Source organism: Coregonus lavaretus (assembly GCF_964263955.1).
Source record: "Coregonus lavaretus genome assembly, contig: HAP1_SCAFFOLD_870, whole genome shotgun sequence".
NCBI classification, from domain to species: Eukaryota; Metazoa; Chordata; class Actinopteri; order Salmoniformes; family Salmonidae; genus Coregonus; species Coregonus lavaretus.
The window spans coordinates 1-56851 of NW_028161189.1; the positions used below are offsets into that span (position 1 = coordinate 1).

Genomic DNA, 56851 nt, shown 5'->3' on the forward strand with positions numbered 1-56851 from the left:
GGCTACAGAGACCCTTGAAGCAACATTCATGGCTGCACACCAAACATTTTGGCCTGGGGGCAACAAAGCCAAGTGTAATGGTACAGGAAACACTGCATTCATACATTATAAACAGATAGCAGAGTCAAGCCACAACCCAACCACAGAGTCCAGCTAATCCCAGAGAAACCACATCCTACGTGAGCTTCATATCAACTAGGGTTCTATTATACCTTCTTCCCGGTGATGATGTCCGATGACGTCCAGACAAGACAACAACTGGCTGCTTTAGTTTCTCTCCGAGAACCTCCAGACTGAAATCTGCAGTTCATTTTAGAGTTGGTAAGTGATGTGGTTTGATCATTATTATGATTTGTGGATCTATGAGTATTTGGTATAAATTCAGTCTGAAGGACGCAAACAGTGTGAGCAAAACAGAGATTGAATTATTTATACTTTTAATAGCCATATCAACCTCCCCCACCCTACACTCAACGATTCATACTGCAAGTGTGTGATACCCTTAGTAAATACATACAGTGAGGGAAAAAAGTATTTGATCCCCTGCTGATTTTGTACGTTTGCCCACTGACAAATAAATGATCAGTCTATAATTTTAATGGTAGGTTTATTGGAACAGTGAGAGACAGAATAACAACAAAAAAATCCAGAAAAACGCATGTCAAACATTTTATAAATTGATTTGCATTTTAATGAGGGAAATAAGTATTTGACCCCCTCTCAATCAGAAAGATTTCTGTCTCCCAGGTGTCTTTTATACAGGTAACGAGCTGAGATTAGGAGCACATTCTTAAAGGGAGTGCTCCTAATCTCATCTTGTTACCTGTATAAAAGACACCTGTCCACAGAAGCAATCAATCAATCAGATTCCAAACTCTCCACCATGGCCAAGACCAAAGGATGTCAGGGACAAGATTGTAGACCTACACAAGGCTGGAATGGGCTACAAGACCATCGCCAAGCAGCTTGGTGAGAAGGTGACAACAGTTGGTGCGATTATTCGCAAATGGAAGAAACACAAAAGAACTGTCAATCTCCCTCGGCCTGGTCACCTCGTGGAGTTGCAATGATCATGAGAACGGTGAAGAATCAGCCCAGAACTACACGGGAGGATCTTGTCAATGATCTCAAGGCAGCTGGGACCATAGTCACCAAGAAAACAATTGGTAACACACTACGCCGTGAAGGACTGAAATCCTGTAGCGCACGCAAGGTCCCCCTGCTCAAGAAAGCAAATATACAGGGCCGTCTGAAGTTTGCCAATGAACATCTGAATGATTCAGAGGAGAGCTGGGTGAAAGTGTTGTGGTCAGATGAGACTAAAATGGAGCTCTTTGGCATCAACTCAACTCGCCGTGTTTGGAGGAGGAGGAATGCTGCCTATGACCCCAAGAACACCATCCCCACCGTCAAACATGGAGGTGGAAACATTATGCTTTGGGGGTGTGTTTTTCTGCTAAGGGGACAGGACAACTTCACCGCATCAAAGGGACGATGGACGGGGCCATGTACCGTCAAATCTTGGGTGAGAACCTCCTTCCCTCAGCCAGGGCATTGAAAATGGGTCGTGGATGGGTATTCCAGCATGACAATGACCCAAAACACACAGCCAAGGCAACAAAGGAGTGGCTCAAGAAAAAGCACATTAAGGTCCTGGAGTGGCCTAGCCAGTCTCCAGACCTTAATCCCATAGAAAATCTGTAGAGGGAGCTGAAGGTTTGAGTTGCCAAACGTCAGCCTCGAAACCTTAATGACTTGGAGAAGATCTGCAAAGAGGAGTGGGACAAAATCCCTCCTGAGATGTATGCAAACCTGGTGGCCAACTACAAGAAACGTCTGACCTCTGTGATTGCCAACAAGGGTTTTGCCGCCAAGTACTAAGTCATGTTTTGCAGTGGTCAAATACTTATTTCCCTCATTAAAATGCAAATCAATTTATAACATTTTTGACATGCATTTTTCTGGATTTTGTTGTTGTTATTCTGTCTCTCACTGTTCAAATAAACCTACCATTAAAATTATAGACTGATCATTTCTTTGTCAGTGGGCAAACGTACAAAATCAGCAGGGGATCAAATACTTTTTTCCCTCACTGTACATATGATTTACATTCATTACTGTTTTCCAATATCCATAAAGGTTTGGCATTTACAGTCCTTTACTGAGCCAGTCATTTACTATCTCTCCTAGTCGAACAAGACAACATTCTCATTCCTCAGCCAGACAATTCCAAGTGTGGCATTTGTTAGGATTGGTGCTGTTGTCAGAAAAATACATTGGTTCTAGACTGCAGTGTACTATAACTTCTTGACCAGATGAAAAACAGAGCAAATGCCAGTTGTCCTTGTGATAGGTAGTACTATTAATGCAGACATACACTGAGTGTACAAAACATTAAGAACAGCTTCCTAATATTGAGTTGCAGTTCTTGACACAAACCGGTGGGCCTGGCACCTACTACGAAACCCCATTCAAAAAGGCACTTAAATATTTTGTCTTGCCAATTCACACTGAATGGCATACATACACAATCCATGTCTCAAGGCTTTAAAAAATCCTTCTTTAACCTGTCTCCTCCCCTTCATCTACACTGATTGAAGTGGATTTAACACGTGACATCAATAAGGGATCATAGCTTTCACCTGGATTTACCTGGTCAGTCTATATCATGGAAAGAGCAGGTGTCCTTAATGTTAGGTACACTTGGATAAAGTAATCCTTCTACCCCCCCTTACCCCACCCCCAAAAAATTAAAAAATTAAACTATTGTAAAGTCGTTGTCCCACTGGCTATCATAAGGTGAATGCACCAATTTGTAAGTCGCTCTGGATAAGAGCGTCTGCTAAATGACGAAAATGTAAATGTAATGTAAAAATGTGTAGATACTGTGTGGTATACAGTCCTGATCCAACACTGCTCCCTGCTGGCAGGTCAAAACACTGCAGCAGCTGTGTAGGATAATGTCTCTGAGGTACGGTATAACGAATGCCAAAATAATTATAATGGAAACACTTGAGTAAATGAGAGATACAAAGGGGTTTTCTCGTTTGGGCAAAAGACCATCGATAAGTAGTTGAAGAGTGTGTCAATTAGTTAGTAGCAGAGAGGAAAATCTTTGTTAGTAGGCAAACGTACGTAAGAATGTCCTCCCCTCCTCGATAGCAACCTTTCATCAAGGATACTCGTGAATGCTATCGCGGAAGAGTTTTGAAATCTGCCACACCCCCTTTGAATTAGCTTTTGTTTTATCCGAGGAGAAAAACATGGACACGTTTAAAAACCAGATGCTACTTATTTTCTTTATCTATAAAATGTTTGCACAACTAACTTAATTTACACATTTATTTTTTTGGGATCCACCCCTGTAAACGTCATTTGCCTAATGACGCGAGAGTGGAGAAGGACTGTCTAATTTCAAGCAAGCGCATTCCATCCACGTTCACTCTCCTCGATTATCTTTGACCTTTTTCAGAAGGAGCCGAGAGAGGATGGAGGGGACGAGGTGAGCAAATATAATTGATAAAAGGCCAATGTATAATGAAATCCGATGCTTCCACACCTGAGTTTATTAAGCAGTTAACATCCCATCAGGATTAGGGTCATGTTTAAATAAATGCTGGGCAGGCCATTTTTTTGGCTACCATGTCAATGCTTTATCCACAGGGCACAAGTGGTCACTGAATGGTTTGATGAGCTGTAAACCATATGCCATGGCCGTCTGTCACCGGGGCCCAGTTTTTCAAAAATTATCTGGATTTTTTCTATCGGATAGAATTAAATGCATAGACATAGAATGAATAGAACGTACAAATCATTGCTTAAATGGGGACTCTCGTTCTATTAATTATATTTCTATGCATTTAATCCTATCAAATAGCCGAAATCTGGATAGATAACATTTTTCACCAACATCAACAAAATGATGGACTTTCTTGTGGAAGAATGGTGTCGCATCCCTCCGATAGAGTTCCAGACACTTATAGAACCTACGCCAAGGTGCATTGCAGCCCAACGCCCTATTAAGACACTATGTTGGTGTTTCCTTTATTTTGGCAGTTATCTGTATATCACATGCACGTTCACACACACGTACAGGAACGAGTTTTCTGCGTGCCACAACTGTTAGCCGCTGAGCTAAAGTCTAGGCCTTAGTTTGGGGAACTAAATCAAGTCTTTAGTCTCTGACAAGGCTACTCATCATGCTAGCATGGTGTACCCAACCAACTGTGTTCCATTTAACTGAACACTACTGTGACTAAAATAAAGAGCACAACATTATCAATCACCTTCATGACTCTTTGGATTTTGCAACAATAAATACATCTATTCTGTCAACAAGGCAAACATCACAATTTCTAAACATCTTAAAATTCAACAATAGTCAAAAAAAAGGCCCTTGATCAATCAAGCCATATTGTATAGGTATAAAACACTACAATCCTTCTTTCCCTCATCTCATTCATGATTGTCATATATTACTGAGGTTACTTAAAATGGAGGAATGTATATTTAGTGTAATTATAAATGACAATCCAGATTTGCCACTCTCACCAAGGCTAAATAAAAAAGCATATGCTGCATTTGACACTGCATGTTAACAGATGGCACAGACATATAGAGAAAGTTGAACACAGGAAGTATCTGAAACGTACTGAAAAGAGATCATGTCAAGGCCTTTGATGATCAGGAAGTCAACTCATTACGACACCTCTGTCACTAGACTGGCTCACCTTGGTTAGTAAGACCATTGCCCACTCAGAGCAATAGGGCTAAGAAGAAAGTGCAACATAAAGCACTTTGTAACAAGCTAAATCAAAAAGCTAGTGAATGCCTTGTGGCCTTTGACTAGAAATTATTGATGAAAACCAACACGGACAGAGACCGAGTGACATTCTGGGAGTGATACACTACAGGCCTGTAGACTAGATAGGCTGAGTGACATTCTGGGAGTGATACACTACAGGCCTGGGGACTAGATAGGCTGAGTGACATTCTGGGAGTGATACACTACAGGCCTGTAGACTAGATAGGCTGAGTGACATTCTGGGAGTGATACACTACAGGCCTGGGGACTAGATAGGCTGAGTGACATTCTGGGAGTGATACACTACAGGCCTGTAGACTAGATAGGCTGAGTGACATTCTGGGAGTGATACACTACAGGCCTGTAGACTAGATATGCTGAGTGATACACTACAGGCCTGTAGACTAGATAGGCTGAGTGACATTCTGGGAGTGATACACTACAGGCCTGTAGACTAGATAGGCTGAGTGATATTCTGGGAGTGATACACTACAGGCCTGTAGACTAGATAGGCTGAGTGACATTCTGGAAGTGATACACTACAGGCCTGGGGACTAGATAGGCTGAGTGACATTCTGGAAGTGATACACTACAGGCCTGGGGACTAGATAGGCTGAGTGACATTCTGGGAGTGATACACTACAGGCCTGTAGACTAGATAGGCTGAGTGACATTCTGGGAGTGATACACTACAGGCCTGGGGACTAGATAGGCTGAGTGATACACTACAGGCCTGTAGACTAGATAGGCTGAGTGATACACTACAGGCCTGGGGACTAGTTTAGTTCAGCTCTTGCTTCAACTTGCTCTTCTTGACTTTGGGCTTGGCTGCCAGAGGGGGCAGGGTGGTGGAGGGGTCTGACTCCTCTGGCTGGGGGGCTCGGGAGGGGTCATCAGGCGAGGTGGGGGTGGTCTCCACATCAGGCTCCTCCTCCAAGGGCAGGGAGGGGGGCTTGGGCTGGCTGTGGGGGGACACTCCTGAGAGACAGGTGTTAGAAACTGAATTTTACTAAGTATACGCAGTGTTCTGTAATGAGTAAATTTTCTATTGGTGTTACACTTCGCAAGGAGCTCTCTGAGAGACGTGAGTCAAGTTAACAGTCTACTGACAAGATCATATTATTATGTTAACTTGACACGTCTCTCTGTCTCATCCATATAACCGAGCTAATTACCAGTAGTGTAATGGAGGGTAAACGCCTTTTTTATTTTAAGCGAGCGTTTACCCAACTATCACGTAAAATGCATAAAAATATATAAGGATGGTGTGATGTGTTACCTGTGGGGAGTGTGATGCTCTTGTTGTAGCCTGCGGCGGAGGACATGGCCTGCTCCAGGGCCTGGTTGGTGCCTAGGGGCTGCTGGGAGCTGCCAGGGGCTTTACTTGTGGCCCCCGCCGAGCGCTGCTTAGACTTGGGGTCTTTGACCGGCTTGGTCCACTCCAGGCTCTCTCCCACCTGCAAGGCAGCGGCCATCTTCTGAGCCATGTCCATCAGCTATGGAAACAAAATGGCGGTATTAGGAAACGTCAAGAAATTGAAGAGGCCATTTTTTTTGCGATGTTATTAAGCCGGTGCAAGAATGTGGAACAATATACTGACCATACTGTATTACATTACATTCATCATATTAACATCAACGTCACGTTAATGCAACATTGGCAAACGTTTGTCTCTTCCATCAGTAGTTTGACCTCACAAGAGGCTGCTGAGGGGAGAACGGCTCATAATAAATGGCCGGAGCGGAGCAAATGGAATGGCATCAAATCATGTGTTTCATGTATTTCATACCATTCCACCCATTCCACTCCAGTCAATACCATGAGCCTGTTCTCCCCAATTAAGGTGCCACCAACATCCTGTGTTTGACCTACATTGTATGTAGAGTATAGAGGAAGCTACTGGATTGTACCTCAGGGTCAAACTCAGTGTTGCTGTCCTTCAGTATGTTCACTTTCCTTTCCAACTCCTGGTACTGTTGCAGGGCTCCATTCTTGTCCCCGTGGTTGTAGAGCAGAATGGCAAAGTTCAGGTTGACCAGAGGGTTGGACCTGGGAGGAACAAGGAGCCGGTGGAAACAGATCGACTCGATAAGTCATAGATAGGTAGATCAGTAATCAAAGGTAGAGTCAGCGATGTATGAAGTAAACAGCACTATTGGGTTGATGTCTGCAACAACTAAGAGCATTAAAGCGAGAGGTACTCTGTGGTCACAGGAGGCTGCTGAAGGGAGAACAGCTTATAATAATGGCTGGAACGGCGTAAATGGAATGGCATTAAACACCTGGAAACCATGTGATTGATGTATTTGATACCGTTCCACCCATTCCGCTCCAGTCATTACCACCAGCCCGTTCTCCCCAATTAAGGTCCCACCAACCTCCTGTGTCTGTGATACTCTGTATATGAGCACATCATCTTGCATCGCACCTACACTGAGTGTACGAAACATTAAGAACACCTTCCTAATATCAGGTTGCAATTGTATCAAGGCTTAAAAATCATTCTTTAACCTGTCTCCTCCCCTTCATCTAAACTGATTGAAGTGGATTTAACAGGTGACATCAATAAGGGATCATAGCTTTCACCTGGTTAGTCATGGAAAGAGCAGGTGTTCTTAATGTTTTGTACACTCAGTGTATAAGCAACATCTGCAGTGCTGCTCGTGGCGATGTCATATCTCTGAGTCTCATTTTAAATTAATTTAATTCAAACACAACTTGAACTTCGTAGATTGACTCAGGACATAAGTTCAAACTGAATGGAAGTTCGATTGGGAGCAACTTACTGGTCTAAAGCCACAGCTTGTTCATAGGATCTCCTGGCATTGTCCACGTCCTCCAGATTGGTCAGTGCAACTGAAAGAGGAGAGTGGTCAGTTCAGTGGTAACTACAACAACTAAACCTATACAAAAAATATAAACCTGTAAACATCCATAAACACATGAATATAAACAGATCCCAGTACATTAACATTATTCCTGCGTAAATATAAGGGAATGCCGATGTGAAACCTTGAACCAAGTGAAAGTGGCACATAAAGCCAATCCAGATGGGAGCAGGCCAGGCCAGGCTAGTGTTACCTGCTAGTAGCATGTAGAGTTCTCCCAGGCCAGGCTAGCGTTACCTGCTAGTAGCATGTAGAGTTCTCCCAGGCCAGGCTAGTGTTACCTGCTAGTAGCATGTAGAGTTCTCCCAGGCCAGGCTAGTGTTACCTGCTAGTAGCATGTAGAGTTCTCCCAGGCCAGGCTAGTGTTACCTGCTAGTAGCATGTAGAGTTCTCCCAGGCCAGGCTAGTGTTACCTGCTAGTAGCATGTAGAGTTCTCCCAGGCCAGGCTAGCGTTACCTGCTAGTAGCATGTAGAGTTCTCCCAGGCCAGGCTAGCATGACCTGCTAGTAGCATGTAGAGTTCTCCCAGGCCAGGCTAGTGTTACCTGCTAGTAGCATGTAGAGTTCTCCCAGGCCAGGCTCGCATGACCTGCTAGCAGCATGTAGAGTTCTCCCAGGCCAGGCTAGCGTTACCTGCTAGCAGCATGTAGAGTTCTCCCAGGCCAGGCTAGCGTTACCTGCTAGTAGCATGTAGAGTTCTCCCAGGCCAGGCTAGTGTTACCTGCTAGTAGCATGTAGAGTTCTCCCAGGCCAGGCTAGCGTTACCTGCTAGTAGCATGTAGAGTTCTCCCAGGCCAGGCTAGCGTTACCTGCTAGTAGCATGTAGAGTTCTCCCAGGCCAGGCTAGCGTTACCTGCTAGTAGCATGTAGAGTTCTCCCAGGCGGGGCTGCAGGTTGGTGGCAGCGCTGAGGAAGAGGAAGGCAGAGGCATACTGCTGCATGGTGAGGTGCACCAGGCCCAGGTTGTACAGCACCTTCCAGTCAAACGGAGACAGGTAGTGGGCCCGCTTCAGACAGCTGATGGCCTGGTTCACACAGAAAGGAAACCGGAACGGAGAGGGGTTTAACATGGCTAGACAACAAAACAACAACTGTCCTAAAAATGGCATTTGAGGTGTGTACTGTAGTCTTAGTATGCCCCCTTTGATGCCATGGAAATATATGACAATCTGTCAAATGACATACATCGGTCCTTGACGCCGTCTTATATGTACAGTATGTGAAATGTGAGAATACTCACTGCTACATATTTCTTCTTGCCGAAGAAGCACATGCCGATGTTGTTCCAGAGCGGGGGGCTCTCGGGGACCATGCATGCTGCCACGCGGTACTTGTTCATGGCCACATCAAAGTCCCCATGGGTCTGCATCATACTGCCTGCTGCCAGGACGGCCTAGCAGGGACGCATACACATAACTGACATACTGTACATCAGGGATCATCAACTAGATTCAGACGCAGGGATCATCAACTAGATTCAGACGCAGGGATCATCAACTAGATTCAGACGCAGGGATCATCAACTAGATTCAGCCGCAGGGATCATCAACTAGATTCAGCCGCAGGGATCATCAACTAGATTCAGCTGCAGGCCCATTTCTTCTTGAGTGGATAGTCAGGGAGCCGGAACATAATTACAAATAATTTGTAGACTGCAAATTGACCGCAAGAAGCTCAAACAGATATAATATCTGACTAAAACATAATAATTTCAAACCTTGCTTACATTTGTATACAATCACATATATCTCTCTATTATGCTTGGAAATACTTTGGAACATATTTCCAAAATTAAAATCACTTGGAGCTGATTTTCTGGTGTTTTTAGTCTTTTATGTCCAACAATAAAATAAAATAAATATATAAGTTTGAGAAACAGACTCCTCAACTGGCAGCTTCATGAAATAGTACCGGGTACTGTTTCTCAAACTAGACACTCTAATGTATTTGTCCTCTTGCTCAGTTGTGCACCAGGGCCTCCCACTCCTCTTTTATATTCTGGTTAGAGCCAGTTTGGGCTGTTCTGTGAAGGGAGTAGTACACAGCGTTGTACGAGATCTTCAGTTTCTTTTCTTACATGGAATAGCCTTCATTTCTCAGAACAAGAATAGACTGATGAGTTTCAGAAGAAAGTTATTTGTTTCTGGCCATTTTGATCCTGTAATCGAACCCACAATTGCTGATGCTCCAGATACTCAACTAGTCTCAAGAAGGCCAGTTTTATTGCTGCTTTAATCAGCACAACAATTTTCAGCTGTGCTAACATAATTGCAAAATGGTTTTCTAATGATCAATTAGCCTTTTAAAATGATAAACTTGGATTAGCAAACACAACATGCCATTGGAACACAGGACTGATGGTTGCTGATAATGGGCCTCTGTACGCCTATGTATATATTCCATTAAAATCAGCCGTTTCCAGCTACAATAGCCATTTACAACATTAACAATGTCTACACTGTATTTCTGATCAATTTGATGTTCTTTTAATGGACACAAAAATTGCTTTTCTTTCGAAAACAAGGACATTTCTAAGTGACCCCAAACTTTTGAACGGTAGTGTATATACAGTGGGGAGAACAAGTATTTGATACACTGCCGATTTTGCAGGTTTTCCTACTTACAAAGCATGTAGAGGTCTGTAATTTTTTTATCATAGGTACACTTCAACTGTGAGAGATCGAATCTAAAACAAAAATCCAGAAAATCACATTGTATGATTTTTAAGTAATTAATTTGCATTTTATTGCATGACATAAGTATTTGATACATCAGAAAAGCAGAACTTAATATTTGGTACAGAAACCTTTGTTTGCAATTACAGAGATCATACGTTTCCTGTAGGTCTTGACCAGGTTTGCACACACTGCAGCAGGGATTTTGGCCCACTCCTCCATACAGACCTTCTCCAGATCCTTCAGGTTTCGGGGCTGTCGGTGGGCAATACAGACTTTCAGCTCCCTCCAAAGACTTTCTATTGGGTTCAGGTCTGGAGACTGGCTAGGCCACTCCAGGACCTTGAGATGCTTCTTACGGAGCCACTCCTTAGTTGCCCTGGCTGTGTGTTTTGGGTCGTTGTCATGCTGGAAGACCCAGCCACAACCCATCTTCAATGCTCTTACTGAGGGAAGGAGGTTGTTGGCCAAGATCTTGCGATACATGGCCCCATCCATCCTCCCCTCAATAAGGTGCAGTCATCCTGTCCCCTTTGCAGAAAAGCATCCCCAAAGAATGATGTTTCCACCTCCATGCTTCACGGTTGGGATGGTGTTCTTGGGGTTGTACTCATCCTTCTTCTTCCTCCAAACACTGCGAGTGGAGTTTAGACCAAAAAGCTATATTTTTGTCTCATCAGACTACATGACCTTCTCCCATTCCTCCTCTGGATCATCCAGATGGTCATTGGCAAACTTCAGACGGGCCTGGACATGCGCTGGCTTGAGCAGGGGTACCTTGCGTGCACTGCAGGATTTTAATCCATGACGGCGTAGTGTGTTACTAATGGTTTTCTTTGAGACTGTGGTCCCAGCTCTCTTCAGGTCATTGACCAGGTCCTGCCGTGTAGTTCTGGGCTGATCCCTCACCTTCCTCATGATCATTGATGCCCCACAAGGTGAGATCTTGCATGGAGCCCCAGACTGAGGGTAATTGACTGTCATCTTGAACTTCTTCCATTTTCTAATAAATTCTAATTTCTAACAGTTGTTGCCTTCTCACCAAGCTGCTTGCCTATTGTCCTGTAGCCCATCCCAGCCTTGTGCAGGTCTAGCATGAACTGATGTCCTTACACAGCTCTCTGGTCTTGGCCATTGTGGAGAGGTTGGAGTCTGTTTGATTGAGTGTGTGGACAGGTGTCTTTTATACAGGTAACGAGTTCAAACAGGTGCAGTTAATACAGGTAATGAGTGGAGAACAGGAGGGCTTCTTAAAGAAAAACTAACAGGTCTGTGAGAGCCAGAATTCTTACTGGTTGGTAGGTGATCAAATACTTATGTCATGCAATAAAATGCAAATGAATTACTTAAAACTCATACAATGTGATTTTCTGGATTTTTGTTTTAGATTCTGTCTCTCACAGTTGAAGTGTACCTATGATAAAAATTACAGACCTCTACAGTGAGGGAAAAAAGTATTTGATCCCCTGCTGGTTTTGTACGTTTGCCCACTGACAAAGACATGATCAGTCTATAATTTTAATGGTAGGTTTATTTGAACAGTGAGAGACAGAATCACAACAGAAAAATCCAGAAAAACGCATGTCAAAAATGTTATAAATTGATTTGCATTTTAATGAGGGAAATAAGTATTTGACACCTCTGCAAAACATGATTTATAGTACTTGGTGGCAAAACCCTTGTTGGCAATCACAGAGGTCAGACGTTTCTTGTAGTTGGCCACCAGGTTTTCACACATCTCAGGAGGGATTTTGTCCCACTCCTCTTTGCAGATCTTCTCCAAGTCATTAAGGTTTCGAGGCTGACGTTTGGCAACTCAAAACTTCAGCTCCCTCCACAGATTTTCTATGGGATTAAGGTCTGGAGACTGGCTAGGCCACTCCAGGACCTTAATGTGCTTCTTCTTGAGCCACTCCTTTGTTGCCTTGGCCATTTGTTTTGGGTCATTGTCATGCTGGAATACCCATCCACGACCCATTTTCAATGCCCTGGCTGAGGGAAGGTACAGTAGGGAAAAAAAGTATTTAGTCAGCCACCAATTGTGCAAGTTCTCCCACTTAAAAAGATGAGAGAGGCCTGTAATTTTCATCATAGGTACACGTCAACTATGACAGACAAAATGAGGGAAAAAAATCCAGAAAATCACATTGTAGGATTTTTAATGAATTTATTTGCAAGTTATGGTGGAAAATAAGTATTTGGTCAATAACAAAAGTTTCTCAATACTTTGTTATATACCCTTTGTTGGCAATGACACAGGTCAAACGTTTTCTGTAAGTCTTCACAAGGTTTTCACACACTGTTGCTGGTATTTTGGCCCATTCCTCCATGCAGATCTCCTCTAGAGCAGTGATGTTTTGGGGCTGTCGCTGGGCAACACAGACTTTCAACTCCCTCCAAAGATTTTCTATGGGGTTGAGATCTGGAGACTGGCTAGGCCACTCCAGGACCTTGAAATGCTTCTTACGAAGCCACTCCTTCGTTGCCCGGGCGGTGTGTTTGGGATCATTGTCATGCTGAAAGACCCAGCCACGTTTCATCTTCAATGCCCTTGCTGATGGAAGGAGGTTTTCACTCAATCTCACGATACATGGCCCCATTCATTCTTTCCTTTACATGGATCAGTCATCCTGGTCCCTTTGCAGAAAAACAGCCCCAAAGCATGATGTTTCCACCCCCATGCTTCACAGTAGGTATGGTGTTCTTTGGATGCAACTCAGCATTCTTTGTCCTCCAAACACGACGAGTTGAGTTTTTACCAAAAAGTTCTATTTTGGTTTCATCTGACCATATGACATTCTCCCAATCCTCTTCTGGATCATCCAAATGCACTCTAGCAAACTTCAGACGGGCCTGGACATGTACTGGCTTAAGCAGGGGGACTGCAGGATTTGAGTCCCTGGCGGCGTAGTGTGTTACTGATGGTAGGCTTTGTTACTTTGGTCCCAGCTCTCTGCAGGTCATTCACTAGGTCACCCCATGTGGTTCTGGGATTTTTGCTCACCGTTCTTGTGATCATTTTGACCCCACGGGGTGAGCTCTTGCGTGGAGCCCCAGATCGAGGGAGATTATCAGTTGTCTTGTATGTCTTCCATTTCCTAATAATTGCTCCCACAGTTGATTTCTTCAAACCAAGCTGCTTACCTATTGCAGATTCAGTCTTCCCAGCCTGGTGCAGGTCTACAATTTTGTTTCTGGTGTCCTTTGACAGCTCTTTGGTCTTGGCCATAGTGGAGTTTGGAGTGTGACTGTTTGAGGTTGTGGACAGGTGTCTTTTATACGGATAACAAGTTCAAACAGGTGCCATTAATACAGGTAACGAGTGGAGGACAGAGGAGCCTCTTAAAGAAGAAGTTACAGGTCTGTGAGAGCCAGAAATCTTGCTTGTTTGTAGGTGACCAAATACTTATTTTCCACCATAATTTGCAAATAAATTCATTAAAAATCCTACAATGTGATTTTCTGGAATTTCTTTTCTCAATTTGTCTGTCATAGTTGACGTGTACCTATGATGAAAATTACAGGCCTCTCTCATCTTTTTAAGTGGGAGAACTTGCACAATTGGTGGCTGACTAAATACTTTTTTTCCCCACTGTAGGTTCTCACCAAGATTTGACGGTACATTGCCCCGTCCATCGTCCCTTTGATGCGGTGAAGTTGTCCTGTCCCCTTAGCAGAAAAACACCCCCAAAGCATAATGTTTCCACCTCCATGTTTGACGGTGGGGATGGTGTTCTTGGGGTCATAAGCAGCATTCCTCCTCCTCCAAAAACGGCGAGTTGAGTTGATGCCAAAGAGCTCGATTTTGGTCTCATCTGACCACAACACTTTGACCCAGTTCTCCTCTGAATCATTCAGATGTTCATTGGCAAACTTCAGACGGGCCTGTATATGTGCTTTATTGAGCAGGGGGACCTTGCGGGTGCTGCAGGATTTCAGTCCTTCACGGCGAAGTGTGTTACCAATTGTTTTCTTGGTGACTATGGTCCCAGCTGCCTTGAGATCATTGACAAGATCCTCCCGTGTAGTTCTGGGCTGAATCCTCACCGTTCTCATGATCGTTGCAACTCCACGAGGTGAGATCTTGCATGGAGCCCCAGGCCGAGGGAGATTGACAGTTCTTTTGTGTTTCTTCCATTTGCGAATAATCGCACCAACTGTTGTCACCTTCTCACCAAGCCGCTTGGCGATGGTCTTGTAGCCCATTCCAGCCTTGTGTAGGTCTACAATCTTGTCCCTGTCATTCTTGGAGAGCTCTTTGGTCTTGGCCATGGTGGAGAGTTTGGAATCTGATTGATTGATTGCTTCTGTGGACAGGTGTCTTTTATACAGGTAACAAACTGAGATTAGGAGCACTCCCTTTAAGAGTGTGCTCCTAATCTCAGCTCGTTACCTGTATAAAAGACACCTGGGAGCCAGAAATCTTTCTGATTGAGAGGGGGTCAAATACTTATTTCCCTCATTAAAATGCAAATCAATTTATAACATTTTTGACATGTTTTTCTGGATTTTTTTGTTGTTCTTCTGTCTCTTACTGTTCAAATAAACCTACCATTAAAATTATAGACTGATCATTTCTTTGTCAGTGGGCAAACGTACAAAATCAGCAGGGGATCAAATACTTTTTTCCCTCACTGTACATGCTTTGTAAGTAGGAAAACCTGCAAAATCGGCAGTGTATCAAATACTTGTTCTCCCCACTGTATATATTTATTTTATTTTATTTTTTTGCTCAGAAAACTTGGGTGGCCAAATAAAATAGATTTGGCCTGCGGGCCGCCAGTTGGGGAACCCTACTGCACATTATAAACATACAGTACAGCAGACCCAATGTTGCAGTACATGTATCAGGTGTTTATAAAAAGTGAAACAAGCTCATAATATGGTGGCCACTTACCTTATAGTTATTAGGGTCGTAAGTAAGTGCATTCCCGAGATGTTCAAATGCTTTTTGGTATTTTCCCAGCTGTGGAAGATTACCAACAATCAGTGACAACAAATATCACCATTCTGGAAAAACGTCATTCAATTTTTTTGGGGGACACAACATAATATACTAACCCATTTCCTAATAAAAAAACATTCCACTCTTAAGAGTGTGTTCAGAGTTGATTTCAGACCCACCTGCAGATACAGGAGCCCCAGAGTGGTCAGCAACTCTGCATTCTCTGGAGAGAACCTACACAGAGGGAAAGACACCTCTAATTTCACCTCTACGCATGTAATTACACATAATAATGTCTATCTACACTTAGTCTCATGCAAATAGAAGAACGGATCTTGTAATTTGCTGATTATTTAATGGGTTCGATTCAGCATAATTGCAGAGTATTAATTATGACTGGGGGGAAGAAAACACATAAAGAAAGCCTTGTGAGGGGAGGAGGAGAGACGAGAGGCTGAGGTTGAATCAAGGTTCACAATGGTAAGTCTAATTAAAAGCAAGCCGAGTAGCTGGGCGACTTGATTAATTCATTTACCCAATAGGCAGTAGTAATAATGAGCACGGCAACGCGGGACACATATATACACTGACTTTTGTCATTACCTTATTTCCTCCGCTGCCCTGGATAGGACGATTCTTTAATGGATATTTGGGCTGTGATCCTATATCCATACTAATATCCATACTGACATACCACTTACTCATACTAGAATACCATTTGCCAGTATGGATACACACACACACAAATGTATTGCTTCGTTCTAAGTAATATGCTAGTGAGGATACTGAAACAGAGATTTGGACTTGTACAGTATGTTGAACAAGGAAATGGGTGGCCTTCAGTCAGAGATGATAAGTGAGTCTGATTCAGTTGTTTAGATGATTGAAATCAACCATTTTAGAGCAGACATTTTTAAACTAGTGTGATCACAACCAGGAACAGATCCCAATGTTTAAAGCACAGCATGTTTTTTTTTTGTCTTAAGGGATTTTCTACTAACCTTTTATTCCATCTTAAATGAACATCATCATTAATAGCTATGTAGGGGAAAATTACCCTTCTGCTGCATAATCATTACTGTGAAAAGGTTGTCTAAAACTCGTCTATATTATCATTGCTCTATTATTAAAAAACTATTCACTAATGAAGGCTTTAGTGCTGCATGTTTTTTTAATAATGGAAGTTCAGTGAAAGTTGTTCCTCTAGTATTAAAAACGAACACATTTAGGTTTTTAATAACAAAGCAACCTTTCAACAAACCTACATTTTCTTCCATGAGGATGAACTTCTTTTAAACTTAATTACAGTGAATGTTCTCTCTAAATGTCACCTATTCACAATCCTATAATAAACAAATGTCCCATAGGAGATTTTCTAGAGCATATTAGAAGTAGTGCAAAGTTTCCCAACTTTTAGAACCGTTTTTTAAACGTTTAAAACGTTTTAGAACAGTCTCTACATCCAAACTTACTCAACTGCACTCTTGTACACTTCGATGGCTTTGTCCGTGTCTCCCGCCAACAAGTGGACCTTTCCCAGTGTCATGAATGTCCTGTCGTGTTTTTTCAACTGCAAGGCTGCATTCAACTGCTCTTCAGACTGGAAAACAACAGATATCTCTACTCTATCATCCACCGTCAAATACTTCAACACTGGCTGAGGTGCCATTTCATTCAGAAATGTGTATTAAAATAACCATTTAGTCGAATTACTTCCTTATGAACAGTGTGTCAAAATCCAGCTCATACTCACATGTTGGAAGTCTTTTATGAAGGAATAGCATACACCCAGATTATGGTTGATCTCCTGGAGTGAGAAAAATATCAGAGTGGCTATATGGAGCTACAAAACAAATAAAAATGGCTGAATATGCATATAGTTCAGTGTTCCACACTTAACCCCTATAGCTGAGAAGCAGTGTGTAAATCCAGGAAGAGCAATGCTGATTGATAAATCTTAAGTTGCCAATGGTTACAGGTACAGGCCAAAAATAAGGAGAGGAAACCACAATCTTTTCTCTTACCCAGTCTTTCTCATTGAGCTTCCCGGCTTCATGATAAACCTCAATGGCTGCCTTGTGTTTCCCAAGCAGAAAACTGAAAAAATATATACATAAACAACTATAAAAATGGACGTACAAGCACAGAGTAACCCTAAATCCAACATCTCCTAAATCAGCCAATGCCCGGTGTGTATTCTGCCGCAAAATGGTAGACGCGCATCACCAAGGCGGATGCCAAACATAGTTCCCATCCCTAATACCATACAAACTACCTTGATCTCGTAAGGAACCCTGCACAACACAATCTGATATCATTATTATATTCTGTATGACCTGTTCCTGCCTGTTGAGTGCTATGATCAAAAGCAGTGTCTAGCCCAGGCAGGCTCAGTGCTCAGGCAGGGTACTCTCTACTCACAGCGATCGGGCCACTTGTTTGAGGTTGTCGGAGCTGGTGGGATTGAGGATGGCACAGCTCTGGAACAACTCCAGGGACGGCTGGATCTGCCCCTCCAGACGCAAGATTAGTGCTTCATAGCAAGAAAATAGGCTTTTACATTAGCATGAAAAGGAGTTAAACCAACACATTAAAATCTAAGGCGCAGTAGGGGGTAGAAGCCTGTTTGTTGGGAGGAAATTGTGCATCTAAAGCTTGGTTTTGAGTGGAATAGACTAGAGCTCTGTTGTGGTTGGGATAAACCGTTTGAACGTGATGAACACACGATGAGTGATGTGGAACGTAATGTAGTATGGCTTCTCACCTTGTACGTATATGGCATATTCACACATTCCCTGGGTTTCCTGTAGCTGGTCTTTGATCATTGCCTTTGGGGAAACAACAAACATGATCTCCGCTCCTGGAGCAAACTGATGTTACAATAATATTGCAAGAAAGAATATTGCAAGAACTGAATATCGACTGTATTTCCTAAGTTGGTAGTCTCTCCCATAGCCGATATCTCCAACATACTGGGGTGGAGTGCCATGAGTCTGGCAGGGAAGACTAATACATTGGCTACACTCAGTTTTGGGATTGACAGATAAAGCATTCCTATGCCAACTAAGACGGACATACAGGTAACTGGCAAAATAATGTAAAACATTTTATTTTAAAGTGTCTTAATAGGGTGTTGGGCCACCATGAGCCAGAACAGCTTCAATACACCTTGGCATAGATTCTAGAAGTGTCTGGAACTCTATTGGAGGGATGCGACATCATTCTTCCACAAGAAATTCCATAATTTGGTGTTTTGTTGATGGTGGTGGAAAACGCTGTCTCAGGCGCCGCCTCAGAATCTCCAATAAGTGTTCAATTGGGTTGAGATCTGGTGACTGAGACGGCAATGGCATATGATTTACATAGTTTTCATGCTCATCAAACCATTCAGTGACCACTCGTGCCCCTGTGGATGGGGCCATTGTCATCCTATGGGGGCATAGCCATGGTAGCCAAAATAATGGCCTGCCCAGCATTTCTATACATGACCCTACGCATGATGGGATGTTAATTGCTTAATTAACTCAGAAACCACACCTGGGTGGAAGCAACTGCTTTTTAAATATACTTTGTATCCCTCATTTACTCAAGGGTTTCCTTTATTTTGGCAGTTACCTGTAGTAACCCGACATTCTTGGTTATAACAGCTGTTGTTACAAAACTGTACTTCGGAGATTGTGCAGTGGGTTCATATTTATTTAACCATGCATGCAGGGTAGGAGGAAATAGCATGCCCTAGTAGCATTTTCAAATGTACAGACGGAACACAGCTTGAAACAGATGATTACATCACTATCTTCTCAGCAGTCCCTTTTCAGTAGAAGACATTAAGACAAAGGGAGGGGGAGGGAGCCCTTGATGCCTTCATTCATTATCTGCATGCTGTCTAGGCTAACAGAAAGGGCAGTGTAACACCAATGCACATTAAACAAGGGGGAAATGAATGACAGTCAGGGACTGGACCGGACCACCGGCAGAGACAGCGGGGGGGGTGGCATACCTTGCAGGTCTCATAGTCTTTGCGGATGTAGTGCAGGTGGATGAGCCAGTTCCTCCTCTCCAGAATGGGAAGTTCCGGAGCTGAGGAGGAGAGGCAGAGTAGACATTCAGGGGTGATGAGGAGACGGCATATTGGCCCGATACCAAACAAACCCCTCCACCCTTTCTCATTATAGGCCCTTGTTGACCCGCGCTGATAAGAATAGATTTAATAGAACAATCCACGACGCGGTCAGAAATGAATGCATCGAGTACAGCAAAACGGTCTCATTCTTACCTCTCAGAACAACTGAAGCTGACATTACTGTATATGAGTTGAGTCATGCTGCCATGTAATGTTATACTATCTCAAATCAAAGTTGATTGGTCGCATACACAGATTTGCAGATGTTATCGCAGGTGCAGTGAAATGCTTGTGTTTCTAGCTCCAACAGTACAGTAATAATACCTAGCGATACAAAACAATACACATAATCCCAAAAAGTAAAAAGAAAGAAATCAAGAAATATCAATAAGAAATGTAATTAAATTAAGAAATATCTATAGCATTTTCAATGATAAATAAGAAGAGACTATCTCCTTTAAAGTTATTGCCATTCTATTACCTGAAACTACGGTGATCTGCATCAGTCTTTAATAAGACAACCACAGATGCAACATTTTCCAACAAAAACCCTTCAGGCTACATTCCTCACACGTAATACCTCAGTAAGTTAGATAATAGTTACAGTACTGCTAATTGTTAGCTACAGAACATGACGTTGTTTTATTATGCCTCTGCCATTAAGATATGATCCTTGTTGCCCAGGCAACCATGTCTTTAACAAGCTCAGGGCTCCTGACAGGAATGAGGAGCACATACTACAGACAGACAGACAGACAAAGGGAACATGAAAATCAATACAGTGGGATATATTTGGTGAGCTAAGATGGCCATGCCAACCGTGCTGCTGTATAACAGTACTGGAAACCTTTCCTCTAGCAGAACACAATTGTATTCAAGGAAGCGGCCATTGTAATTCCAAATAGAGTGACTTCTTTGATTTCAGTAATCCTTTTATCTTGTACCTACCGGTGAGGCAGCAATAGGATACTGGCTATATGAAATGAAGCTGACTGAGACTACACTACAGGGTCTGGTACTGCATGTTATTAGGCTAGTGCCTGTGGAAATACTGTGATTTACACCAAAGCTCCCCTCTGTTTTATCTCACCAATCGTTAAGTCGGAGCTCCAGTGTCTCACAGCAAGAACCCCGACTGGAGCCCCACTCTAACCCCACAGAGAGAGCCTTCCCTTTTTCCCCTGTTCGCTGAGTGGTAGACTGCAGTGCATGAAGACTGCATTCCCCCTCTCATATTTGCCGCATCAGATTTGGAGTGGCCCTATTTGTGGGCTTAATCCGCTTTGGCTCTTGCCGAGACAGCAATAATATTCTTGTCTCTGGGTTTCAGCTGCGGCCCTGTGGCACTCTAAGTCCACACTTACTAAAGCTGGGCAGATTTTGAGGAGGGAGGGGAGTTGGTGTGTGTGACACGTCTTTACGGGACAATACAGAGAGTAGCAGCCATAGGAAGAGGAACCCAGCATGGAACCGTCCAAATATAGCCAGCGAAAAGGTTTCATCCCCCCCAAAAAAATGCTCTCATTGTATGCATGATCTCTGTAATGTGTAGAGAGAGGAGACAGATTTGTATTATTCTGTTAACTATTTTTAAAAAATCCAGCTGAGCAACGAGGATAAGTTGGAGCAGAATGCTTGAAGAAAAGCCGAGATCAAAAGACCCCTGAAGCGGATCAAGTTCACTCTTCAACTTGTCACCTCTTCGGAAATTGAGGTCAAGTGGAAGAATTGTGGGTTGGTGCTTCTCCTACAATTGCTTTGTATCAATAACATGACTTGTGTAGTGGGCTGCGCAACAATGAGTTGGCACACAAAATACAGCGGGTGATGAATGAAGCGGCCTAAGGGTGATATCATGGCCTTTAAAAAAATATTGAAGGTCAACTTCTGTGGGATGGATGAAAACAATATCTACAAGCTATTCTATACGAATGACCTATATATTCTTACTGTGTCTTGGAATATGGTTGTGAGTTTGTCAGCTTAAACATAGGAAAAAGGGTAAGGGTGCCCTCTATAGTCTCATAAAATATTTGTTTAAAAGTCTGTAACACACTGCAGCGAGCATTAATTCTGGCATTTTGACTTAAGTCTCGTCCATATGCAACAGTGAGGGTTGGGTTTAGAGGACGGACTGTTTTGGCAACTACGATAACGGGAAAAATTTGTTCCGGGGTGGGTCCTCTTCAGACAGACAACTCTCCCAAAAAATCACAAAGCAGACATGCCAGAATGTCGTGTTTCGAAATCAAAGTTTGCAGGCAAAACATTTGCAGTGGTTTTAGTTAAAGTAGTTAATGCAAACTAGCCACTTGCGAAATGCACTCATAAAAAATAACCTCTGTGATCTTCATCTTGCTAGCTACTATTTTGTATTTTATTCAATTTAAGGTAGTGACTAGGCAGCAGTGAAGGCTGCTGAGGGGAGGATGGCTCATAATAATGGCTGGAATGGAGTCAATGGAATGGTAACAAAGGCATCAAACACATGGTTTCCATGTGTTTGATGCCATTCCAATGACTCCATTCCAGCCATTATAATGAGCCATCCTCCCTTCAGCAGCCTCCACTGGTAGGCAGTGACGTTGTTCCTCTATGCCAAACCGACGTTCTATTACGTACAGACGCTGTTAAGCCGGAGCGTTTTAAAATTGTGGGAGGCAACCTGGATATCTAGAGAGACTAATTTTGACTAGGGTGACCTTAGTAAATGCTTTCAGTTAGCCAAACCATTTCCCCCAAATAAATAGGCCTATAGCATCATACCTGTGTTTTTTTCTGTGCAACTAATGCCCTCCACTGTCATATTAAAACACAGGCCTATGTGACATTTCAATGGAAAACTGTAGTCTTTTGAAGAGAAGAAGTACAATCATTCACACAGTCACAGTTGTGTAATTAGACATTTACCTTTTGGAGCCTGGCGTTTCTTCAGCTCAGAGGCCACTGGAAGCTGAAAAAGACCAACAGTTACTTTGAGAGGGAGATCCATGAGGCAACACATTGTGATGTGGTCAGGGAGAGCGAGTCTCCATTTTGGAGCAACTCCTGGCCTGCATCCTGCCACCTCATTCACCATTCCCCTCTGGGGATGCATTATACACTACACCTGGACCATCAGACTCTTTTGGTGACAGTCAGCCATCTTTTGTTGGCACACCAAGTAGACTAGAACACTTATAAGGGAGTTTGATGCCGCTAGAAGGCCCTGTACTAGGCATGACATGGCTCCAGCGGAGACATGCCTGTCCTTTTATGTAGGAGCTTTACTTTAATACACTCATTACCTCTTTCACCACCTTTTGTTGTGGGGCTTTTGCTTCCCCTATAACTCACTTTACTGTTGATTTTGCTGTATTATTGATTTTGCATTGTAGATATGTTATGGTAGAGTAGTGTGTAATAATGAGTTGTGTTATGTATTGATTTATTGTATGTAATTGTGATTGGATCCCAGGAAGAGTAGCTGCAGCCAATGGGGATCCGGAATAAATACAAAATACTGTGTTTGGTATTTGTTCAAATGCAAGGTTTGTCTGTGCTTGCTGTTGCCAAGTTTCTTTTTACATTTTCTTTTTACATTTTCTATCACCAATAGGTTTTTTGTGTGGTTTTCAAATATTAAATTACTGCTAGAATATGTTATTCATTTAATTGAGTGTTGATTTGGTTGGACTAAATTGCATTGCAATGACTTTGTTCTACACATGTTCATAAAACACATTTATTGAGGGTCTCTTCAAAGAACAAAGCATTCACATAAAACAAAGTAATGTAACATAACGTTTACATAAAAAAATATCTTAAAAATACAAAGTGTAACATAGCATTCAAGAACATCTTGAAAACATACTGCCAAAAGTAAATAGCATTCAAGAAAAAGTGTTGCACTGCAAATTCACAACGTCGTTACAAAATGTTATTTGTTGGCATAGCCACAACATGAGCAATGCGGTATTTAACACTACGTAATCACAAACAACTTGCACCACAAAGCTCAAACATCAGTGTACGGTTATGATGGTGTCCTGCAGAGGTGTGGACTCGAGTCATGTGACTTGGACTCGAGTCAGACTCGAGTCATGAATTTGATGACTTCAGACTCGACTCGACAAAATGTACAAAGACTTGCAACTCGACTTGGACTTTAACATCAATGACTCGTGACTTCACTTGGACTTGCGCCTTATGACTCGAGAAGACTTGCTACTTCCCATGAAAACTGGGGAAAAAAAATCTCTCTCTCTCTCTCTCTCTCTCTCTCTGCATTGTTCTAGTGCAATATGCTGTTCAAATACAAGCATTTTTTTTGTGAAAATTAAATGTTATGTTTTTTGCTGTATTTGATTAATGTTATTGTATAAAAAGGTTTAAATAAATACAAATCTTACAGACATACATGATTTGTATACATTTTATTTCTGTGGTAAGAGGACTTGAAATGACTCGAAACTAAAATGGTAGGACTTTGGACTCGACTTGAGACTTGATGGCTTTGACTTTTGACTCGACTTGGGACTTGCCTCATCTTTGACTCGACTTGACTCGGGACTCGAGGGCAAAGACTTGAGACTTACTTGTGACTTGCATAACAATGACTTTGTCCCACCTCTGGTGTCCTGTAAAGAGGTCATAATGGCATCCCGTATGATAGCAACCCTTTCCTCCACTGGCCCTTGTAGTAAACTCTGGTCTTGCTCTGTGAGCTCAGCCTCTGTCTGCTGATGATCCTGGCCAATGAGGATCCGGTTCCATTCAGCCGAAACTCTTCTTTCTTCAGTTCGCACACATTGTGCAGTATGCAACACGCCGTCACAATGTCTGTCGTCAACTTAATGTCAATGTTCATGCACTTCACCAAACATCTCCAGCGTCCATTAAAGCGTCCTAAGGCGTCATCAATAGCCACCCAGGCAGAACTCAGGTGGTCATTAAACTTCTGCTGGTGGTTATTCAGAGCTGTGTCCTGGGTAAAGCCTGTCATTAATCACCTCTTCAGTGGGTACGCTTGGTCTCCTACCAGATGAACTGGTATCTCTACTCCATTCACAATCGCTGAATTCTGTGGCAGAGGGAATAATTGTAGATTCAGAAACAATTGTACACCTACAGTAAATAGGTCATAACTAAAAACTTTGCAACCATAGTAATGTGCTTAAATTCTATATAACTGTAGCAAAATCATAGATGTTTAATTACATACCTCCTGGAGAAAAAGATGGCCCCCCTGCCAGTCTGAAAAGATCAGAGTTGGCCAATACTCTGTCATCCCCTGTGCGACCTGGACACCCCACATAGACATCAGTGAAGCTAGAAAAATAAAGAAAATAAACAGTTAAAACATGTCTTATATATCACCAAGTGGTAACATTGCCTCTGTTTGTCAAAACAGACATTCGATGAGCAGCAGAACACTTACCAGAGGTTGTGATCAGCAACAGCCTGCAAAACAACAGAATGCTGCCCTTTGCTGTTCAAGTAGTCCTTTGGATTATATTTTGGGGATGTGTCGCGCAGATGGCACCTGCACATTGTGGATACCCAAGCTGCTTAAACCCACAGATGGTGTCCACGGTGCCTTCACCACCGGGTAGCGAAATAATGCGGTTGTACATCGTCTTCACAACAGCTGCGGTAACCTGTCGTAGAATGATGAAAACAGTAGAGACGCCGACTCCAAATAAACTTGAAATAATGTGGTACTCGCTCGGTGTTGCACACCACCACAAAAAGAGAGCAAGCATTTCACGGTATTCAATTGTGTTTCGGACATTGGTGGTCTGTTTAGTTATCTTGGACTCTAGTAACTGCAAGGTGCTCAAATGTGGTCCAAGTCATGCGGAAGTGTTTGCGCCATTGAACATCGTCGAAACCATCCCAACATCATACTGCAAAAATCTTCACCGCGTCTTCGATCCCGCTTCCACACGCTTCGAAGGCATGTTGCATCCTCGACTGCTGCTTCTTTCGTCAGTACAGATACTGTGGTTGTAGCGCGTAAACGCCAAAACTGTCGGTGTTTGTGCCGTCGTTCAACGTCATATCGTTGTCTGCTCAGGCGTATATCTCGAGTGAGATTATTCTGACTACTAGAAAGTAGACTCAGCATGCTCTGTTGCAACTTTACTACAGCATTATTTACCAAATGCATTAACGAAATTACCTTAAGAAGGCTGGCTCCAGCAACACTTTCATCCGCCATGTTTGCTGTCCAACAACAATAACAACGTGTCGCCGACTAATAATGACGACTTCACATCTGCTTGTGGCGTCCAGTAATATTGGGCGTCATTAAGAACGCAAGAAACATCTTTGAACTATTTGAATTGAATTTCAACGGATGGAATAAAGGCATACCCCTTGATTTCGAAAAATAACGTTATGACATTAATTTCGTGAGTTTAGCTAATTAGCTAGCTAAGCAAACGTATTACTGTAGCAGGTTAGGATAATTAGGTTAAGATTAGGAAAAGGGTTAGGGTTAGCTAAAATGCAAAACATTCCAACTTTTGTTGTCTTTCGTTATTTGACAAAAACATTTTAGCCATGACCCAATTAGAGCTGTAACGTCAACAGTTACTGCTGTAACGACTTTGCTAGCATTAGCAAGCTAGTCGTTAGCTATCTGCTATGTTTTCAGCTAGATAGAGCTGGAGAATGCTCAGCAAAACGTTCCTAGACATAGTACACTGCTAACAACAAACATCCCAGCTAGTTATCTCCGAGACATTGCAGATTTTATTCGGTTTACCATTGTAATCCCAATTCATAGCAAGTAAATTATCCTCACAGTTAGTGTGTTTTCTTCGTCCGCCATCTTGACCGCACACACAACAGCGCGCAGGATGCTGTTGCCATAGTTACGCTAGAGGAAAGGGGTCTTTTTTTAGCTGTTTCAAAAATCCTTACCAGAGATTATGAAGGAGTTCTGTCTCTAACGTCTCTGACATTGCTGTGTTGGGGAAATTACTCTGAAAGTATAGTTTACGAAGCTACCAATTACTTCACTTGAAGAAGTTAAACTGCACTAAAGCTACCCTTAAGAAAAATATAGTTTACTAAAGTAGTAGTAGTTCACTACATCCAAACTACTTCGTAATAAATTACCATAATTAATATGTCAAACTGAAATGTCATAGACTGCAAAATGCAAGAACAGATCACTTTGGGTCATACGTTAACATAATTAATGTATAGCTTTATGTATAATTTAGCCATAAGGGAAACACTTAAGATATTTTATGCAACCGGGCCCAGGACCACGTTCAGTTGTCAGACGTTCTCGAACGTTGCAGATAGAAAACCATGAATAGAGCCAATGTTATTCCTTAGTCTACATTTCAGAGAGGCATGTTTGATCTACATTACATATTTATATTTGAACGTTCCAAAACGTTGCGTCCTGCTGAACGCGCCCCTGCTTTCACCAATTTTGGTCCCGCCCTGTTCACGCTCCCTCGCCATGCTCGCACAGAGAACGGGACACAACAATGCTGGCTGAGAAGGGGCACTGTTGCCTCCAGTGCATTTAGGTGGAGACGTTGCGCTATTACAGTTTTTTTTGATTGCTTAAGCACGATTTTCAAAACAGGGCCCGTGTTTTCAAAACACTACACACAATTAGCACAACCACACACCCAATTAGCAAAACACTACAGATCCTTTGCAAAATTAAACACTCTTGTAAAAACTATACACTTCTTTTTAAAAACCACACTTTGTTACCATATGAAACACACACGTTTCACATTACTATACTCTGTTTGCACGAGTTACACTCTGCTGTGATAAACCTAAAACACTTTTAGCACTTCTACTTCCCTATGATTAGAGTAGGCTACTCTCAACAAAGTACAAATATAGTGTAAATTCACCAAACACTACACAAGACCAATGTTGCAGACTGAAGAAACTCATTTATTTCTCAACACGCCCAAAATGTTGACATGGAGATTCATAATACTGTAACCAAACGTCACTTTACGTATTGTAAGTTCAAATTTTTTTTTTTTAAATAACTAGACATTGTCTCTTCGCCTAGCTGGATCTGGCCAGAGAATTTCATCAACATCGCAGGCAATGTTGTCATTAGCAAGACACCTTGGAAAGAAACGTCTTGAATGACGAATCCATCCTTGCATTGCTGCTACCTCCATCTGGTCACAGGCCTCCTCCATGGCTTGGATGAGGGGTACCTCAGCCTGGAGACGGAGATCATATACCTTCCACCGCCATGCCGAGAAAAACTCTTCTATAGGGTTGAGGAATGGAGAGTATGGTGGAAGATATAGGACGGTGAAATGTGGATGTTGCTGAAACCAGTTCTGAACCAGAGCAGAGCGGTGGAAAGACACATTGTCCCAGACAACAATGTATTGCATATGATCGATTTGATTTGCTGCTGTTATGTTGTGCAATTGGTCCAAGAATGTAAGTATGAGTGCTGTGTTGTAAGGGCCCATATGGGCATGGCGGTGGAGGACCCCATTCTGTGTAATGGCTGCACAGAGTGTTATATTACCCCCACGTTGCCCTGGGACATTGACTATAGCCCTGTGGCCAATGATGTTTCTTCCCCTCCTTCGTGTTCTCGTCAGGTTGAACCCAGCCTCATCTACGTAAATGAACTCATGCTGGATCTCCTCTCCATCCATTCGTAAAACTCTCTGAAAAACAGTGTCAGGCAAAATTGTGTAGTTCAGTGTAGATCTAGTATACATATTACAGTACAGTAAAAGATTATGAGACAGTATGCAAGATCACACTGCTAAAGTGAATACATACCTCTGCATAATCATGCCGCAGTCGTTTCACCCTTTCGGAATTGCGCTCGAAAGGCACTCGATAAATTTGCTTCATTTGAATATGTTTTTTTTTTAGGATGCGTGCCAGTGTTGATGTTGAGACCTGATGGATATCGTTGAAAATGGCGTGGTTATTGACAATGTTAGCTTGGAGCTGCTTGAGTGTTATAGCATTGTTGGCCAAAACCATGTTTACTATCTCCCTCTCTTGCTGTTCTGTGAACATAGGAGGCCTTCCCTCTTGTCGTCCCTGACCCTCAATCCTATGTAGAAAAAAAAACAGTATACAATAGTACAGTAATTTCACAGGAAAAGGTAACAGAAGTGCTGATAGTGCATAGAATATAGTACTGTAAGCAGTTACTGAAACCGTGCAGATGTTTTTGATATGATGATATTTTTACAATACCTATTTTCCAGTCGAAATGTTCTCATCACACTTGCCACTGTATATCGGCTTAGATTTGGCTGTACTCGCAGTCCAGCCTCCCTCAGCGTCAGGCCGTGGTTGACAATGTGGTCAACCAGTGTTGCGCGGATCTCATTTGTCAGATTCGGTCCTCTTTGAGCACCTTCTTGTCTTCCTCTTCCTCTTCCTCTTCCTCCTCCCCTTCCTCCTCCTCCTCCCCTTCCTCCTCCTCCTCCCCTTCCTCCTCCTCCTCCTCGTTCTCCTCGTCGTCCTCCTCCTCGTTCTCCTCGTCCTCCTCGTCCTCCTCGTTCTCCTCGTTCTCCTCCTCCTCGTCGTCCTCCTCCTCCTCCTCCTCCTCCTCCTCCTCCTCCTCCTCCTCGTCTTACTCTTTCTCTGACTCTTTCCATTGTGCTTGAAGACCGATGAACTCACCTGCTGCTTTTTATAGTGCTTATACACCTGATTGGTGTGTCTACAATTAAGCAAACGAGTGTTTGCACACCTGATGACTGTGTTGAACCAATTGGTTGGATGGTGTGGTAATTTGACAATCAGTGCTTTGGTATTGCAAGGACGTGACTTCATGATAGATTTTTGTGTGTAATGTATGTTAAGTGTGTTTAGTGTTTTGCAAATCACTGTGTGTAGAGTTTTGCAACAAGTGTAAGGTTGACAATGTGCTTATAGTTGTGCAAATATGGGCTGATGTTTTGCTTCTTGAGTGTAAGGTTTTGCTAATAGTGTACTACTTTTAATTTTAGTGTGTAAGCAATCCAAAAAAACTGTAATAGTGACTGCAAAACTACAAAGAAGAAGCAATTGTCCAATCAGGAGAGAGCATGACAGTCACAACAAAGATGGACGCTTCATATCTGGTCACAATAAACACAATTTTAGTCACGTTGTTTTTTTGTTCAGTTGGCTAAAAATGCTGTCTCAAGACCTATGGCTAGTCTAGATAGTTCCACGCCTTAAATACATCAGATTAAGTTTGCAAAACATGTCTTACAATTCCAAACAGTCGTAGGCTGAGGGGATTATTATTTGCAATGTCAAGGTGGAGGTAGCATAACTTGCAAAGGTTGGGCTAGCTAGTTAACTGGTGGGAGCCAGTTTGTGCTTTTCCTTACAAAAAACAACAACAAATATTGCAGTTTTGAAACTGCAGTAAAGGTTCAGTAACTTCAGTTGACTGTGGTATTTTGGATGCAGTAATTGCAGAATAACTGCATTTGAACTGCAGTTTCACAGCAAAATTACTCCAGTAAAAAAGGTGTTATTTTAGACGCGTTATTGGCAGCATAACGTTACTGGGTTTGAAGCATAAATAGCTATTTTATAGCCTATAATGTAACAGATATAGCCCTTATAAACTGCTTTGTTTGGCCTTCCATGTAAGATGCGATCTACAAAGGGGAAATAGTAACGTTAACAAATTAGCTGGGAAGGCTAAGAACAAGTAGCTAGCTAGTTCTGGGGTGTATTCATTCCGCCGATTCTGTTGCAAAACGCGTCTTAAACGGGAGCAAACGAAACTGGGAGGGACCTTCCGGAATGTGTCATTTAATAGAAACTTTGGACTAATGATTACACCCCTGGTTTCATTGTTTTAGTCATGTGGTGTCCACTGAGCATCGAACCTTGCAGTAACAAATACTTTTTCAATAGAGATGCGCAAAAATAACTAATTATTTAGAGCAAAAAATGTGAATACCACACTGCAACAACGTTTTATTTAACCAGAACATGGTCAAAATAGGTTTTACTTCATTGGACCCCATTCATTTTCACTTGAATGTACTTGATCTGCTGCCACTGCAAGAGATGCTGCACATTTTACTCACTATACTTGGATTCATAGGGAGTGGAAGGACTGTAAAAGGGCTGTGCTAGGATTAGGAATCTACCACATTTCCTTAGAAATGACCCTGTCGCCCAACTAACATTATTTTAGTTAGTTTGGCGTGAGATGGATGTGGAACTAAAGCTAGAGGCAGATGAGAGGGATATGCCTATATCCCCAGCTGTTATTAAGGCTGATCTTTTTGATACACAAGCAGATTATGAATATGATATAAATCCTCATGAAACAACACCACAGCAGATATGTGGAATTTTGTCAAAAGATAGCATAGCGAGAGATGTGGAGATTAAAGCAGAATCAATAGGTCTTACTACTATTGGTGCTCAGGACAGGGAGATTACAGATAATGTACTGGTACCGAGTATCAACTCCTTGTCACAGGCCGTGGGTGTAAAGCGAGTCATTCTGATACATGTTATTGTCCATACAGAGCAAGATAACCCCAGCACCTCTGTCAAAGACAAGTCATGTTTTGAAATACCACACAGTGATACTCAAATTGGAAAAGTATTTAGGCTTACACTGTCTCAATCACCACTGTCAGCTGCAGAAAGTGCTTCTTCTGGAGGTCAAATCGAACCGACTGAACAGGCAGAAGGCTACAATCTAAAAAACTAAGTGGCAGTTTTTTGAAAATGCCTCAAAACAAATACATTTGGAGCACTGCAATAAAGTAGGTGTTGATTTCAATGTCGGATCTGGATGAAAACAGAAACTTGACTTAAAACTGCTCACTAATGGTGTAATGACTGAGATCTCAAATTTTGCCAAATACTTTAGGACCTCTCAGAATGTCATCTGTGATATTCTAGAATACAATTTTGATCTTTGTTTTCAAAGTGATCAACGTCGTGAATTCGCAAGTCGGACTTACTACAAAATAATGTACTTGATGACATTGACAAAGTCCAAAGTCCCAAAGCCTGGATTGTTAACTCAACTCTTTGAACTTCCTATGACAATGACTGTATCAAAAACATGCCACTCATGTGTAAAGCACTCAAATGACATTGTGTCAGCTAACCAGAGATTGAAAAAAGATGTAGAAACAGGGCAATTGGTTATAAAGGAGGAGGAGGAATGTGTCCCTATAATGGCCTTTGAGGAAAATGGGTTGATTGAGTATGAAAATGCTCAACAGGACAACAATGTCTCTAATCAACTTTGACCTTGATGCTAGCCAGGTATCTCCTCATCATGTCAAAGAGACCATGTCTAATGAAACAGATGTACCACAGAGTGCTGTTGAAACAGCAACACTTGGCCTCAAGAATGGACCTACTGACATCTGCATAAAGGACGAACGTAATGTGGAATTCATATCAACTCAGCATGTAAAGATGGAGACCATCTCTATTGACACAGATGTATCACTGTCTGATGAGGAAGCAGGACACAGACCTAGAAGGGACCGATCTTTTATGACATCTACCACAGAAGATGAAACCATGGAACTCTACCCCCTCTGTAAGGAAATAGGCTTAGATCTTGAAATCAAAACCTGGGGTAAAATAAAAACTTGACTTGCTTCTATTGACTAGAGATGTAATGCTTGAAGTGCCAAATTTAGCCACAGAAGTGTGTGAAACCTACAGGCAGATAGTCCTTGCTGTTCTTGAGTACAATTTTTTGATCTTGATTTGCAAAATGATATGAGATCTCCTTGAAAATATAAATAATAATGTAAAATTAGTCGAAAAGAAAATGACAGGCTGGTTAAATCGAAGGTGGAGATTTAAAAGATGAATATGAATTGCTAATGGAAAAATTCTTAATGGCGCCTTCCAAGAAATGGACACGTTTTGGGATTTCAAATTGGAAATGACAAAGAATGCCACTGGATTACAGCAAGAAAAAGAAAGATAGAGGCGCTTTAATAGCAAGGAAGATGCAGGCAGACATCTTTGAAGTTCCTCAGAGTATAAAGACAGAGAGCATCTTTACTGAGACTGATGCAACCCAGTTTGTTGATGAGACAGCATAAAGGAAGAGCCTGATCGTCACTCTGGGGTCATGGAAAAAGCCTCAGACTCTGAGAACAACCAAGTAAACATGTGCTGGAAATATATCCATAACATCTTTATGTGTAAAAAGGTACAGTGAAGGAGATTTATTCCTAATCAGAAAACTGTTTTAATGTTCAGATTGGTTCTGATAATAATTTCAAACCAATCCTTGCTAAATACAGATCAGATGTCCTACCACTCATAGTTGAGGAATATGATATCTTTAGCCACGCTGAGAAGACAATGATGTCCCTTGTGAATCAGCTCCTTTGTGGTTTACATTTGATTGACGGCTTGGCTCACCAGGCAAACACAACTCTTCTTCTCTGGGAAAATTATATTTTTGGAGAAAAGAAAGTTGGAGTCCACAGCTCTTCTGATGTTGGACCAACAGAGTTGGAGTCTGGAACAGTGCGATTGGGGAATACTGTGAGGGATGCTGTCCAAGAACAGCGATGGGGAATGGACGGTTATCTTGTTCCGTTCACAACCTTTCTGGCCAGCAAAGGAGAATTTGAAGAAGTGCCCTTATCTCCATCCAGTGGAAACAGAATTGACGGTCTGTTTCATAATGCTGCTGGGGTGTATAGCATCCATTATGATATAATTGCGTTTACCAGGGACTATGAAGATGAGAGTAGTATGCTTGCAGCAGTTGCTGCTGGTTTGGAGGTTCAGCCATTTAAAGCAGGATTCAAAGCTCTGGGTCTGATTTCTAAGATAATCATTGATCCTCTCTGGAGAGCCTTGACTTTGAAGGAAAATGTGTTGGACATGGAAGTAAGATACCAAACCCTTGTTACCAAGCTCAAGCAATGGCATGAAGATGCAAGAGACCTTGTTGAAGGAAATGTACGCTTGTTTGATGACATTGAGGTACCCAAGGACCTTGTGTTTGACAGGCTTACCATGTGGACAGACCCAGACTTTTTTATATTGACCGTTCAGATTGTTGAGTTACTCCTAGCTAGTTTTCTGAGGGTATGTTGTAAGATGCTGCCGGTCGACCTGCAGCAAGTGTCAAAGATAAATGATCGATGCAGAAAGGATTTTGAAATCATAGAACTATTGCAAAAGGCAAAAGCCAATTCAATAAGTATTGCTGTTGAAGCCATGGGCATGTGCAAGAAGAATCACACTTGGGAATGGCTGTCCTTTTTGGATGTACCAAAAATAGTGTCAGTGTTGAAAGCTCTCCAGATAGTGTAGACAAAGGAAGAAGGAAAGCCATTGAGGATTCATATAATTGTAGGCCAAATATTGACATGAACAATGAGTTGGAACAGAGGGTCTTTTGATGAATAGTGGCCTGAGCTAGAGAGAGATTAAAAGTCAGTGGAGACCGTAAGTACGTAGCCCTTGTTGTCCTCAGGGGCTCTCCTCAGCAGCTCAGAGTCGTCGTTGAGCTCGAAACATGAGAAAAAGGGTTTTAGCTCGTCCGGTAGGGCGGCGTTGGTGTCAGCAGCGTGGCTGGCTTTCTTTTTGTAATCCGGGATCGTTATGAGCCCCTGCCACATACGCCTCGTGTCCGACACTTTGTCCCTTTACTTGTGTTTCTTGATTGATCTGAAGAGTATTTTCAAGTTCCAAAGCGTTCCAACAATGTTGACATGTACAAGTTTTTGCCTTCTTTATATTAGTATGCTACCTCACAGTTTATCTTAGTCATGCCGTTCCTTTAACTATTCCTTAGTCTGAATAGTCTTTGCTGATTCCCTTGGCCTCCGGTTCACTTGCCTGGTCCTGATTTTGAAACCTGAAGACTGAAAACGGCAAAAGAACAAAGTCATTTAAAAGGGGACCAGTTATTGTTTTATTTTATTATAGATCATTTTTTTCCACTTTTAAATATATATATATATTAAAAAATTGTCAGCCTTTTTTGGGACAGGCTGTTTTATCTTTTCGTTTTTTTGTTGGGGAGGGGATCAATAAGTTTCATCAAGACTATATTCATCAATATTTGACCTAAGGAAGTACACTGCTTTAATCCATGATTTGAAAGTAAAAAAGAAGATATTCTTGAAAAGGTTGTGCCATTGGCATTCCAGTGTTCCTTGGACACAGGCAACAGGATGAGTTTCACTGGATCCAAATGTATGAAGGTAATGCAGTGTGTGCATGACCCATCTGTGTACTGTTAGTTATTGTAGCTAATAATGTTAATCAAATTAATTTATATTGATACAGTAATCATTTTTTTGAATTTCTTCATGTCCTATTCAGACTGAAGTTCCAGTAACATCAACTTCAACTTGTAATTAATGTAGGCTAATGTTAATTGCTTGTTCTGATGACGTCATACTTTCTAATTTTCTCTACTTTAATATTAGGTTTTAGTTGGCGATCTGATAACTATCAGTATCCAAAATATGCAAAAATAGAGAAAATCTAAAAGGGGGAAAATACTTTTTCATGGCACTGTACATGTGTTTTCACAGGTGATGCTAATGTCTTTCCAGCAGCAGTTTCCCTAAATCTGCATGGTGTTATTGTCTCTTCTCTATGTTGGACTGAACTGTGAACAAGTGAAAACCTAAAAGCCCTAATGGTTTGTTGTTGTCAATCTTTTTAGTCACAGATTAGTCAAATAATTGATGAAATACTTGTTTTGACCTTTTCATCCCTGCTTATATTACTGTAATTCCTCATCTAGTGGTGGAGAAAGACGCCATCTACAGTATGTCAGGAGCAGAGGGGTGTCCACTAGAGAAGGAGTCTTCTCAGTCAAGATAAGGTGAGCTCATCATTTTGTAACATAATATATTTCATACACCCTTTGGGTGGACATCATGACATGAGCAGAGAGTCATATAACCAGGTAGATTAACCTCAAGCACATACTGTAAATATCTCTAACTTCTGTGTTAACATTGAACAGACAATACATCAAATCAAATCAAATCAAATCAAATTTTATTGGTCACATGCGCCGAATACAACAGGTGCAGACATTACAGTGAAATGCTTACTTACAGCCCTTAACCAACAGTGCATTTATTTTAAACAAAAAAAAGTAAGAATAAAACAACAACAAAAAAAGTGTTGAGAAAAAAAGAGCAGAAGTAAAATAAAGTGACAGTAGGGAGGCTATATATACAGGGGGGTACCGTTGCAGAGTCAATGTGCGGGGGCACCGGCTAGTTGAGGTAGTTGAGGTAATATGTACATGTGGGTAGAGTTAAAGTGACTATGCATAAATACTTAACAGAGTAGCAGCAGCGTAAAAAGGATGGGGGTGGGGGGGCAGTGCAAATAGTCCGGGTAGCCATGATTAGCTGTTCAGGAGTCTTATGGCTTAGGGGTAGAAGCTGTTGAGAAGTCTTTTGGACCTAGACTTGGCACTCCGGTACCGCTTGCCGTGCGGTAGCAGAGAGAACAGTCTATGACTAGGGTGGCTGGAGTCTTTGACAATTTTGAGGGCCTTCCTCTGACACCGCCTGGTATAGAGGTCCTGGATGGCAGGAAGCTTTGCCCCAGTGATGTACTGGGCCGTACGCACTTCCCTCTGTAGGTTATTGAAAAGTATAACTAATTATTCCAGTTTTTGTAGGAACAGTTTGTTTCAATTCAGTTTCAAGTGTTAATGTCACATGCACAAGTACAGTGAAATGCCTTTCTTGCAAGCTCTAACCCCAACAATGCAGTAATCAATAACAATGTAATTATACAAATAACAAGGTAGAAGAAAAACACACAAGATATGAAAATAAGAAGAACATGATAAAGTAAGTAAGCATACTATATACAGGGTCAGTTCCAGTACCATATTTACAATGTGCAGGGATACTGGATCAGTAGAGGTAGATATGTATAGGGGTAAGGTGCTATCAGGATATATGATAAACAGAGTAGCAGCAGCGTATATGATGATTGTATGTGAGTGGGTGTGTTTAGAGTTCAGTGGAGGCTGCTGAGGGGAGGACATTGTTTGTCACCAAACTGTTCTTGGATGGTTGGGAGAAGTTGCTCTCGGAGGATGGTACTATCCTTTATTCATGGCTGTGTTCTTAGGCAAAATTGTGAGTGAGCCCACTCCCTTGGCTGAGAAGCAACCCCACACATGAATGGTCTCAGGATGCTTTACTGTTGGCATGACACAGGACTGATGGTAGCGCTCACCTTGTCTTCTCTGGACAAGGTGTTTTCCGGAAGACCCAAACAATCGGAAAGGGGATTCATCAGAGAAAATGACTTTACCCCAGTCCTCAGCAGTCCAATCCCTGTACCTTTTGCAGAATATCAGTCTGTCCTTGATGTTTTTCCTGGAGAGAAGTGTCTTCTTTGCTGCCCTTCTTGACACCAGGCCATCCTCCAAAAGTCTTCGCCTCACTGCACATGCAGATGCAGATGCACTCAGACCTGCCTGCTGCCATTCCTGAGCAAGCTCTGCACTGGTGGTTCCCCGATCCCACAGCTGAATCAACTTTAGGAGACGGTCCTGGTGCTTGCTGGACTTTCTTGGGCGCCCTGACGCCTTCTTCACAACAATTGAACCTCTCTCCTTGAAGTTCTTGATGATCCGATAAATTGTTGATTTAGGTGTAATCTTACTAGCAGCAATATCCTTGCCTGTGAAGCCCTTTTTGTGCAAAGCAATGACGGCACGTGTTTCCTTGCAGGTAACCATGGTTAACAGAGGAAGAACAATGATTTCAAGCACCACCCTCCTTTTAAAGCTTCCAGTCTGTTATTCTAACTCAATCAGCATGACAGAGTGATCTCCAGCCTTGTCCTCGTCAACACTCTCACCTGTGTTAACGAGAGAATCACTGACATGATGGCAGCTGGTCCTTTTGTGGCAGGGCTGAAATGCAGTGGAAATGTTTTTGGGGGATTAAGTTCATTTTCATGGCAAAGAGGGACTTTGCAATTAATTGCAATTCATCTGATCACTCTTCATGACATTCTGGAGTATATGCAAATTGCCATAATCAAAACTGAGGCAGCAGACTTTGTGAAAATTAGTATTTGTGTCATTCTCAAAACTTTTGACCACGACTGTATATATTATGTGTGTGTGAGAAAATGAGTGAGTCTTTGTATGTGTGTTGGAGTATCCATGTGTGTAGGGCAATGTGGGTGTGCATAGAAATTGCTAAAATAACAATAACATACAAAGGTGAACTCCGATAGTCCGTGTAGCCATTTTGTTAGCTATTTAGTTAGTTATTTAGCAGTCTTATGGCATGGGATTGAAGCTGTTCAGGAGCCTGTTGGGGTCATACTTGGTGCACCTGTACCGCTTGCCGTGCGGAAGCAGAGAGACAACAGTCTATGGCTTGGGTGGTTGTAATCTTCAACAATTGTCCAGGCCTTCTTTCCACACCGCCGGATAGAGGTCCTGGATGGCACTGTGAACGCTCAACAACTTGATGATCAACTCTTTAGTTTTGCTACTTATTTCATTAACATATTTCCTGCTTGTCATACTAGAGGGAGATACTGGTTGTCTTTCAACTCCACACCATGGGATGATTGACCTGGATCTTAACCAGAACAGACTTCACCAGACACAGTAGAAGTGAGGTCACAGGAGACAGACTGATTTGTGAAGAGGGACTGCATCACCCATAAAGCATTGTGTCCCTGGAGGCCACAGCTTTGTTGGATGTAAATGCCTTGTTCTCAACCTCTCGGAGTGTTCGGAAATACGACTTGTAAACTCTGTGCGACGAGTTGCATGCATTCACGTACTTTGAACTTGTTGCGAATGCCAACGGCTAAGTACCGAGGTCAACCATAAACGAACAGTACAGCTATCATGCTGGCATTAAAAAGCAGTTGAAAATAGCTTTTCTAGATCAGTCTGACTGTTCTTCCTGACTGTTATAATCAACCAGCTTGAATGCAAACATTTGATGGGACTACTTGTTTCCTGTTGCAACACTTGAACCACGTTCATATTTTTGGTTATAATCTGCACAACTTTTGAACTCTTGGTTATGTTTGCTTTAAAAAAAAAATTTTAAATACTAACTGTTCTGTTTGTTTACATTAAACTACTAGTTTTTGTTGTTTCCATCAAGACTCTGTCATTGTAATTGGCAACAGTGTGTTGTTTTTGGGTGGTCAGTGTTGTTTTTGGTTGGTCAGTGTGTTGTTTTTGCGTGGTCAGTGTGTTGTTTTTGGCAGGGACGGCCTGTTCAATAGGGCGATATGGGCGACGCACTGCCAAACGGGAAAAGGAAGGGATTTTTTTTCTAATCAATTATATCACGGCAACAGTAGTTATCAGTGTTGTAATCTGATCTGACTGCCACTAAATGTCAAATCAGGCTAAAGTCGTGCTTCAAATGGCCCCGCCCGTTTTTGGGGCGATTTCAGTCAGGTTGAAAATCGCCCAGAAGTCTCTCATAGCCTGTCATGTAAAATCTATTTTTTTCAAATTTCAAAGCTTTCAATACATTCTCTATGGGTGTCTGTGGGCTTGCACTTACGCGCTTTCGTCATACGTGACGTAACCATGAACGTAACTAAGAAAATAGCGGCTAGCAGCGTCTCTGTTGCGACCTGCAGTGTGGCGTTATCTTATGTTTTTAATTTGTACACTTAGTGGCGTTATTTTATGTTTTTAATTTGTAGACTTAGTTTACAAACATTCTGCCAACCATGGATTTCCAGTGGTGGGTTTTGGACTGATCTTGTTGATCGTGTACATACCCGCTACGAACGGACTAAATAATGAAAACGCTGCTGGCAGCGGAATCCAATACAGCTGGGAGACTTGGCTGGATGACAGAGTCCCGGACAGAGAAGTGGAGCCGGCCGGCTTCACCCTGGTCAGAGCGGACCGCGATCCTGGTAAGAGAGCGACTCTGTACCCCCGACATTGAACTGCTTTCTGTGTCACTGCGACCTTACTATCTGCCCCGTGAGTTCCCCCAATTGTTTGTTACCGTTGTGTACTGTTGATAATCACAAGTTTACTGGAGAACTGAGACCAAGTAGAGACTTTGGACAGGGTGGATATGGTATAATAAAGGCAGTTTATTCAGAGGTAAAGATATCTGGAATCGCGTGCACGGACTCGTTCGTCAAACTCTTAGGGAGCTATCTGAAGAGAGCCCCGAAAACATTGTGTGCAGACATTTTATACAATAAATGATGTAGGTTGAATCTAGTAGTTCTGATCTTCTGATTGGTCCTGATGAGTTGGGCGAGGTCCCCTCCACTGTTGCATTGGCTCTGAGTCGGGTTCTCTGTCTTCAAATGTTCAGCCTAAAGAGAGGGGATTTTTGTGTGTGTGTGTGTGTGTGTTTAACAGTGATGATGTGTGTGTGTGTGTGTGTTATCAGTGATGATGTGTGTGTGTGTGTGTGTGTGTGTGTGTGTCCTCAGAGCAAGAACTCGTGAGTTGGAAGAACTGAGAGACCTATGGCGTGGGTGTTGTCCTTGGCCACCTGCTGACAAGGCTGACAAGATAGGACTCTTTTGTCCATTGTTATAGGATAGGAACAGCATTGATTGAAAACAAACGCCCAACACAAAATGGGTCATGCACAAGATTTTAGTCAGACCAAGCTATAACATTATATATTTACTACGACAGTACATTCAACCAAAAGCTAATATAACAAAGGCATCAGAGATTATTTATAATCTGTCACAGAAACTGGAATCCATCTCCCCAGATCAGTCAATAAATGCTTCTGGTATTGACTTTTATGCTGCCCCTGTCTTCATGTTGTTGCTGGACATATCTTTTTTAAAATGTGTGTAGGTCACCTAAATCATCAGAAAAATTGCCCCTCCTGAGAATTTTTTCAGGAGCCGCCACTGGTTTTTGGGTGGTCAGTGTGTTGTTTTTGGGTGGTCAGTGTGTTGTTTTTGGGTGGTCAGTGTGTTGTTTTTGGGTGGTTAGTGTGTTTTTGGGTGATTAATGTGTTGTTCTGGGGTGGTTAGTGTGTTGTTCTGGGGTGGTCAGTGTGTTGTTTTTGGGTGGTTAGTGTGTTTTTGGGTGGTTAGTGTGTTTTTGGGTGATTTAATGTGTTGTTCTGGGGTGGTCAGTGTGTTTTTGGGTGGTCATTGTGTTGTTTTGGGGTGGTTAGTATGTTTCTGGGTGGTCAGTGTGTTGTTTTTGGGTGGTCAGTGTGTTGTTTTTGGGTGGTCAGTGTGTTGTTTTTGGGTGGTCCGTGTGTGTTTTTGGGTGGTCAGTGTGTTGTTTTGGGGTGGTCAGTGTGTTGTTTTGGGGTGGTCAGTGTGTTGTTTTGGGGTGGTCAGTGTGTTGTTTTTGGGTGGTCAGTGTGTTGTTTTGGGGTGGTTAGTGTGTTTTTGGGTGGTCAGTGTGTTGTTTTTGGGTGGTCCGTGTGTGTTTTTGGGTGGTCAGTGTGTTGTTTTGGGGTGGTCAGTGTGTTGTTTTGGGGTGGTCAGTGTGTTGTTTTTGGGTGGTCAGTGTGTTGTTTTGGGGTGGTTAGTGTGTTTTTGGGTGGTCAGTGTGTTGTTTTGGGGTGGTTAGTGTGTTTTTGGGTGGTTCGTGTGTTGTTTTGGGGTGGTTAGTGTGTTTTTGGGTGGTTCGTGTGTTGTTCTGGGGTGGTTAGTGTGTTTTTGGGTGGTTAGTGTGTTGTTTTGGGGTGGTTAGTGTGTTTTGGGGTGGTTAGTGTGTTTTGGGGTGGTTAGTGTGTTTTGGGGTGGTTAGTGTGTTTTTGGGTGGTCAGTGTGTTGTTTTGGGGTGGTTAGTGTGTTTTTGGGTGGTCAGTGTGTTGTTTTGGGGTGGTTAGTGTGTTGTTTTTGGGTGGTCAGTGTGTTGTTTTGGGGTGGTTAGTGTGTTTTTGGGTGGTTCGTGTGTTGTTCTGGGGTGGTTAGTGTGTTTTTGGGTGGTTAGTGTGTTGTTTTGGGGTGGTTAGTGTGTTTTGGGGTGGTTAGTGTGTTTTGGGGTGGTTAGTGTGTTTTTGGGTGGTCAGTGTGTTTTTGGGTGGTTAGTGTGTTTTTGGGTGGTTAGTGTGTTTTTGGGTGGTCAGTGTGTTGTTTTGGGGTGGTTAGTGTGTTTTTGGGTGGTCAGTGTGTTGTTTTTGGGTGGTTAGTGTGTTGTTTTTGGGTGGTCAGTGTGTTGTTTTGGGGTGGTTAGTGTGTTTTTGGGTGGTTCGTGTGTTGTTTTGGGGTGGTTAGTGTGTTTTTGGGTGGTTCGTGTGTTGTTCTGGGGTGGTTAGTGTGTTTTTGGGTGGTTAGTGTGTTGTTTTGGGGTGGTTAGTGTGTTTTTGGGTGGTCAGTGTGTTGTTTTGGGGTGGTCAGTGTGTTTTTGGGTGGTCAGTGTGTTGTTTTTGGGTGGTTAGTGTGTTGTTTTTGGGTGGTCAGTGTGTTGTTTTGGGGTGGTTAGTGTGTTTTGGGGTGGTTAGTGTGTTGTTCTGGGGTGGTTAGTGTGTTTTTGGGTGGTTAGTGTGTTGTTTTGGGGTGGTTAGTGTGTTTTGGGGTGGTTAGTGTGTTTTTGGGTGGTTAGTGTGTTTTTGGGTGGTCAGTGTGTTTTTGGGTGGTTAGTGTGTTTTTGGGTGGTTAGTGTGTTGTTTTGGGGTGGTTAGTGTGTTTTTGGGTGGTTAGTGTGTTGTTTTGGGGTGGTTAGTGTGTTTTTGGGTGGTTAGTGTGATAGTAGACGGGTGTATTATTTTATTTTTTTGGGTGTAGATCAGCACAAATATTGCAGATAGATTGTGGGTTCTATCAGTGTAATTGTCTGCATCATTTCCAATTTCCAATCTTTTAAAAATATATATTTTCCTTCTAGATGGGTGATTTTAACTCATGTCTCTAAACATAAACCACACCATATTTCATAGGTAGTCCATGAAAAGAGATTGACTTAGAAGTGAAACGGCAACATGATATATATAGCCCCTTGCTGCAAACTGCCTTCGACATTCCTATGGTCCCCCTGCCTGTGTGGGATCGAATCCCGGCCCCTGTATCTCCCCTTTTATTGATGTTGGTCACACTGTCACAATAAACAATCAAACATTAATTTTTTAAAATCTGATTAGATCAAATCTGATTTAATAACCCAATCTCTCAAATGAGCTGTATATTTTACAGAGTTCGATGTCTTATGTTAGCTCAGGGGTATTCAACTGGGGGTCCACCGCCCATGGACAGCAGGGTCAGTGAAAGTATTTTTTTCATTTCAAAGTTTGAATATTGCTAGCAACAACCAAATAAATAATTTTGAATTACATATATACAGTAGAAAATAGGAGAATATATTTCTAATGATGTCAACTTTATTTCTTAACTCCTAATATTCAGCCAATTACACTCATTGGGGTACATAGGCTTTGAAAAAGCACCCGCGAATAGGCTACCAGTGCGGCAAGGTCCGCTGGCTGCTGATAAGCTTTCTTGACTTGGATAGACATTTTTGCCAACACATGACTAACTTTTGTCTATGCCATGTTCATGTGCTAGTCGGAACTAGGAAACTCTGACATTTCTGACTTGCTAACTGGTTGTAGTTATACACCTGCCGCGTTCAATGAGAAGGGTTTAATTGCAGACCAAAATTAGGGGGCGTATTCTGAAATCGGGCGTTTCTTGATATCAAGTTACACCCATTGATGCTCGCCATTGGTCCGTGGCCATTTATTTCGCGTCGGGGACAACAGCCTAACCCTAACCCTTTTCCTAACCTTAACCTCAGTCTCCTAACCTGCCACACTAATTCACCTAACTTCTAATTCACTTAACCTGCCATGCTTATTCACCTAACCTGCCACGTTAATTATCCTAACCTGCCACGTTAATTATCCTAACCTGCCACGTTAATTATCCTAACCTGCCACGTTAATTATCCTAACCTGCTATGTAAACAAATAATCTGTGTCGAGAAACCATCAGGCTCATAACACCGGAACTGACCAATGGCAGGTATCAATGGGCGTTTCCTGATATCAGGGAACAGCCACATCATGAAATGCCCCGAATTGCGGTCTGCAATTACACCATATACCGTTCAACCAGTTAGCAAGTCGATACATTTCCACGTTTCCTAGTTGGGACTAGCACGTGAACGCGGCATGAACCAGCTAAACAGCTGCTCTTAGCAAAACTGTGTTTGGAGGTACCGTTCTAGCTAATAGGCTATGTTAGAGTTTACACTTCCTCTTCCAATGTATAATGTGGGGAGGTCAAAATAATGAAAACTATCTACCAAATCTATTCATTTTAAAATGTTGATTACTTCTCCTTGCCATTATAATTTACCTGATAAGACAAGACATTATCATTTTTAATTTTTTGCAAATGTATGATAGGGGTCCCTGGGTAGCTTGTTTGCCTGGGGGTAGCTGGTTTGCCTGGGAGGGGGTAACTGGGTAAGAAAAGTTTGCTTCACTGCGCCCTGGCATAGATTCTACAAGTGTCTGGAACTCTTGTAGGGCGTTAGATGGCGACATTACGCTATTTGACTCCAAAACTACAAAGAAGAAGAAAGTGTCCAATCAGGAGCGAGAATGACTGTCACAACAAAGATGGACGCTTCCTGATCTGGTCACAAATAATGAGGCACGTTATTTTTTTATTCTGTTGGCTAAAGATTGATGGCTAGTCTGGATAGTTTCTCGCCTTGAAAACAGACGAAGTTTGCAAAAAATGTTGTCCAATTCCAAACAGTCGGAGGCTGAGGTGACTTGCAACGTCAAGGTTGGGCTAGCTAGCTAACTTGTGGGAGCCCGTTACGTTACGTTAGTGCTTTTGCAGCATAAATAGCTATCTAATTCATAGGCTATAATGTAGGCTGTATGTAGTCAACAGACCTTCAATGTATAAGTGCGATCTACAAATTTGGAATGGTAACGTTAGCATATTAGCTAGGACCAAAGTACAAGTCGCTAGCTGCCTACCTTAATGGTTTTGGTTTCATTGTTTTAGTCATTGTGGTGTCAGTGAAGTGTCGACCGTTGCAGTAACAAATACTTTTCCAATAGTTTTGCGCAAAAATAACGTATTTTTATGCCAACCAGGACTTATTTCGAGAAAAACATGTGAATACCACACTGCAACAACGTTTTATTTAACATGATCAAAATAGGTTTTGCTCTATCGGACCCCCCATTCATTTGGAATTGAATTTACTTTTTAGATCTGCGACCTCTGCTGCCACTAAAACTCACTTGAATGGTATTGATAGGGATTGGAACGAGGATTAGGAATGACCAAGTCTACTCCATTTCTTTAGAAATGACCCTGTCACCCAACTAACGTTATTTAGCCAAGTTTGGAGTGAGATGGATGTGGAACTAAAGCTTGAGGCAGATGAGAGGGATATGCCTATATCCCCAGCTGTTATTAAGGCTGATCTTTTTGATACACAAGCAGGTTATGAATATGATATAGATCCTCATGAAACAACATCACAGCAGATATGTGGTATTTTGTCAAAAGATAGCGTAGCGAGAGATGTGGAGATTAAAACAGAATCAATAGGTCTTAATACTATTGGTGCTCAGGACAGGGAGATTACAGATAATGTACTGATACCGAGTATCAACTCCTTGTCACAGGCCGTGGGTGTAAAGCGAGTCATTCTGAATACAACCGTTGAAGGTAGAAATGTTATTGTCTGTACAGAGCAAGATAACCCCAGCACCTCTGTCAAAGACAAGTCATGTTTTGAAATTCCACCAAGTGATACTCAAATTGGAAAAGTATTTAGGGCTACACTGTCTCAATCACCACTGTCAGTTGCAGAATGTGCTTCTTCTGGAGGTCAAATCAAACCAACTGAACAGGCTAAAAAAACGAAGTGGCAGTTTTTTGTAAATGCCTCAAAACGAATAAATTTGGAGCACTGCAGTAAAGTAGGTGTTGATTTCGATGTTGGATCTGGAGGAAAACAGAAACTTGACTTAAAGCTACTCACTAATGGTGTAATGATTGAGATTTCAGATTTAGCCAAATACTTTAGGACCTCTCAGCATGTCATCTGTGATATTCTAGAATACAACTTTGATCTTTGTCTTCAAAGTGATCAACGTAGTGAATTCGCAATTAGGACTAACCAAAAAGTAAAGTACTTGATGACATTGACGAAGTCCAAACTACAAAAACCTGGATTGTTAACTCAGGTCTTTGAACTTCCTATGACAATGACCGTATCAAAAACACACCACTCATGTGTAAAGCACTCAAATGACATTGTGTCAGCTAACCAGAGATTGAAAAAAGATTTTGAAATACAGCAGTTGGTTATAAAGGAGGAGGAGGAGGAATGTGTCCCTATATCATCCTTTGAGGAAGATGGGTTGGTTGAGTATGAAAAGGCCCATGATGACAACAATGTCTCTCTAATCAACTTTGACCTTGATGCCAGACAGGCATCTCCTCATCATGTCAAAAAGACCATGTCTAATGAAACAGATGTACCACAGAGTGCTGTTGAAACAGCAACACTTGGCCTCAAGAATGGACCTACTGACATCTGCATGAAGGACGAACCTAATGAGGACCTCATAACTACTCAGCATGTTAAGATGGAGACCATCTCTACTGACACAGATGTATCACTGTCTGATGAGGAAGCAGGACACAGACCTAGAAAGAACCAATATGTTATGACATCTACAACAGAAGATAAAACGAAGGACCTCTACCCTTTCTGTAAGGAAATAGGTTTAGATCTTGATGTGAAATCAAAAGGTGAGGCAGAAGAAAAACTTGACTTGTGTTTATTGACCAAAGGTGCAATGATTGAAGTGGGCCATTTTGCCAAAATAGTGCGTGGCACTTACAGGCAGATTATCATTGATGTCCTCGAGTACAATTTTGATATTGATTTGCAAAATGATAAAGATCTTCTTGAAAATATCATCCTCAACTTACGATTAGTCGAAAAGAAAACAAGGCCGAATTTAAAAGGCATGTTAAGTAAAGAAAAATATGAATTGTTACAGGAAACTTTAACAATTGTGCCTCCCAAAAAAAGGAAACATGCAGTAATTTCAGGTAACATGGAGGTCACTAGTGCATCAGTTGTGTCAAAAGATCAAAGACTTAAAGAAGTAACTAAAAGAAGACGACTGGATTTAATGAGGAAAAAGGAGGAAAGAGAGACTTTCACAGCAAGGAAGATGAAGACAGACCAATTTGAAAGAGCCAGACAAGTTTCTCAGTGTGTTAAGACGGAGAGCGTCTTTACTGAGACTGATTCAACACGGTTTGCTGATGAGACTGCAATACTTGGCCATGAGAATGAATCTGCTGACATTTGCATAAAGGAAGAGACTGATCTGGACTTCATATCTCTTCAGGATGTTAAGATGGAGACCATCAACACTGAGACCAATGTAATACAGTGTAATTCTGAAGCAGTGCACAGAGGTGTTATGAACCAATCCCTAATGGTCTCCACAGTGAAAAAAACAGCTGCTCTAATTGGGAAATCTGAAAGAAATGTCAGGTGTAAAAAATCAGGTCAAGGAAAATTAGTTTCTAACAGGATACAAATAGCAAATAACATAAAGGAAGTGAAATATCAGACGATGGCCAACGACATCTGCTCAGTAAATGACTCAAAAATAACTGAATTAGGGCAGCCCTCCACTGGAGGAAAGGTTGAGGACCCATACCCCTACTGCAAGAAAATAGGTGTAGATTTCCATGTTGGATCTGGAGCGAAACAGAAACTTGACATAGATCTACTGACTAATGGGGTAATGACTGAGGTTTCACATTTTGCTGAAGAGATGAATAGATCTCACGCACATGTCATCTGTGATATTTTAGATTACAACTTTGATCTTGGTTTGCAAAATGATCAACGCTATGAATTCGCAATTCGGACAATGGCGAAAGTAAAGTACTTGATGGGAAAGGCCAGACTGCAAAGACCTGACTTGATAACAAAAGTCTTCGAACTTCCTGATCCAAGGGCAATTCCTGTATCAAAAACACATGTAGGCTCCAAGCTTTTAAATGACATTGTGTCATTTAATCGGAGATTAAAACAAGATGTAGAAATACAGCAATTGGTTATAAAGAAGGAGGAGGAGGAGTGTGTTCCTATAATGTCCTTTGAGGAAAATGGGTTGGTTGAGTATGAAAAGGCTCAACAGGACAACACTGTCTCTCTGATGAACTTTAACCTTAATGCCAGCCAGGTAACTCCTCATCATGTCAAAGAGACCATGTCTAATGAAACAGATGTACCACATAGTGCTGTTGAAACAGCAACACTTGCCCTCAAGAATGGACCTACTAACATCTGTATCAAGGATGAACCTAATCTGGACATCATATCAACTCAGCATGTTAAGATGAAGACCATCTCTACTGACACAGATGTATCACTGTCTGATGAGGAAGCAGGACACAGACCTACAAGGGACCAATATTTGATGACATCTGCAACAGAAGATAAAACAATGGACCTCTACCCCCTCTGTAAGGAAATAAGTTTAGACCTTGATGTGAAATCAAAAGGTGAGGCAAAAGAAAAACTTGACTTCCGTTTATTGACTAGAGGTGTAATGCTTGAAGTGGCAAAGTTTGCGGCCGAAGTGTGTGGAACCTACAGGCAGATTGTACATGCTGTTCTCGAGTACAATTTTGATCTTGATTTCCCAAAAAACATAGATCTCCTTGAAAACATAATTCACAACGTAAGATCAGTCAAAAAGAAAATGAAAAGTCGAAGGTGGAGATTGAAAGGCAGAAAAGGAGAATGTGAATTGCTAAAAGAAAGATTCTCAATGGCGCCTCATTGGAAACGTTCTGGGATTTCAAATGTAACAAAAGAAAGGCCACTGGATTACAAGAGGGAAAAGAAAATAAGAGAAACTTTAATAGCAAGGAAGATGCAGGCAGACACATGGGAAAGAGCCAGACAAGTTCCTCAGAGTATAAAGACAGAGAGCGTCTTTACTGAGACATCCCGGTTTGCTGATGAGACAGCAATACTCGGCCATGAGAATAGATCTGCTGACATCTTCATAAAGGAAGAGTCTGATCGTCAGTCTGGGGTCATAGAACAAGCCTCGGACTCTGAGAACAACCAAGTAAACGTTTGCTGGACATATATCCATAAAATCTTAACATGTAAAAAGGTACAGCGAAGGAGATGCATTTTTTCCAAATTAGAAAACTGTTTTAATGTTCAGATTGGTTCTGATAATAATTTCAAACCAATCCTTGCTAGATACAGATCAGATGTCCTACCACTCATAGTTGAGGAATATGATGGCTTTAGCCACGCTGAGAAGACAATGATGTCCCTTGTGAATCAGCTCCTTTGTGGTTTACATTTGATTGACGGCTTGGCTCACCAGGCAAAAACAACTCTTCTTCTCTGGGAAAATATGATTTTAGGAGAAAAGGAAGTAGGAGTCCACAGCTCTCCTGACGTTGGACCAACAGAGTTGGAGTCTGGAACAGTGCGATTGGGGAATACTGTGAATCATGCTGTCCAAGAACAGCGATGGGGAATGGACGGTTATCTTGTTCCGTTCACAACCTTTCTGGCCAGCAAAGGAGAATTTGAAGAAGTGCCCTTAACTCCATCCAGTGGAAACAGAATTGACGGTCTGTTTCATAATGCTGCTGGGGTGTATAGCATCCATGATGATATAATTGCGTTTACCAGGGACTATGAAGATGAGAGTAGTATGCTTGCAGCAGTTGCTGCTGGTTTGGAGGTTCAGCCATTTAAAGCAGGATGCAGAGCTCTGGGTCTGATTTCTAAGATAATCATTGATCCTCTCTGGAGAGCCTTGACTTTGAAGGAAAATGTGTTGGACATGGAAGTAAGATACCAAACCCTTGTTACCAAGCTCAAGCAATGGCATGAAGATGCAAGAGACCTTGTTGAAGGAAATGTACGCTTGTTTGATGACATTGAGGTACCCAAGGACCTTGTGTTTGACAGGCTTACCATGTGGACAGACCCAGACTTTTTTCAATTGACCGTTCAGATTGTTGAGTTACTCCTGGCTAGTTTTCTGAGGGTATGTTGTAAGATGCTGCTGGTCGACCTGCAGCAAGTGTCAAAGATAAATTATCGATGCAGAAAGGATTTGGAAATCATAGAACAATTGCAAAAGGCAAAAGCCAATTCAGTAAGTATTGCAGTTGAAGCCATGGGCATGTGCAAGAAGAATCACACTTGGGAATGGCTGTCCTTTTTGGATGCACCAAAAATAGTGTCAGTGTTGAAAGCTCTCCAGATAGTGTAGACAAAGGAAGAAGGAAAGCCATTGAGGATTCATATAATTGTAGGCCAAATATTGACATGAACAATGAGTTGGAACAGAGGGTCTTTTGATGAACAGATATTCAGCAGTTCCAACTCCTGTGAAACAGTAGCTGTGTAAGCTAAAGTGTGCAGACATTTTAATGGTTGATATATTTGGGTTATACAATTGTCTTGACAGCCCATTCAAAAACAGGTGTCTGAACATGTTTTTGGTCTACCACCTTTTGCTTTTGTATTCAGAATGATGACTGAACGATTCAGCAAGGCAATATTTGAATGGTTATTGACCATTTAGGTTATCTGAACTAGGAAGAGTACAGTGGTATTACGCTAATGAATGTAGCTAAAATGTTTTTGTTGTGGAAGTAGGTGCTTGTGACACATAGTTACCCTGTAGTATAATGAAGAGTATCACTTGTGTTGAACTGTTGAAGTTTATTTCCAAAGCGTTCCAACAACCTTGACGTGTATGTTTTTGCCTTCTTTATATTAGGATGCTACCTCACAGTTTATCTTAGTCATGCCGTTCCTTTAACTATTCCTTAGTCTGAATAGTCTTTGCTGATTCCCTTGGCCTCGCGTTCACTTGCCTGGTCCTGATTTTGAAACCTGAACAATGAATTCGGCAAAATAACAAAGTCATTAAAAAAAAAACCGGGGGTGGGTTCTACCAAGCTATATGGAATTGTTTTCCATATAGCAGAGCAAAACAACCTACATGTTCGTGAGTCTCTCATATTTCCATAGAGGGGTCATAATTCATAATAGTTGATTTTGTGAGTAGACCGATTTTCGGGATGTCTCATGGTCTGACACACCGCTCTAGCGCAGTCACCTTTCACCGCAGATGCAGAAGTGCGACATGGGCAGATGCGGTGGATTGAGACGTATCCAAAAAAACATCTCTACCTTAAACAGACAGATTTTTATGGGATTTTTTTTACTATGCTAATGATATTTCCGCTGGTGCACGGACATCGACCTTAGGGGAGCAGTTATTGTTTTATTTTATTATTGATTATTACTGGACTTTAAAAATAAATTGTCAGCCTTTTTTGGGACAGGCTGTTTTATCTTTTCATTTTTTTGTTGGGGAGGGGATCAATAAGTTTCATCAAGACTATATTCATCAGTATTTGACCTAAGGAAGTACACTGCTTTAATCCATGATTTGAAAGTAAAAAAGAAGATATTCTTGAAAAGGTTGTGCCATTGGCATTCCAGTGTTCCTTGGACACAGGCAACAGGATGAGTTTCACTGGATCCAAATGTATGAAGGTAATGCAGTGTGTGCATGACCCATCTGTGTACTGTTAGTTATTGTAGCTAATAATGGTAATGAAATTCCTTTACATTTATACAGTCATCTTTTTCTTGTAACTTCAACTTGTAATTAATGTAGGCTAATTGTAATTGCTTGTTCTGATAACGTCATACACAGGTTTTCACAGGTGATGCTAATGTCTTTCCAGCAGCAGTGTCGCTAAATCTGCATGGTGTTATTGTCCCTTCTCTATGTTGGACTGAACTGTTTAAACTCTTCTCAAGTGAAAACCTCAAAGCCCTAAAGGTTTGTTGTTGTCAATCTTCTTTTTAGACACAGATTAGTCAAATAATTGATTAAATACGTATTATTTCCCCCTTTTTATCCCTGCTTATTTAAGCAATAAGACATGAGGCCGTGTGTTATGACCTTTTTATCATGGCTGTGACGTGGTCATAGCAACGGGTTACCAGCATTAAAAAGCTAAATTCATTCCCAAACCATACATCTTTCTGAAAAACGTGATGCATCATTCACTAACTGGTTGTCAAGTGCAATTTTAGGCGTTCTCTGGTCGTTAGTTCTATTCATATTCAATGCCATGTAAAACAAAACTGCCAAAGCGCTGGTTGAAAGTTCCAGAACATTGGTTTCTAGGGACGCTGTCCATGATTCTGAAAACGGCGCAGGTCTATGCCAAATAATAGGCTACCTCTAATGTAATGTAGGTTACCTCATAGTAATGAAGTAACCTCTCAATATATCAGATCAGAATATAAACCACAAAGACAAAACATTTTGGGATGGTCACAGCATCGACAGCTATTCATTTATGATACACAATGAATCGCACATTTCCGTTCAGTGTGCAATTAGTGAAGTAGCTGTCGAACGCCGGTGTATCAAGCACAGCCACTAATGCCGGGGTATCAAGCACAGCCACCGACACCGGGGTCTCAAGCCCAGCCACTAACACCGAGGTCTCAAGCACAGCCACTAACGCCGGAGTCTCAAGCACAGCCACTAACGCCAGGGTCTCAAGTACAGCCACTGACACCGGGGTCTCAAGCACAGCCACTAACGCCAGGGTATCAAGCACAGCCACTAACGCCAGGGTATCAAGCACAGCCACTAACGCCGAGGTCTCAAGCACAGCCACTAACGCCGAGGTCTCAAGCACAGCCACTAACGCCGAGGTCTCAAGCACAGCCACTAACGCCAGGGTCTCAAGCACAGCCACTAACACCGAGGTCTCAAGCACAGCCACTAACGCCGGAGTCTCAAGCACAGCCACTAACGCCGGAGTCTCAAGCACAGCCACTAACGCCAGGGTATCAAGTACAGCCACTAACGCCAGGGTATCAAGAACAGCCACTAACACCAGGGTATCAAGCACAGCCACTAACACTGAGGTCTCAAGCACAGCCACTAACACCAGGGTCTCAAGCACAGCCACTAACGCCAGGGTCTCAAGCACAGCCACTAACGCCAGGGTATCAAGCACAGCCACTAAAACCGGGGTCTCAAGCACAGCCACTAACACCAGGGTCTCAAGCACAGCCACTAACGCCAGGGTCTCAAGCACAGCCACTAACACCGGGGTCTCAAGCACAGCCAATAACGCCAGGGTATCAAGAACAGCCACTAACGCCAGGGTATCAAGAACAGCCACCAACGCCAGGGTATCAAGCACAGCCACTAACACCGGGGTCTCAAGCACAGCCACTAACACCAGGGTCTCAAGCACAGCCACTAACACCAGGGTCTCAAGCACAGCCACTAACGCCAGGGTCTCAAGCACAGCCACTAACGCCAGGGTATCAAGCACAGCCACTAACACCGGGGTCTCAAGCACAGCCACTAACGCCGGGGTCTCAAGCACAGCCACTAACACTGGGGTATCAAGCACAGCCACTAACGCCAGGGTCTCAAGCACAGCCACTAACGCCAGGGTATCAAGCACAGCCACTAACGCCAGGGTCTCAAGCACAGCCACTAACGCCAGGGTCTCAAGCACAGCCACTAACGCCAGGGTCTCAAGCACAGCCACTAACGCCAGGGTCTCAAGCACAGCCACTAACGCCAGGGTCTCAAGCACAGCCACTAACGCCAGGGTATCAAGCACAGCCACTAACGCCAGGGTATCAAGCACAGCCACTAACACCAGGGTATCAAGCACAGCCACTAACACCAGGGTATCAAGCACAGCCACTAACACCAGGGTATCAAGCACAGCCACTAACACCAGGGTATCAAGCACAGCCACTAACACCAGGGTATCAAGCACAGCCACTAACACCAGGGTATCAAGCACAGCCACTAACGCCGGAGTCTCAAGCACAGCCACTAACGCCAGGGTCTCAAGTACAGCTAGGCGCAGTTTCTCAGGAACAACTGCCTTGTTGTCGCACCAAGCTGTTAGGATGTTTTGTCGACGGGGGTGGGGCTGGACAAATATTTTTGCCCGCGCTGGCGCTGCAGACAGCTATATCGGTCGGCTAATACAGGACATTTAAAAGGCCCAGTGCAAGACCTCCTGAGTGGAGCAGCGGTCTAAGGCACTATGCAGTGCTTGAGGCGTCACTACAGCCCTGGGTTCGATCCCAGGCTGTGTCAAAGCCGGCCGTGACCGGGAGACCCATGAGGCGGCGCACAATTGGCCCAGCGTCGTCCGGGTTCGGGGAGGGTTTGGCCGACTAGGATTTCCTTGTCCCATCGCGCTCTAGCGGCTCCTTGTGGCGGGCTGGGCATCTGCAAGCTGACTTCGTCATCAGTTGGATGGTGTTTCCTCCGACACATTGGTGCGACTGGATTCCGGGTTAAGCGAGCAGTGTGTCAAGAAGCAGTGCGGCTTGGCAGGGTCGTGTTTTGGAGGACGCTTGGCTCTCGACCTTCGCCTCTCCCGAGTCTGTAGGGGAGTTGCAGCGATGGGACAAGACTAACTACCAATTGGATATTACGAAATTGGGGAGAAAAAGTGGTAAAAGTACAAACAAACAAAAAAAGGCCCAGTGCACCACTTTTTTGGGGGGGGAAATATTTTTAAAAAATCGAATTAAAAAAATATATTTGGTTTAATTCTGATTTCCAGGGGGGTGCTTCAGCACCTCTACTTCCCGCGGCTATGGAACTCAGTATCTCTCACCAGGCATCAAGACCGCTCAGTGGAGGCTCATTTAAGTGCCGGTTTAGTCCAGCGACGCTGCTGATTCCATATCGGTCTCCTTTTGCAGTCCTCGCGGTGGCTTAGAAGCACCAGAGAATATTACCCCATCTCCGGTTTTGAAACAGTTGCCAGATCGATGTTTATCCCCTATTCTGACAGCCGTTCCAGAAAGCACTTCACTGTCCAGTTGGTTTGTCTTGTCTATAGCTAGCTTCTTAATTTCTCCCGTTTTCTATGTCATCTATAGCAGCTCTACTGATTTCTGCATGTCTAACGTTAACACTAGGCTCCGGTTCCTGGTCCAGTTGCTCTTCTTGTTTAATTTCTTTCATATCCTCCTCCTCCTCTTCTTGTTGGCACCATTCTTCAAACAATAGTGGATAAAACAAATCAAAAGTGACTTTAAAATCATCCTTGATGAGTTACAGGTGCTAAGGCTAGTAGTAGTTGTAGTTGAGGGATGTATAAACCTACCTGTCTGCCACTACGACCTGTACAACAATGTATAATTTTACAAATGGTGACCTCTCCCGTGCCTATAGGCTAGCTAGGCCAAGAATGAACAGGAAACTTGTAATTCACCATGGAAACCGTAAAAACTCAGAAGTCCATTAATTCATTAACTAGCGCAGTGCAGCCTATGTAGGCCTATTTGATATTTATTAGATCATTATTTATTAAAGTTCTTGTCTGTCATCATCATTGAATCTCTGCTAGCTCGCTACATGCCAATGATTTGTTTAGCATAGCAACGTCGAATGAATAGAATGAGAAAAGAACTAACGACCAGCCCGCTTGGGTAGCAACTTCAGAATGCAAAAACGAATTTACTCCTTAAAATAATGTTTTTAATTATAAAATGTCATTCGTGTTTTTATAAATATGTTGGCAACTGTTTTATAAAAGCAATAATGCCTGAGAACCTGTGAATTATTGTGTTACATCTCCCTCCAAGGGCTGTATCCCGGGCCCTTGGCACGGGTTCTCAGGCATTTTTGCTTAAATATATCATGGGCAGGAAAGGCTCTAACAATGAGAATTCCAAACCACCCATTGTATAAATTACTGTAATTCCCCATCTAGTGGAGGAGAAGGACGCCATCTACAGGAGCAGTGGCGTGTTCCAGGACAGCAACACTTGAGGAGCCTTCTCAGTCAAGATAACGTGAGCTCATCATTTTGAAACAGAATATATTTCAAACACCCTTTGGGTGGACATCATGACATGAGTATGGAGTCATATCACTAGGGAGAATAACATCAAGCACATACTGTAAATGTCTCTAACATTTGTCTTAACATTCAACAGACAATAAATAGATTGTAGGTTATTGACAAGTATAACTAATTATTCCAGTTTTTTGTAGGAACATGTTTGTCACTGTGATCAAATCTTTAGTTTTGCTACTTATTTCATTAACAGATTTCCTACTTTCCATACTAGAGGGAGATACTGGTTGTCTTTAAACTCCACACCATGGGATGATTGACCTGGATCTTAACCAGAACAGACTTCACCAGACACAGTAGAAGTGAGGTCACAGGAAACAGACTGATTTGTGAAGAGGGACTGCATCACCCATAAAGCATTGTGTCCCTGGAGGCCACAGCTTTGTTGGATGTAATGCCTTGTTCTCGACCTCTCTGAGTGTTCGGAAATACGACTTGTAAACTCTGTGCAACGAGTTGCATGCATTCACGTACTTTGAACTTGTTGCTAATGCCAACGGCTAAGTAGCGAGGTCAACCATAAACGAACAGTACAGCTATCATGCTGGCATGAAACGGCAGTTGAAAATAACTTCTAGTTATAATCAACCTGCTTGAATGCAAAATATGGGACTACTTTTTTTCTATTGCAATGCTTGAATCACGTTAATATTTTTGGTTATAACCTGCAACTTTTGTTGCTTAAAAAAAAAAAAATGTAATAATAAATGTTCTGTATGTTTACATTAAAGTACTAGTTTTTGTTGTTTCCAGATAGTTTTCTGGCTATGTTATTTATATATATATGTACACACACACACACACACACACACAGTATATTAGATAACATGTATTCTGTGCACTGACTAAATGTGATTTGATGGGTTAGCTCAAGGGTATTCAACCTAGGGGGCTGCAGAGGTACTCCATGATTATTATATATATATTTTTAAGTTAAACAAATATTTTTCCCATTTTTCAATGTTATGAATATCGCTGGCAACAACAGAATAAACTAATTTTTATTACATACCTAATGTAGAAAAATGAGAATATCTTTTGAATGACATCAACTTTATTTTGCAACTCCTAATATTGAGCAAATTACACTCATTGGAGCCAATTACACTTATTGGAGTGTGTGACATAGGCATAGGTACGGATGGTTTGTCCTCTGTAGCTCAATTGGTAGAGCATGGCGCTTGTAACGCCAGGGTAGTGGGTTCGATCCCCGGGACCACCCATACGTTAAAATGTTATGCACACATGACTGTAAGTCGCTTTGGATAAAAGCGTCTGCTAAATGGCATATTATTATTATTATTATTATTATGGCTACCATTACAGCTCCATCTAGTTGTCGCACCGGGGATAAGTTGTTGACAACTGCAGTATTTTAGCTATGCCTTACCCTTTTCCTAACCTTAACCTCATTCTCCTAGCCTGCCACGTTAGTTATCCTAACCTGCCACGTTAGTTCTCCTAGCCTGCCACGTTAGTTCTCCTAGCCTGCCATGTTAGTT

At 42.3% G+C, this 56851-nt stretch overlaps 1 protein-coding gene and 1 long non-coding RNA gene across 2 annotated transcripts; one reads left to right on the top strand and one right to left on the bottom strand.

Moving 5' to 3' along the window:
• Positions 1 to 4021: 4021 nt before the first annotated feature.
• LOC311121034 (BBSome complex member BBS4-like) lies at positions 4022 to 26265 on the bottom strand. Its single transcript, XM_084195574.1, has 16 exons — positions 26227 to 26265; positions 22347 to 22389; positions 19314 to 19393; positions 18078 to 18141; positions 17735 to 17846; positions 17338 to 17410; positions 17067 to 17120; positions 16786 to 16913; positions 15493 to 15547; positions 15266 to 15334; positions 8934 to 9086; positions 8547 to 8718; positions 7592 to 7661; positions 6716 to 6854; positions 6084 to 6300; positions 4022 to 5782 (listed from the first exon to the last, which is right to left on the bottom strand). The coding sequence occupies exons 1-16, from the start codon at positions 26251 to 26253 to the stop codon at positions 5586 to 5588; spliced, it is 1653 nt and encodes a 550-aa protein (XP_084051700.1). The 5' UTR covers positions 26254 to 26265; the 3' UTR covers positions 4022 to 5585.
• A 17729-nt stretch (positions 26266 to 43994) lies between these two features.
• On the top strand, positions 43995 to 56100 carry LOC311121031. Its single transcript, XR_014612225.1, has 4 exons — positions 43995 to 50967; positions 51131 to 51259; positions 55203 to 55284; positions 55543 to 56100. It is a non-coding gene; the product is annotated as an uncharacterized lncRNA (long non-coding RNA).
• Positions 56101 to 56851: the final 751 nt, after the last annotated feature.

Excerpts from the sequence above, each read along its gene's own strand:
- LOC311121034 (XM_084195574.1), bottom strand. The coding sequence starts at position 26,253 with ATGGCGGACGAAGAAAACACACTAACT. Across the intron at positions 22,390-26,226 it reads ACGAAGAAAACACACTAACT|CTTCCAGTGGCCTCTGAGCT; the intron begins GTGAGGATAATT and ends GGTCTTTTTCAG. Across the intron at positions 8,719-8,933 it reads GCAAGAAGAAATATGTAGCA|GCCATCAGCTGTCTGAAGCG; the intron begins GTGAGTATTCTC and ends TGTGTGAACCAG.